This window comes from Drosophila mauritiana, chromosome X, assembly GCF_004382145.1.
Source record: "Drosophila mauritiana strain mau12 chromosome X, ASM438214v1, whole genome shotgun sequence".
In the NCBI taxonomy this organism is placed as follows: Eukaryota; Metazoa; Arthropoda; class Insecta; order Diptera; family Drosophilidae; genus Drosophila; species Drosophila mauritiana.
The window spans coordinates 7275903-7345712 of record NC_046672.1 but is presented as its reverse complement, the minus strand read 5'-3'; the positions used below and the strand labels follow the sequence as shown (position 1 = coordinate 7345712).

General features: G+C 40.9%; 3 protein-coding genes and 1 long non-coding RNA gene across 5 annotated transcripts; 2 read left to right on the top strand and 2 right to left on the bottom strand.

Moving 5' to 3' along the window:
• The first annotated feature begins 32593 nt into the window (after window positions 1-32593).
• LOC117148168 lies at window positions 32594-34491 on the top strand. Its single transcript, XM_033315434.1, has one exon. The coding sequence runs from the start codon at window positions 32626-32628 to the stop codon at window positions 33625-33627; it is 1002 nt and encodes a 333-aa protein (XP_033171325.1). The 5' UTR covers window positions 32594-32625; the 3' UTR covers window positions 33628-34491.
• A 6154-nt stretch (window positions 34492-40645) lies between these two features.
• On the bottom strand, window positions 40646-41144 carry LOC117148169. The gene has a single exon (XM_033315435.1). It carries the CDS (start codon window positions 41072-41074, stop codon window positions 40733-40735), a length of 342 nt encoding a protein of 113 aa, XP_033171326.1. The 5' UTR covers window positions 41075-41144; the 3' UTR covers window positions 40646-40732.
• A 15279-nt stretch (window positions 41145-56423) lies between these two features.
• LOC117148166 lies at window positions 56424-61037 on the top strand. 2 transcript variants are annotated; one of them, XM_033315432.1, is made up of 9 exons: window positions 56431-56668; window positions 56763-57021; window positions 57136-57354; window positions 57419-57640; window positions 57693-57842; window positions 57907-58128; window positions 58181-58471; window positions 58550-60833; window positions 60914-61037. In XM_033315432.1, the coding sequence occupies exons 1-8, from the start codon at window positions 56459-56461 to the stop codon at window positions 60820-60822; spliced, it is 3846 nt and encodes a 1281-aa protein (XP_033171323.1). In that variant the 5' UTR covers window positions 56431-56458; the 3' UTR covers window positions 60823-60833; window positions 60914-61037. The 2 variants fall into 2 exon arrangements, with proteins under 2 accessions (XP_033171324.1, XP_033171323.1); XM_033315433.1 differs by lacking the exon at window positions 58550-60833 and having other exon boundaries at window positions 56424-56668.
• Window positions 61038-68127: 7090 nt separating this feature from the next.
• Window positions 68128-68891, bottom strand: LOC117147839. Its single transcript, XR_004459878.1, has 3 exons — window positions 68577-68891; window positions 68345-68505; window positions 68128-68282 (listed from the first exon to the last, which is right to left on the bottom strand). It is a non-coding gene; the product is annotated as an uncharacterized LOC117147839 (long non-coding RNA).
• Between the last annotated feature and the right edge of the window lie 919 nt (window positions 68892-69810).

Sequence of the window (69810 nt, the reverse complement as noted above, 5' to 3'; positions counted from 1 at the left end):
TTCAGCTGACATCTATGTACATCCATCTGGCCGCTTTTAGATGCACTTCTTGGCCAATCCCAGTTAGCTTCCGCTAATCTTTGCCAGCGAATCGAAGTCACGTCGCCAAAGCCAACCACGCAGTCTCTCTATGAACATACACGCAAAGCAAAAGGGGTCAGAACTCGCCTAAATGTCACAAAATTAAAGAAAATGATCATATTACAACGCATTCTTAAAAATTCTTAATATGTTGCTCTAATTGTTTAATATTTTTGTATAATACAACTTTAACTTGCTTCGCACAAGAAAAATAGAGTTTTGGCTTAGTAAGCCAATCAATTAGCATACGATTTTTGTTTTTAGTTCTTAGAATTTAAGTATTATTTAAATGCTGTTTGATGTTCTTAAATCCAAGTGTTTATCCCAGGCGTAACCCTAATTGCGACGCGTCAACGTATAGGTGAATTATGATATAAAAGTCGTACAGATATATAGCAGAACTTCGGCTCCGCCAGCCGCTGATCGTTGGCGAGATAATCGCCCAGTTCCAAGTTCCAAGTCTCAGGCCCCCAGTTCGGGTTTTAGCCTCTGTTTCCAGCCTCTATCTCTATCTTTCGGTGGCAGCAGAAATCAGAGCTCGTTAAAAACGCTCAACTTGAACCAATCAAAAGACGCGCCGTCGTCGACGATGCCGCCATCGTTGTGGGCCATAAAAAACAAATAAACAACAACACAGCAGCAAGAGGGACAAAAACAAAATAATAACAGCAACAAAAAATTATTAAAAAACATAAAAAAAGTGCGACAGAGACGGCTAGGTAGGAGCGCTTGAGATAGATATATGAAAAGATAGATGGATGGATAGGAAGAAGATTTCAAGACGTATATAAAAATGGGTAACGCATCACAAAAATGGTGAAAATGTGCGACTTTTTTTTCGTGTAAAATATTCATATTGAAAGTTCATTGTACGGAAGAACAACGACAACGACATCGAGTTGAAGTCGAGAGTCATTAAAATATGATCTATGATCCATTGTTCTAGAAATTCAGAGGTTTGGAAGTCGGCTTAGCCCGATTTCTTGAGCCAAAAAGAAATGCGGGAATTTCCAAAGGGACAGGAAATGGTTTTAAGATGCCAACAAATGAAATTAAGTTTATGGTTGCGCGATTTATGGCTGTTATAGAAATTAAATGAGAAAAGCTGTGTTGCCATTTACTAATCCAATTAAGTATTAAGTATCACGTATTATCGGTGGGAGCAAATGTAACAAGAGTTACTAGGAAATATAAATATGAATCGCTATTATTTTTCATAAAATATAAAGTTCTAAACTAAATTATTTATTAATTAAATCAAAATGTTTCGTAATCTTTACTTTGAAATTCATTCAATAATTAAACTCCTAGTTTCCATGGAAGCTACGTGCATGTAATCTCCGTCAACGGATTTAATATCAACTAAATTCAGTTGGGACCTAAGCTTTCCCTAAGTCGTAACCCTCGTGGTTCCGGCAGTGTTTCTGCAATTGTGTGCCAACATTATATTATGGTGGCCATGGCCACCAGCGCACCAGCGTGTGTGTGAGGAAAACCTCTTTCCCAGCGTTCTTCCCACAGCTTTACCACCGAATCCGAATCCGCGGGCTGCAGTCTTGATTTCCAATCCATCAGCATGACTCGTCTGCTTTCCGGCGCTCCGAAGACGATGCCGTGGCTTTAGTTTCCAGCTTTCAGTAGCTTGGTTTTATGTGGCTCGAGACTCTGGACGCGGTGGACTATCTTTGCGGCAGCCCTAAGCGGGGACCATTAAATCAAACCACTCAACCACATCAACACCCGGGCGTGCAGCTTATTAAGTTGAATCATAATGGAATCTATATAGCTATAGCTGCAGCTGGGACCATAACTACACTGTAAATATGGAGCATTACTTCTGCAATGTGGAAAGTAGAATTCCAAAGAATTTAAAAGAAGTATTATCCTCTATTTAAATTGCCATCCACCATATATTTTTTATCAATTTGTTTATATCTATTTTATTGGAAATATGAACAATCAATCATCATTTAGGTTATCAAAAATACTCCATGTGTAATCTATTTCTTTTCCTTTCTTCTTCGCTGGCTTATCAATTATTTTCGTAGAAGTCTCATCGCCGTCATAGATTCGACTCCACTCCGATCCACTTCACTCCCTACGAAAGCTTCCTATAAATCCCATGCATATTTATGGGGTATGGCAACTTTTGCCCATATTTTACACGTTCATAATTTTTACATTGTTCTATCACGCGAATCGGCACTCGGTTGGGATTGGACCTGTGATGGTATAGTCTGTGGGATGGAATGGTATGGTATGGTACTCGTATGTTATGGTATGGAGGTCCCCACCTTGATGTATGGCCTATAAGAAACTGGGGGTTCGAACTGCCTCCCCTTCATGTCTCCGTTCTTTTCTGGTTTTTGTGGCCATATAATGCATACTCCATTGCTTTCAGTCATTATGGGCCCTCTGCGCATAAATCAGAAGTTGCCACCTTACTTTCTTATACACCTTATTCCACATAGAACCGACCCCCTACTTTTTGGCGTCGCATGTGCAGCATTTTGAATTATTAGCATTGGACGATGGTGTTGTTCTTGTTTGCTTCGGTTCTTTGATTGCCAACTTCTTCGAGCCAAGCGCCATACACAAACAACACATACTCGTACGTACGTATATACCCACCCATATCCGAGCTATATATCATCATCATCGGTTTGCTGTTGGCCATATAGATTGGCGTTGTTTGGTTTGCTCGCATCGTGTAATGTGTGTGGTAAATAGCGGCAATTGGCACAACTCCTCACCTGAGTGGTATTAAGGGGAAAGTGCGGGGTGGTAAAGATGGTGCCTTCATTTCGGGGGCATTGACTGATTGAACGGGTTGCCTAGAAGGTTTATATATATTGGTAAGCCTTTGAGATCGGTAACGTTTTCAGGATGAATTCAAATTAACAATTTAAGGGTAAATAAATAAATTGATCTATATGATTTTTTTTATTCAAATATATTGTAACCAAAATACATATTTCCAAATGTTTTCTCACATTTGGCTTACAATTTCGAGACGCTGCTTAATCCGGACCGGCCGTGGTAGCGATGCGTAATATCATTGTAAGCCCTATTACAACGCAATGCCAATTTCTCATGGCGAACTCAATGCAAATCACCTTATTGCCCAACGGTAAGACGGAAATGAAGAGCAGCTAGCTACTCCATTAATTAAAACCACTAAATATTACCAACTAAACCGAACAAAACCAAACCGACGCCAAACCGAAGCCAAAATGGAAATTAAGAGCCAGACTTTGGACAAAGTTCAGAAAAGCACAAAAGCCAAAGCCGTGACTCAGTTAACCAGTGGATTCAAATAAAAATGGGGGTAATGCGGGGCCAAAGGGGTCTATAAGCGTAATCAGCGCATTGGCCGACTGATTTTTGCATAATAAAACACTTAATTTCTATGAGCATTTCCAAAAAGAAAAAGAAGTCAAAAAAAAAAAAAAAAATGCCAGCGAAACTAAAATAATAGAAAACCCCAAACATCTTCGTATGTAATTTCAAATGGGAAATTTATACAGCGAGTTGTAGAAAATCATTAAACAAATCGCACTTTAATAGGCAACAGCCAGACGAGGCCTACGGAAATTTACGACCCGCAGACTTCCCCCAAAACCAAAACCAAAACCCAAACCGAAAAACTACAAACGAATAGACCAACTTGAACCGAGCTTTGAGCCAAGTTGAACTGAACTGAGCGGAGCATCCAAGCGGTGCAAAATTGAAGTGAAGTGAAGTGCAAAAGGCAAACAACAATAGCTGCCGAGTTCAAAATGAGCCTCTCAAAAATCAGAAAAAAAAAAACACCAAGAAGCCGAGAAATAAAAACCCATCAGCTGCAGCTACATCGCAACACCAACATCGAACCACCTGCGCCTGCGCAAAGCCAAAAGCGCAGTCGAAGGCGCTTGCGCATGTGTGGGCGGAGAAAAAGGGAGGTAACTTTAAAGGGGAGAGCACAAAGTACACTAAAAAAAAAAAGACTTACAGCATTCCACAAAAGGTGGTGAAAAAAAAAAAAAAAAAAAAAAAACGAATATACTGACTTCAAAAAGCTTTATTACTACGTTTTCAATATAATTTTTGTGTTTTATCTTCCACAGTGTGTCGCATAGGTCTTTTGAAAAAAAATAAGAATTGTTATTTATTAATTACGTTATAAATATATGTTGTGTTTCCACCAACATTTTGGTCAGTGCAGTGAGTGCAAGGTGTTTCTCATGCGTTTTTGGCTGCCTAGTGACTAGTGAGAGCTACGCATCTCAGTCGCAAGAAGTCGAGTCGCCCATTACGTTTCAGTGCGCCAGCCAACCAAGCAGCAAACCCCAAAAAAAAATGTAAAAAAAACACTCTGGAGAGAAAAATATACAACAATAAAGAAGTAACTGAGGCCGATATGTATGCGATTTTTATGTGTGAACGTAGACAAGTTCGGTAGTTAAATAGATGCACAAATACACGGTCGCCGAGTCACACAAAAGGCACTAGCAGCAACAATAACAGCAACAACAACAACAACAACACTACCATTCCGTCAGTTAGTTAGACGAACGGACGGACAACAATAAAAACAAGCCAAAGGAAAACCCCAAAGTTAACCAACATTAACATTTAATCGAACCTCATGTTCAGTAGAGCATGTCTCCTGTTACATACGAGTTATCATCCAAAAGAGGGAGGGTGCCTGCCGTGGGTTAAGCCAGAGGGGTAAGGGGGATGACGGGGGGGTTTCGGCTGGCAAGGGTTAAGGGGGAGGGGATGATAGGGGTCTGGGAGTAAGGCAGCGGGAACTACTGAAGCTCTGCGAAAAGACTTTGCCACACTTGAGCTCTAGTTAAGGGCTACACTTGAAAAAATATGAGAAGGATACAAATGTTGCAAATGCATATGCTGAAAGAATATTTATTTCATAAACTATATATGGTGTACCTGTAGTGCGTGGCAACTGTGTTTTTAAAATGGTATTGTAAATATACTTTACATGTAGTTTCTGTTTCAGTGCCTATATCCATCCGTACATATGTATCGGTTCTATATACTTGGGCTGGCTGTTGCCACTGATGATCGCTCAACGTCGTCGTCATCGTCGTTAGCGTTGTCGTCTTTTGTTTTCGCATGCGATCGCTGCCTTTTTCCACGCCAACCAATTTCCATTTCCACCATTTTGCAGCGGCGTTTTAATTTAATTTTCGTTCGCATTTCATTTGTTTTGGGGTTGCGGCCCACCGTTTGCAATTCGCGATCATCATCGACTCTCAAGTGTGTAAAAAATCACATAAAACCTGCCCTCAATGGCGCCTCTTAGGGGCCCCAGAGTTATAGGGTCAGCATAGATCGGTAACCGATAAGCCAGTACCAAGATCTTCAGGCTTGAGAGACCTGTAAGATCTGATTGGAGCAATTGGTCTTGGCAAGAAGCTCACTCCGTTCGGTAATCACAGTTCATGGCATTCGCGTGGATATTTTAGCTATTCTATTGTTGCGCTAATATGTTCATAGGTTGTTTAGAGGGTTCACAAGGAAGCCATACAAATCTGATGTTCGATGCTTAAATTGTCTTAATTGAGTTGCTTTCTAATTTACAGAAAGACCATATCAAAAGTCACAGGTTATATTACCCGTTATTATTTGTCAGTCTCTAAAAGAAGTCTCTAAAAAAGTAAAATAACTAAATTACCGGCGACAGCAAGGCGATCTTTGAACTAACCTAAATTAAACCCAACCCCAAGAAGTAACCCAAGACCGGTGGCAGTCATTGTGAAACTATGCTAAACGATCCAACACTTGACCAAAGAAGATCACAGCTGAAAAGACGAAGACAATTTGGTAAACGAATATAAATATGAGCGTATGGAATATGCCGATATGAAGGAATGTCTGGCAATCACGTTGGGATCTGCGGTTTTCGTATGCGGCTTCCGAAATGAACCAGTCAGAATCCCAACCATGATCCCTTTGTGGGTACAGGGATCCTCAGATTCACGGATTCATGGCTCCACCTTAACTCATTAAAGGCGAACGTGCCACAATTATGTGTGCGTTTGCAAATTGCTCAATTGCCCGGATGACCACCACGGAACCACCAACTGAAGAACTGGAGACCCCAACCAAACCACTGGACCACCGCAAACGCGGGCAGAAATATTTGCATTTTGCCTGGCACCGCTTATACAATTTATTTGCAATTTTCAATCAAGTCGTGGCCAGAACAAACATACAACGGAAAAATGTTGGAAAAAACGAAACCAAAATTGATTACTTTGCAGCATTGCGGTTACATCAATTCGGTGTTCAGATACACTGAGGATCAGTAGTGTAAGGTCGAAGGATAAAGCTACAAGTGTAAGCATAAAATGATTCCAACAGATTAAAAATAATTTTTTTATCAAGGATTTACTTGTTCTTTATTTAATAGTTCCTATTGATTTTTATGATAAATAGTTCATATTTGTTATGAAACGCACTGTTAACCGTTTGGGTGGCCCACACCGATTCGATCACGTTCCAATACTTTGAGGTTTTTCTTTATGGATTTGTCGGCCCATAATTTATAGCGAAAATTTGATCAATTTCGATGGCGCTTAACTCACAGGTGGCATTCGAGTCGAGTACTTGCATTACGTTTAGTTTAGTTTCCGCTCATTCTCCTCGTATCTCTGGCATTTCTCTAGAGATCTCCAACTCTCGATATGTTTCCACGCATCAACTAAAATTGAACCCATGAAATGCAGGAAGCGCAGCGTATTTTGAAGATCTTTGTGTCGGCTTTTAACAAATCTTTACGATATGTCATTAAAAACACACACACACACACACACACACATAACACACAAAAGAAGAATACATATAGGTATTTTGTATATATACATACATAGATAGATGAGGTCGGGCGGCGTTTATCGCTGTCGGCAAATCGGAAGTTTAATGGGTTAATGATGGGCACACCGAGCCATATCCCATATCCCCTTCTCAAGTTGGACTAAAACTAAGCATGGCAACAAATAAACATATAAAAATGAAAAAAGAGAAACAATCATAAAAAATTGCAGCCGACACGACCGCGTTGCACCACCCGGTGGTGCTGGTGGCAGCCGCTCGGACCACCTTGGTGGCCATTCCCATACCCATACCATTCCATCATATCCCATCCATTCCTTCCTTTTTATCCATGAAATACATCGAAACTATTTCTAGGGAGTTGGGGGCGTTTGCGACAACACAACGTTTTTTAGCGCCACACGGATGATCTTTATTAGCGATCCAATGAACCTTTGACAATCTAATGATATGATTTGGGGCTCGACCTCACTTGATCTAAACTTACTCCATATAAATTATCTTGGGCGTAAAATATTATGATTTTCAGATTCAGAATGTTTTGATTGCATTTCATGGATTAGTCGTTGAACTTTTTAAATAGTTGGGACATATTTTATAGTCAGTTGCTTGAATATTTATGAAATATCTCGATATAATGAAACGCACATTCAGCCCACATTTGTTAATCCGAACAATCGGAGCTAATCGTGCTGTAAACCACTATCAAACCTATCTAATCTAATTAACCGATGATCATTGCTGTTGTCTCTCCGCCTCACTAATTGATCCTCATGGCATAATCAAATATTCAGCATCCGCATGCATACTTATACGTACATATATCCAAGGCGATCAAGTGATCACTTAACAAGTTGAACATGCCTCCTCCGGCCTCCTGTTCCCTAACGGAAACTCTCAAAGTGAATAAAAAACGAGAAACATTTTCAATTAAGTTAAATTTCTCCACACTCAATTGAATTGAAGCATTCACACGCCCTTTTGCCTCACGATTGGCGATCCAACGATCGCATTGACAAGAGTCAAACAACAACAACAAAAAAAGAAACAAAGTTAAGATGCTGATGAGCTGCCGTTGATCATATTAACACTAGGCCGAGTGGAACGATCATCATTGGCATTAATGATCGGCGAGGAGATGAGATACTCATATTCATACTCATATTCATATATTACCCATACCATGCAGACTGCACTGGCGGCTTACCAATTTATTGAAATGTCACTTTCAATTAAAACTAACTGCTGAGCAAACATAATTCATGCGTCGATCACTGCGCCCTCGTCCGCGTCCCTTTGCATCAGATCTTTGCATTAATTGATGATATCAAACTGAAGTGTCCGCATTGGCACATTATCGTTTGGTCTGCACTGACGAAAATACTGTGTCCTGGGAACTTTTTCTGGAATTTAAAAACTAGGATTGCCAAAGCATAAGTTAAGTTGTCAAAAAAAGTAATTTTAAAGGATAATTTTGATTTCATTACTTATGGTATTTTTTTTCAGTGTTGGGCAGCTGCACTGGTCCAACTTGACCCCAAAGACAATACCCATCTTGGCACTCATTAAGCATACACCAAGCATGCCCAACTCTTTCAACTTCTCTTCTCTCCATTGTCTGATATTGACTTATGGCATTTTTATTACCAGAACCCCTTTTTTGTGAAGCTTACAGCGGCATTCCGGGAATTTTTCAGGCTTATACTCGTGTTGCATCGCTTGGTGTGGGCCGCAAGGAGCCACCAAGGACATCATTATCATCATCAATAAAGCATAATTCCTGGCAAACAATTCTATTGAACAACAACAAGAAGGAAACCCCATCGCCGTCGTCGTCGTTGGCCCACCAAAAGTGCCATTATGAAGCGAGACGATGGAGCTTCTGGCTCGTGTTACAACCGCTGGCCGAGAATCCCCAGTCCACGTTCCAGGTTCCAAGTTCCAAGTTCCAGGTCTATGATCAGCGATCGCTGGATTGCAGCTCGGTGGCGCGGCTACACAATAGGGGTCACAATGAATGGCAATTTTTTCAAACTGTCAAAAATTTATAGTTCGAGCTGACTGTCTGCCACGCCAAGCCAAGCACAAGCACAAGAACGAAAAACAGGAGCGGTTCAGGTGGTCAAGGGCTAAAAGTGCATTATGTTACACAAACGCATAACAAATTCGACAGAAGCACTATGAATAGCAATGAACACAATAGTTTAAAGAGCTCATCAATTTATTTATGTATTATTTTGTTTTTTTAATAATGATTAATATGGCTTTTAAGGCCCCTCTTTTGGCGCCAAACATATTTTACACCGCCTCTTAATATATTGTCCGTCCCGATCAGAAAGTAGCCATCAGTAGTCGCCCACCTACTGAGGGCGTTCCTCGCATAGCACAACCAAATCCGCATCAGAATCCGAGCCCAAACCTCTGGATCCCCACCCACAGCTCCATCGCACCACCAATAGCACTCCCACCAACTTTTCCGTGGACTGGCCAATAGACAAATAGTGGATGGGCGAGAGGCGCGCGCTGGTCGATTTATAAAGGTGGCTTATTATTGCAATTTAGCCACTGGTTTTGATTTTGCCAGGCATAAAAACACAGCGAGAGGTCCGCGAGATGAAGAAGAGTGTGTGTCTGGCCGCGTGAGACGAGACAAATGTCATTTGGCAGCATTCGAGCGACTATATAGGCTGTCATGATCATTATCGCAATATATATTCCCCTACCGAGAAACGGCACGCACAGTCGAAGTCGAGAGCTGTTGCTGCTGTAATCCCAGCTCATCTCGCCCAGATCGCTGTGGTTGGTCCCCGGAACGAGAATCGGAATCGGAATCCCTCTCTATGGATGAATTGTTGAGGCGAAAGTGAGTTATGCCCTCCGCGCGTGCACTGAGCCAATGTCCTGCTGTGTGACACCGTTGCTATGCTTTTGGATGGGTTCGATTCGATCCGATTCAATTCGAACCGAACCGATCTGATCCGATACTTTAGCGACCCTCGGGCACATGGTCTGGTTGGGCTCTTCCTGGGCCACTCATTTGTAATTTATACCATCCAGCCAAGCAGTCAATAAATGTCATGTTTGTGTTGTTGATTGTCCACACCACACTATACCAGCCAAAAGCCAAAAGCACCCAAGACCCGTTTTCCCTTTAAAAGAGAGGTGGTGCTCCAGTATTCGAAATCGCAGGCATTCCTCTTGCCAGGGCTCCTCGCTCTGCGATTTGCATACACAAGATCAATTGCAGGTGATTTGTTTAGCTGTCGAAATCGTCGTCTTATCGTAACTCATTACGAGATTTATTTTGTTCAACAAATGCAGAAGGTGTGATTTGTCTTTGTACCGATCACAGTCCTGCTCGCTCTCTTTCTTACCCTGCCATTCCCCTTGCCGATCTTTGCATTTATTTTTTATTGAGTGAATCATGCATCAGGAGGCAGTTCAATGCACACAAAGAAAATGGTATGTTGATAAGTAATAAATAGTTCATTTATGAGTCAATTTATCAAACGAATATTTTTAGAATTAACATTTTGATGGATACACAAAAATATGATTACTTACACTAATATTCCAAGAAACAGCGAAAAAAAAGGTCAAATTCGATGAAATTTTGCTTAGTGTATCTTTCGTTCTGGCTTTTGACTGGTGTCGGCTGAATGGACTTTTAGGCAATGGTTCAATAAATTCTCTTCGCTCCCAACGCACTTGGCAGCATCATTAACCGTCCGCGGACACAAGCACGGACACAAACGGACACGGACACGGACAAATGGACAAGCGGACAGAGACAGTGGGCCGCCCACAAAGGCCGCCCGGCCGCATGATGAGCAGCTTCTAAATGCGACCGCATCCAGTTGGTCCACAAGTGAAGCGATAATGTGATTTATGCCGTCCATTAATCTGGTAATTCATTTAAGCGCAGGAAACTGAGCCGCTATCCCAGCTAGTCAGTTTGGTTCAGTTCAGTTCAGTTCGGTTCAGTTGAGACCAAGTCCACTGTCGGTTTGGCATGCAAACGAGGAGGAGGAGTCGGAATCGGAGTCGGAGTCGCCCGGTGAACATATTTTATGGCATTGTGCATATGAATCTCTTGGTCGGTTGCCGCTGCCTCACCGCATCGATTGCAATTCGACTGCTGTTCATCTTTGCCGGGCGAGCAACAGGTGAGGAGCGGATTGAAGAGGATTATGGTTTGGGGTATGGGGAGATTGGAAGGATTATGGTGGAGCTGGAGGAACCGGCCCCTTGCTGTCTCCCAGCGGAGGGCCAATGAAGTCCAAGTCGAAGCTGGCAGCGATCGCTTGTCGCTTGTATTAATAAAACATTAATTACACACTTGATACTCGCTCAAGTTGCTGGCTTCGATGCAGCAATGCACTGGACGGAAAATAAGAGAACAAGAGGTTTTTAAAAAATAATAAAAAAAAAAATAAGTATATTATATATAATACATATTTAATACTTTATTTTATGTACATATAAAACAAATATTGTTTGGTCTTTATGCTTTTTAAATATATTTTCATAAATACAATTTATGTTACACATCATTCTATATATAGTGATACAAGTTTGTCTCAGTGTGCCGCCGTGCTTCAATGCTTTTTTGCCTTCGTGCTTTCTGTTGCGTTGCTTCGATGCTGCGATGCTTCGATGGTCTATGAGGTGTCGTTGTAGGTGTTGCATGGGCTTGGCTGGTGGTCCACACGTTAGACGCGCCTGCTGATGCCGATGATGATGCGCAAAATTGATGGGCACACGGCCACCGAATGCTGTCAGTTTGCAGTCGCTGCTTTGGTAGATTTTTGGTCAGGGGGGTTGGGGTCACCAGAGTGTGGCTTTCATTCACCTTTCGCCGGCAGTTGAGTTGAGGTACGGATTGATGGTGGTCAGCTGGGGTTAAGTGTTCCAAAGGGAAGGAATTTCAGCAAGCTCTTTAAAATTGAGTTTATTTGGTATCACCACAAGAACAAAAGAGTATAAGTTCCGATAGCTGTTTTGCAGAAAAAAAAAAGACACTTTATTTTGTCAATACTCAATCTTAATCTGTTATTATAAAACATAAATTATGAAAACAAGTTCCAATACCCATTTATTTAAGTTTTTCCATTCATTGACAATCTCTTAACTTCCTGATTTCCCATCGTTTACGCCCCCTAGCAAACCAATCAATTCGTCTACCTGGCAATCGTCCAGGGCAAACAAATTGATGGGCATGTCGTCATGCTAATTGTACGTGTGATTATTTTGACAGCGACGGCGGAGGAAGCCTTCAACTTCCGTCGATGTTCGTTGTCGATGCTGTCGCCGTCGATGTCAAATTGAGAATGCAATCATGCGTCCAAACGTCAAATTAAACAGCTCGGAACTGATTTCAGGCAGCAGATCGCACCAAAAACGCCGGTCCATGGCCAAAATCGTATAAGCGAACACCCACTTAACTAATCGCATGATTAATGATGTCAAACTGACACTTGAGGCAAACTCGGCTCGTTCCTCTGGCTGTTCCATCTACATTCTCCGTCCTTCATCCTCGGTTCCCAGTTCCCAGTCCCCCAGCTTATGCACCAATCTCTTGGCGATGCCCCTTCCGACTTCCAGTAGGTGCATGTTGGGCCTGCCAATCGCAGCTGCGACGCTTGAATGACAGGTGCTGACAGGTGATAGATTATTGCTGGCGTGCTGCCGATGTTTCTGCTTCAGCCATTGGACCCTGCGTGATTTATCCAAAAGAAAAAAAAAAATAAGTACGAACAGGAGGTGAAAACACATAAAATTATGTGTTCCTGATTATGCGGCGCACACTGAAAGAAAACTCAGGTTCAACACTTGAAATGCATTCGTGTACTGAATAAACAGTTTTGTATATGTACAGATAATTTCCAAAAAATGTTGATAACCTAAAATCAGTTTTAATATATTTATTCCATCTTGTTGGCATCTTAATGCCGAATACATGAAATATGCCCCTGATTTTCTCTCTGTGCGCAGCATCATCGAAGCAAGGAAACACATTGGCATCGCCGCATAAAAGCATTGGAGCATCGGGCAAGCAGCCAAGCAGTCAGCGGGTAATTGATCTGTTCAATCCACGGCGATCGGCCACGCCGGAATGGGACTCCCCAGTCAGATTCCCGGGTGGGTGAAAATCGGGGGGAATCGGATTCGGAACTACTTGGCGTCACTTTGAGCGTTATTAATGATGGCAACGTGTACGTTGGGTTTGCTGCCCTATTAGCCGATAACTCAATTCATTTCGACTAATTGATTGATGGAAAAACAGGACGATAGAATTACTGTCCAACACTTTTACTTCCGCTCCGGCTGACATCGAACAATGAAAGGGATAAACATTTATGTGGCTTGAGTACTTAATAATGCTGCTCGGTTTCGCCTGGTCGTTAAAAGGGTCATAGGTCACTGATTGCTCTTGACTGGGGTGATTATGTTAGGATTTGCTAGTATGCCTGGCGAAGCTCAAATTTTGCGCATATCTCTGTGTTTCTACTGACCAAAAGCTTGGAATACGCTCCTCATTGTCCGATTCAAATGCAACCCATCCACAGCGCCATTCAACCGATTTGAACTGATCCGACCCCACGTACCGACCGCAGGCGCTGACAATTGATTTGTCATCACAATTGGACGTGGCCAGGCGATCTTGGTCAGAGATTTGCCATAGTCGAATCAATCAAAGGCCCCAGCCATTATGAAACCTGGTGATTTGGCTTGAGGTTAGGGCAAAACAAATCGCTCAAGCAAAGCAAATATAAGAGAGTACCAACCAGTGATCGTGTCACGTACATGGAATTGGGTTGGCATCGGTTTTGGTTTTGGTTTTGGCTTTGAGCTCTGAGTTCTGGGTACCAGTTCTCCATTTCCAGCTCCATCTGTAGTCTTTGGGGCTTTGGCAAGGTGCCGTCGAAGCCGTTTACTAGAACGAATTTCGTTAATTTTTATTGTGATTTCCTAGAACCGAACGACAGTCAAAGTCTTTGGCCTGGTAAATCACGAAAAAGTGTCGGCGGACACGCGCCTCTAAAAACCCAGCGAGCGTTCCAATCGAATCGAAATGCAAATTATGCAACGCCGCCAAATGAGGTGGACTGAAATCCAAGGGGGGGGCAGCAACAGGGAAGAGAAAGAGGAGTGCTCTGCAGTTAATTTTTAACGACTCCAGATTTGTGCATTCAGGCGCTACAAATTGTTTATTGTGGGGGCCCCCAAATCGTACTTCAGTTCTTCTTTTCACAGAGTGTGACTCTTGTCGTCCAAGAGTTTTTCCATCACCAAATCGAATTCGCTGTGGTCAGTCTCTCCTCGTCGTCTTTTATCTTTTTCTGTTTCCTGGGACATTCAATCACGTGTTTCGCGGCTGGACGGCTTAAATTTACGTGGTGGTGACAGCTTTTTGGGAAATTAACACAGGTATAGCGGAAAAATATTTTAAGGAGCACTTAAAGGATTTCAATATGAAATTATAGATTAAAAAAATCTCTAAAATAAATCGATTTTAAGAAATTAAAAAGATGGACAAATATTTTAAATTATATGAACGAAATGTAATTTGATATAGAAGTTTTGGGTGGAGTTAGAAACCTCCTTCGGCCACTCCTCGTTGACTCCACCGCAACTCTCACAGAACCCCTAAAAACCCCACACCCTAAGGAGCATAACCAGCTTGTTTCAGTCGGCTGCTTAAGCATGCAAATCACGGACTCTGCCGGCAGTTGTCGTCTCGTGTTGAGGAACGCGCGTCAGCATCATAAAAATGTCATTCCAAAGAGGCCTGTACCCGTCCCGATTTCGGCCTAAACGGAGCTCAATTTAAGCGGCCTTTTTATGAGCAAAAATCTGCGATTCGCTCCACTGTGCACAGAGTAAAGATCGCCGAAGAAGCGGCAGGCAGAATGAACGATTTGTGTGTTTTAGATTGAAATCAAAATAAAGCTCAAAGAGCCAGCCGACAAGCGATACAGCCCCTTAACCCCCTCTAAACCCCCTTCCAAATCTGGGGACTACCTTTTTGAGGCAGTCACCTTTTACAATGGCCGCATGTGTGTGTGATTTGTCAAAACTGTTACGATCGCCAAATTGCAGATAAGTCTTAAGGCTCAAACTCTCCACCGAGATATCCATTTAGAATCACAGACGGCGGCAGGCCGTCTTTTATAATTATATTTTGGTGTTTCACTCTGTTCTGTGTCATAAACTTATTGAATATCTTGATATCGCCGATGTTCTGCGTTCTCCGCTTTCCATTTCATGTGAATATGAATTAGCTGATCTTTCGACTAATTGGCAGTGACACAAATACTGTAAGATTCGGCACCCAGATTTCCGTTTAAAATCATTAAGGTCGGTCTTATTCCTTTTGATCAATGTGTATATTACTTTGCTGAAAGTAGTGATCTCTTTACCAAGCTTGTAATAATATCTTGAAATTATTTAAAAATTAGGTTTCTTTCATCGATTTTTTAATTCGATAAACTGATAATGACCGTGTAATTTGGTGTAATTCATATTGTTCTTGCTGCACGTCCACAACCACTTGGCTTGACTCGTGTGTCAATAATGTCAAACGGAATGTCAACATGCCCATGGCCACGCGTCAGTCGCAGTTCATATCAGATATCGCGGCCCTTTACGACCCCGCCCCCATCCATTGGACGCCTCTTTTTCGTCCCGCCCCTCCGCCCACTTTTCCGACAAACGATCCGACCGGCGGTTCGACTCTCATTAACATAACAAGTAAAGTCAACAATGGAAATTGTTGTCTAAACAAGACGCGAGCGGTCGCAACGTTTCAATAAACGATGCCGGTCTTCGTACGTCTTTAATTCTTCTTCTTTTCTTTTTTGGGCGCTTTGCTGCAGAATTTATTGAGGCTGTGGTAAATATTCGGGGCTCGTTCAAAAGAAATCAAACAAGTAATTTGTTTATTTGGCCAGGGCAATAAAATGAGTAAGCGGCAGGAGAAAGCAACAATCAAAGGGAGAACGCTCAGAAGAATAAAGAGAAAGAGTGGGAGAATTGTGAGGGAGGATCGTTAAAAATTGGGAGCAACAAATACGGGTAATCATCGTGGTCGTTATCGTTCCAATAATATTGCAAGATGGCCCGACTGAAAAGCAGATAGTAGTTAAAATATTTGCAAGTAATTTCACAAATTAAAAGACTGCAGAAACGAACTTTCCATAACAAAATTTGTGCAAAATGGGATCCTTTTCTGTGACCATTGTTAGCATTATAATATAAACTTGGAAGTGCCATTCCAACAAGTTGCCATGCCAAAAAAAAACTGACCTTGCACTGTGGCGAACGTTAAATAACAACCGATCGACGATGTGTGTAGATTGCAGATTTCTGATTGATTTATGGCGATTACCAAACTAATTGCTTGTTCACGATCACTTTATTGCTAGCTTGGGCCGGTGATCACGAACCGAAACCGATTCTCAGACTCAAATCGTATTACGGATGACAAACGATTCATTTCATATGCACATGTGTGTAGAAAGATCGGGCCCTGAGATTTATCTCCCGTTTTGTTTTTGGTCTTTTTTGTTGGCTTTGGGGGGATTTCGGGGGATATGTACGTTCCAATAGCTCACGTCTGCAACGGAAACTTATTAGAAGAATTCTGGTTTGTTTCATAGAACTCGTATAGATGCATCAAAGATGGATGGAGATAGGCCATGTCCGATGTTGACAAATCACCTGTAATAAGTCAAAACGGTTGCTACTCGCTGGGCCGATATTTCCTTATTTTCCTTCGTTGCCGATCTTTAATGGGAAACCCTGTCTGTTCTTATTGATGCCCTTGCCTGCCTGCCTACCTTCTCCATGGAGCGGCACTTTCACTTTTCCCCGAGCATTTCTCTTAACTAATGAGCATCCTTTACCTGTGCGCTACAAAACACTTTGTGCACTTGAAAAAATGGTGAGTGTTTTGTAGAACAAATAAACGTTATATTTTATAGAAGTTTTGTAATTTTTGATTATTTCCATTATATCTAAATTGCGCACATTTTCGATTCATCGATTTTTTCCCAAGTGTAATGTACCACAAATTATTGGAAAACCTCAGGCAAATCGATTTGATATCGATGGGCAGTGTTTTAAGATTTCTTCGCCCGTCAATCTGTTTTAGTGGCTGTGTGTTTGTACCAACGAATGAGTTACGGGTTCGGAAATCGATCTTGATTTTGGGCTACCTAACCCAAAGACTTGGTGTACTATATTCCTATCCCTGCTCCGATTTGTGGTTTCAGTTGTTTATCTGACGCTGGTGGTCCCAAGGCTTCGGTGTTTTTGGCTGCATCAAATTTTGATTTATCTCATGGATGCACCTTTATTGTTGGGATTGTTGGTTCTAAATTTATGCCGCCGTTGTTGGTGTTCACACCTTCTGGCCAACAAAAAAAAGTAACAAAACTGGCAAATGGACAGCGACAAATTTGTTACAAGTTGCAGGAGGGGAAACAGTGTTGGATATCCGAAAGAGGATTAGGACAAGTCCTCAAGGATAGCCATTTGTGGTGGCTTTGTTTAACAGCAAAATTCAATAATTGTAGGAGCGATGCCGCAACATTGTGACTGCACCCACGGATGCACTTAAGAAAAAGTGCATAAGCCCTAAGAGTTTAGGGCACAGTGGCAACAAATTAAACTTCAAGCTTCATGCTAAGTTTTTTGACCAGTGGACTAACTCCTTTATAAGGTGTTCTTCCTTACCTGACCAGGTTTTTGATTTTGTAAACATTAATTTGGTTACATGATCACCAGAAAAAAGAATAATAATTATTTTACGACTAATCCGACTCCACCGCTCCGGCTCGTTTAAAATCTCTTAGCATATTCGGTGGTGGCTCTAGTTCCTTTTCCCAGGACATCGGCGAATCCTTTAGAGGGTGGCAAAAATAAACCAAACCCAATTCAAATGCTTTACGCTCCATATGCCACGTGCAACGCTCAAAAGTCGTTTTCAAATTTAAGAAGACAGCCAACGGAAAGAGCCAAGCCAAATTCCTGGTATAAAATTCATTGAAAAATTTTATGCAACATAAATTTTGCGTGCAGGATTTGCCTGGCCATCGCCCAAAAAAAAAATCGAAGTGGGGTTGGAAAAGTGCGGGGGCGGAAAACTCAATCACTAGTGCAAGTGGACTGGCTGCGGGTGTGTGTGTATCATTTCAATTTTAAAACCAAACGAGCTTAGACCCAGCGACCCTGACCCCCGTCCTCCGCCCAACGAATCCACAGGACAGTCGAGAAAAAGAAAACACAAGAGCCAGTGAAAAATTTGAACACTGAATTTGGACTGCCCTATAGCTATACCATAGTCTAATCTAAATGTGCGAATACACTTTTGATAAAATATATTGCGAAAGGTGAACGAATAAAAAAAACTAAAAATAAATTCAATTCTCTAAATAGCAAATATAAATTAATTTAAATATAAATTTATATGAATATAAATGTCAACATTCTGTTGAATGCCATATACTTTTTGGTAAGGGTAGTCAAAAACCCGCCCTTGGAAATCGCTTAAGGAGCAAGTACTTCGACACACGGCAGGACGACAGAACGGGACACTTGGTCCGTTTTTGGTTTTTGGGTTTTATATATATATACATTTTTTTTTGTTGGTTTTGGTCGTTTGTCGGTTTTTATGGCTTTTTGATTTGCCATTTCTGGTAGCAAATGATCAAAAATTGAATGAAATTGTTATTTTCAAGTGGAACATGTCCTTTTTTACAACCCAGGAAGAAAGAGAGAACCTTTCAAGATTGAGGGCTTCGACATGCCCGTTTTGTTGCGGGTTGTTAGCCTTAATAAGAGGCATCATCTGTCGGTGGACTATTTGATTCCGCTGCCCCACTCCTTCGGTTATTCTTCGTTTTTTAAGCAGCATCAGAAAAGCTTGCGTTTAAATCTTCATTTCCATATCCATAGTCGTTTCATTTTGAAATTGAAAAATTTCCAGGCGATAAAATTTTACCATACCCATTGCTAAGACGCCGTCACATGTGAGTATTTTCAGGTGCCGTCTCCAACGGCAATGACAATGAAATGCTCCTGGACCGAAAACAATTAAAATATTTGCTTAAATTACATTTACACATTTGTGTGCTCTTGCCTTTTGGGAATGGGTTAAATGGCGGTGTTTAGTGTCTTGCAGATTATATTTTTCTTGAATTCGTCAAGGCACATGTACATACATGTACACATATGCATGTGTGGGTGCGTGTTCTGCCCTTGTTCTTAGAGTACAATATTAATTATGAATTTATGGTCGAATATTTATTACTCATAAAGCCCAGCAGGCGTCCAGAAAATCAGAAGCCACCCCCGAACCGGATGTGGTTTTTCTACTCAATAATAAGAGAGTGTCCACTGCTTAACCCACTGAGGCGACGCTAATGAACTTTTGTCATTGCCAGCACACATGGCCAACATGTGGGTTAATTCGCTACGATGGTGGAAGTGCTCTTGATATTGATGAAAATCAATTGGGACTCTGCGCCAAAAGGGGGGTCTTTAATCGAAGTTAATGATTAAACTAAATAAAAGATAATTTTGAATATGATTTTTGAAGCATCTGGTTTTCTCTTCGTGTTCTTTATTTACAGAAAATGTATTGTATATTTGTCTTTTTGACCGGTCAAAAAGGTCAATCGGAGCAAACTTTTAATTGCTCCCGTTCGAGTGTTTGGCTTTTTATTATATTTTATTTTTTATGGCATTCCTGTCGCTTCGACTCTCATTCAGTCAGTGTGTCCGCTTCTCCGTTTGTCCGGTCTTGTTTGGCCATGTTTTATGTGTTTCGTTTCCATTGAAAACCCCAAAGAGCCGAAAAAACGAGCAGCCACAAAAATTATTTGTAAACGGCGGCTGTGACAATTTTTTTTTTCGTTTATCCCATTCCGTGGAAGTTGCTTGCCCACTAAAAAAAAAAAACACCGAAACAAGCCGGTGAAAAAATTAATTGGAAATTTTTATGTCTCAAACATGTTGTAAGCGCAGAGTGGCAACGGCGGCAACACCAAGTTCGAGGTTAATTGTTTGATTTTCTAACAAAAAATATAAATAATTTTTAAGGCCAATCTCATGAGAAGTGCGCTACCTGAGACGATGAGAGCACAGGAAATGTTTGGATTGTTTTCCGTTGATTTTTCGGGTTATGTCCCGGGTTTGTTACAAAATTCGGCCACGTTTCCGGAGAGTGTAAACAACATGCAAATTACTGGAAAAAAGTTTGATCCAAGCCTAAAATTTGGCTAAAATGGTGACCCCGCGATCAGGCTTGCTTCGAGGAATTTTGAAAAAAAAATATTTCATATTGCCCTTTAGGGGTTAAGTAAAAAGTAATTAATAACGTGGTTTTAAGATAATATCAGTTTAGTTCCACAATCAGGGCAGACGTGCCTAAATTATTTAATAATATATTTAGGACACCTGATAACGTCAACATTTTTGCAACAATATTCGCAATAAGATTAATTATTGCAATTTGTTCCAAAATCACATCATTGACCATGAATCGGTTCGTAAATTGACTTCGTTGGGTTTAATTCTCTAATAATAATAACAATGACCCGGTTTCTTGTCATAGTAAAGTATGTAGTTTAATTATCTAAAGGTATATTTTATTTTATTTTTTTTCTGTTAACCGACTGTTTTTTGACTTTGGATTAGGATGACCAGAAACTAGACTTGTAACACCTATAACTTTTTTTATTGACTTCCGATTTCAAAGTGGCATACGTCTAAAAGTTTGTAATTTAATTATCTAAAAATCTGTGCTTAAGCTTTTGATTTCGATTTTTTGAAATTTTTCAGTCATTTTTTTTTTCATTTTATCCACACAAAAATAAAAAAAAATTGACCAAAATTTTTGTTTTCTGATATTGATACCAGATGAAAGTACTCATTGAGCAGAGCTGCGGAAGGTATAACATTCAATGATTCGACTGTTTTTAGCCGATTTATCATATGCTGATTATGAGCTTTAGTGAAAAATTGCCTTTGAATTAGAGTGACCTGAAACTGGACTTGTAGCAATCATAACATTCTTAATTGACTTCCGATTTCAAAGTGGCATACCTCTAAAAGTTTGTAATTGAATTATTTAAAAATCTTTATTTAAACTTTTGATTTTGATTTTTTGAAAATTTTTAGTAATATTTTTTTTATCTTGTCCCCACAAAAATATAAAAAAAATTTACCAAAATTGTTGTTTTCTGATGTTGACACCAGATGAAAGTACTCTTCGAGCAGAGCGGAAGGTATAACATTCAATGATCCGACTATTTTTGACCGAGTTATGATCTTCTGATATTGGGTTTTAGTGGCAAATTGGTAATGTTTTAGGAGTACCAGAAACTGGACTAATTGCACTGAAATCTTGAATTAATGCAGATAATGTTGTCTGGCACGGATATTATATTTAACTTTTTGAAATCAAAAGTCGTTTACTCTGTTGGTCTAGCTCAAAGCTCATTTCCCGCCCTCGAATTTCGCAGCCCTGGCTTTCAATTGATTGTAATATCGGTTGTTGCCAATCGCAAGTTGATTCCCCATATTGTCCAGCAAACTCTATTTTGTCCCCACTAGCAGTAAGCTTTTATCAGTCGATGATTGAATTCGAACAGAAAAACAAGTGTCCTATTTACAGCCGCGAGTTGTTACCCAGGTGTAAGTGTTTACAGCAAGTGCTCCAAAAACGATCCACTGTGGGTGCCTGATAGACGCGTCGCCGAAATCCGATACGATCATGTCTCCCCATGTAAAATTCCAATGAAGTTTGTCGCCGAGGCAATCGGTACCAAGTGTTCAATTGGGTCGCAGTTCCGAGATTCGTAGTTGGAGTGTTAGAATTGCCATTTATTCGATGGCGCCACAAGTTGGAAGCTACAACTCCTGGTTCTCGTTTCTGGTCCTGCAACAAGATCTCTTCCCTTAGTTCCCCAAGTTACCTAACTTGTCCATTGTCAGTGGCGCAGACGCCACGTGCTTTGTTGCTTGCTTTGTTTTTTAGTGGGAAGAGGGTAAGGATAATGGGTTGGTGAAGGCGTCTACGATTTCCTGTCCCTAGCAAATTGTTTTTGTCTCAAAAAAGAAGGCGACGAACACTCGATAGTTGAACAGACTGATCAAACAGACCTATCTACTTAGCATAATGCCGAAGAAACTACGCATGCTTTTAAAGGGTACTTTGAGTTGCGGAGAAATAAGTTCTATATAATTGATATATAATTTTGCTTTCAACTTAAGCAAAATTAATGATTTCATTTTTGATTGTAATAAAACGAGCCAATTCTTTAATATAGTTTTTCATTTCAGGTAAGGATCTTGGCTTTTAATATACATATTGCTGACATAACAACCAACCGAGAAGCACTATATGTTTGCTGATCTAGTGCAAAACCTATGCGAAATTGTAGTTGAACGGTAAGGCCTGAAAACTTAGTGCGTAGCGCATTAATTCCGCAGCCTCATCTTCTTTTGTGAATGAGTCTTGGTTAAATTTTGGCTTTGGTCAGCCAGTTTGCAAGCTAGTCGGTCCTCCAGCAAGTTGTTTGTTTCGGAATTGTTTATTTAACTTGCTGCTCTTCCGGCTGCTACTGGCTTGGCTTGCCTTGGCTTTATGGTTATGGATACGGTAGCCCAGAGCTCCAGAGACTCTCAGTTCCCGACTGACTTTGGTTCGGGCAACTGCGCTCGCAGGGGGCAACAGTAGCAATGAATTTGCATGTAGTACATGAAAACCGTGATCTCCAATTTGTTGTTGCCAAGGAGCGAGAATAGAGGATTGGAGGATCGAGGATCAGCGGAGCGAGGATCGGAGATCGGGATCGGGCTTTTGGGTCTGGCATGGCGTTGCTTCGAATTGGTTACAGGGCCGTACTAAGCTACATGCCGAAAAAAGTTTTGTAACATTATTTTAAGGTGCCGGCTTTGCGACTGCATTTGCTACCTTGCTTCTTTGATTCGCTGCTTTTCTGTTGGCCAGATTGCTCGCCTGCAGCACTGAGAAAAAACGTGTTTGAAAACTTATTAATTTTGTAGTATTGGAAAACTGATATTAAGATGTGGCCATGTGGTATTTTCTTTTAAATTTTAGCTGCGTAGAAACCCTGACTAAGTTGTTAAGTGCTTAGATACATTTGCACCGAATGTTAATTTTGAGATTTATTTCTCACGGTGTATTTCTGTTGGTTTGCTGCAAGTTGTCAAGCTTGCCATGGCAAATTTGCGATCAAGCGACAACAACAGTGACAACAAGAGCCGGTGACGGGACGCCCAATGTCCCGCTGTCTTCCCTCCACCCGTCCTTACCCCTTAACCCTCTGAGTCCCCAGAATCTTAACCATTTCCATATGCAACACACAGTGTGATCTGTGAGCCAGGCTTCTAGGGTTTCAGCGCTGTACATCACGTCGCCTTGTTTGCCATCGCAGCTCGAAGCGAACAAAAACGTCTCTCTGGGGTCCCCAAAAGCTAAACCTAACCCGCCGCCCCCTGTATCAGTAAGCTCTCGTACCAAAGTCGGTCCTGAACTTTATTGACCATATTGATTGCTGCTGTATTGATCGCTTGTTCCTGATAACAAACAAATGGCCAGGGGGCTCAGTGGGATCCAAAGTTGCAGATGCGAGATGCAAAGGCTTGACACACCATGCGAGACACTTTATTTTTGCTCTCACTGCTTGCTTTATGATGATGAGTCTCTGGCTTACGAATCAGTTTATGCATTACTAATGAAATGAAATCTTGAATTAGCATTACATGTCGTTCGAGAATACTAAATCATATATGAAAAGTGATTAAATTCTTTTTAATACACACACATTAACCATTCCTACATGTTCATAAAGATTTTAATTGAAACTGTAACTTAGTATATAATATATATTCCCGCATAAACGTAGACCGTATCTAGTGTTGGCTACCGACCTGGTGCAAATGCCAGCGGGTGGTTCCTTTGAGATCCTCTGGGACTGGGAATTCGGGGTCCGAAGAAGTTGGAAGCTGGGAGCTTGGCACTGAGCAAGATTCACTCTGGCACGTTGCATATTCATAATTTCCAGTTGGGGATTTATCAATTGCACATCTCAGTCATGAAAACGCATAAACATTTCAAAATGCCTGGCGCGGGTCAATAATTTGACATGAACGAAACAATATGCAGACACGTTCGGTAGGTTCGTCGGTAGGGGGATGGAGAGAGGAGAGTTAAGGTCGCCTGGCAGATGGCAGACAATGAAATGTGGACAAGAAACGCCTTCAGCCAAGTCAGCTTGCCGCGTATACATTGTACATATATGTATATGTATATTTATTTATATTTATGTTTGGCCCATTGATGATGTGTGAATAATTGAAAGCGGCAGCAGGTTGAATTTTCTTGTGAGGGGGGAAGGGTATTTAAAGGGTTAAGGGGGAAGCTCAGCGAAGAGGAAGCACGAGCTTTTCCTCGGCTTGAGCTGCTGGCCTAACTTTCAAGCCTAGTGGCTGAGTTGTCTGCCTACAACAGGCTAGCAAACACTCCATAAAAAACCTTGAAGAGCCTGCTAGATCATCATAAAAGTGAGAAAGGGGGAGAAGAAAGCCAAACTGCTCCCTGATATTATTATCACTAAAATTAACTAATTTTTAATTTTAAAAGCCTTATATCCTTCAAAGTTTAAATAACTTATGGCAAATCTAGGGACTTGACACTTCTCCCCGATAGTCAACTTGACAATGATAATGATTTATAGTCGAATAAAAATCTCAGAAATCACGAAACCTAGTAAATTTGTTCTCTGTGCAGAAATTGAATTCCTGGGTTGTGTTAAAGACCTGAGAAAAGGGAATGGAAGATTTTGAGGGAGCGGAAAGACTGTGTGGGGAAGCCTGCAAGACGCCCACACACAAGTTGGCAGTTTTTCTGATTTTTGGAGTGCACACACACAAACACACACGCAGGCTCACACACACTTGCATGTAATGCCATACGCCCACCTTGTCACAATTCGCGTAGAGCCATGGCCATAAAATCTGAAAATCTCCAAATGCAATTCAGTTCATCTTCAGGGCTTTCTTTGCAATCTTTCTCTCGCTCTCTCTTTCTCTGCTGGCAATCTCGTAATTAATTTATTGCCCCGATGGCGCGACTTTGCGATGTGTCAAAACTATTTTTAATTGGTGTTGCAAGTCAGTCAGAGTGGAGTCCCTGTTTTCCGTTTGCTTTCCCTTTTCCGATCCCGAATCCAAATTCCGAACTTATTCCTGCGATTCCCGGAAGATCGTAAACCAGGCAAGATCAAAGCGGTGCTGACTGCCTGAAAAGTATTCACTTTCTATTTTCTGCTATTTAATTGATATTTTGCGGCGTTGTGTCTGTCGCATTTTCCCACTAACCCTACCACTCCACTGCTGCCCACGAGCAGCCACGTGACTAATGTCCTGCTCAATAGACACTAAAGATGCATTACCCACTACTCAAGAAACTGCACTGCGAAAAATTAGCTCTTCATAATAATCCTCCTAATCTGAACTAGTAGTCATAAATACAAGGTTTTACTGTTGCTATCATAAAACTTAACTCTCATACATCTTTAAATCTTGAGTTGTTCAACTTTTTCGAAGTGCGTTTTTTTTAAAGAATTTTTTTCCGGTGCACCAAACCAATCCGATCCAAATGCGAAACGAGACGAGAGACGCGTCGCGAGATCTGCGTTCACAATTGCATTTTAATGCAAATTTGGTGTCAACGCAATATCGACCATGACAGACGCAGTCGCAGTCTCTGGGTCTTCCAGTCTTTCTTCAGTCTACCGATCCTCCAGTCTTGTGCATATATGCCCCGTCTCTTTCTCGACGCTCACGCACTTTTGCGACTCTCTCTTTCTGTTCCCCATAAGGCCATCTCTCTCTCCATTGGTGGTGTGTAAGTGGCGGCTGCTGGGTGTTAAAGTGACTGATTAAGTTTGCGTTTGCCGGTTTTTTCTTCGGTTTTTTGTATTGTTTTTTTTTTTTGCTGGTGCTGCTTTTTGACGCTAAACGAATTATACGCTTACGTAGGTGGCAGACACTCTGGCAAAAATCGGAGAAAGAAACAGAGAGGAGGAGCGGGACCCAAATGAATTGAGACGCGCCAGAAAAGTTATAAATATTGTCCCTAGAGGGGCGTCATCGCCGCCTTGTTGTTGGCTCTTTTGCGATTTTGGCCCGATGTTTTTGCGAATTCAAAATCGTACGGTGATCCTTGTGTGGGCGTTTCGAGTAAAAATATGTTTCCACAAGGTGAAGTGAAACCGAGGAGGGGTCTAAAGTTCGCCAGAGAAGAAGGATAATTGCCTCGAGGAGATTATGATTTACTCTCATAACTGATTTTCTTATAGGGATAGGAAAGTTTATCAAATTGGATTCGATACGAGATCATGTATCTGTATAAAAAATATAATTTTGTACCGGGTTTTATGGTATAAACTATTCGATTTTAATATACATCATTTCAAATATACTGGACATCTAAATCAGATAGCACTTATATTCCCATCTGTATCCGAAGAGGCGTTACCTCCGGCTTTCATCTTTCCCAATGTCCCCCTGACATTTTCCCATTTCCCATCCCACATTTACCATGACATCTAATAAAGTCGTAAAATATCGCACGCACTCGTAAAAGTTCTTCGGATTTATGATCGCCAGTTTCAAAACTCTTTTTATGGCGCCGCGGCTACTGTCTGCGGCGGATCAGTTGTTACCATCATATCGGTCCTACTTTCGGATATAACCCGCTCTCAATATATCGATGTACACTTGCGTAATTGAAACCTTTCCCTGCCTTTCGGATCGGTTTATGGCGATCGTAAAGCGATGGGCTGGCTACCTGTTGCCCTTGTTGCCCATTGAGGGAAATGGTCGCCCATTGATGTTTATCAGACTATCGGTGAAAGTTTTATGACTTGTTACGCTCGTAACTGTCCTAGGTACATAAATACACCCATCGGTCCTCCCAAGCGGTAGCGATCGGTCTTTTATTGCCTCAAGATGTTATCTAATGATACAGAGGGTTTTCGCCACACTCATCTGCCCAGGCCAGCAAAGTTATAAAGGTTGTCTTTTAAACTAAGACATCGATATTTCTATGTCTGATTCAATCGATGGTCAATCATTGCAATTGAGACACCGCTCTTTAATCAGCTGAATTCACGTCATTTTGTATGCCTATAATCAATTATTTAAAAGAAAATTTTCTTACCAAACTTCTGGCAACTTCTTATAAGCCTCTTCAATTTATTAGCATTTTCAATTGCCATTGTCCCCATTGTTATTGAACATCCTCCTCAATCGCTTCAAAGGAAATTTCGTTGGCCAAAACGATTTTCAATATCTTGGGCCTGCCATTTCCTATAGCTCAATTTTTTATTGCTTCCTGTCGTGCTTTTCCAACTTCCTGGGATAACCTGCCGCATTCCCCTTACTCTTCATGTTACTTTTTTTGAGTGTTTGCTGCCTCGGTTCTCATTTCAAAAGGCAACTTAATCGAGCAAAATAAACCGTTTTCATATGCTCGAATTGAGGCAAACACGTCGCATTACAAGGGGGAGTATTGTCATTTGGTTTGGTTCTTCGGTTCTCCGATTCTTTGGGGAATTTTCAAACGGGCCAAGGGGTTGCCTCTCATTTTTTCTTTTTTTGTTTTTGCACGGATTTTCTTGTTCACTTCACGCGCCGTTCGAAATGCGCGAAATCTCTCAGGTTTTGAAAGGAAGGGGGAGCTGCGGTAATAGGGAGTGGCTGCCTTTGTCAAAGGATTATCACTTCCTTTTGGGGGGATATTGTAAAGGAGCGAAGAGAGAGTAAAGAGCGAGTTGCTTTCTGGGGGCAGAGCTCTGCTAATGAGGTGTGCCCGTAACTGACTCCCTTTATATACACAGCAAAAATATAATACTTTCACTGTATTAAATAAATTTTCAAAAATTCATCCCACCTCTTAAAACGAAGAAAGCTGGGTATATTTCAAAAATAACTACACGTAGTACTTCTTACAGTGTAGTTTCCTATTCCCCAGCCCCCCCATCCAGTTTTTCTCAGTACATGTGCCAGAGATGTTGGATTGACAGTGTGCAATATGCGTTGATTTTTTATGGCCTTCAATTTGCCGTGGATGTGGGGCCAAATGCCGAACTCTCCGAGTCGAAGTATAAGTCGATGCCGATGCTACGGAGTCGCGCTGTGCCGATCTCGAAATGCAGATAATAATTATTTCAATATGTGTGACTGACTTGCTTGAATGACTGACTGCCAGACGGCCAAACTGACGGAGGGATGGATGGGTGGACGGACGGACGGATGGAGATCGCAGGGCAATGCCAATGCCAAAACGTCGTCCCAGATCGTCATCGTCATGATCTTCATTATCATTATGCGAGTGGATCAAAACCGCGACGCCGCCAACAACATTTAAGTCGCTTTGCTTGCTTCTTTTTTAGAAACTTTCATGGGGTATATACAATTATATCTGCAGCTTGACTTATGTATATTGGAGAAAGTCAAATTATTTAAAATATATATTTAATTTTGGTTTGCACTAATAAATATGTATTAATTATTTGAATTTAGTAGTTTAAAGGTAAAGAGAGTTCCCAATTTGACTAGCTAAATATGTAATTTTTCATAGTCCTAGAAGGGTATTTGCAATTTCTATTTGCACCATGCAAATTTTAGTTTGTTTTTCTTTATTTTTTTTATTGCTCTTCTGTTTGTTCTTGTGTTTTTGTTTTTGCATGTGCTCCGTTTAGTCGTGTTCTTTTTGTTTTTGTTTTGGTTTTGGCTCTTGTTTTTGTTGTTGGTTTTCACTTAATCACTTGTTGAGAGCGAGACGGCAAGTGTTGGGATTTTAAGTTGAAAATTGAATTTCTAAGAATTACAAAACAGCAACAGAGCAACAAAGTGCCGTTGGCATCTCGCGTCCCCCCAAACCAAACCGAATCAACCCCAATCCGAATCGGAATCCCCCGTCGAATGTGTTTCATACGGATACGATACCATCGCACCACCATCTTATACCGATCTGGCTTGGCTTAAGTCCCATATATGCCGTATCCCATATCCCATATTCCATCTACCATATCCCTTATCCCCCCCAAACTTTGTCCATATCCCGTATCATCGCGACGGGCTTCGTTTCATTGCATTGCATTAATTTTGCCAATTAAAAAGTAAATAGAGCCTGCATCCTTTTGCTGGATATCTACCCAATTTACCCCATCTCTGTCTGAATTGCGAAGGGTGGTGTGGTGGAAAGAGAGGAAGAATCTTTTTCGGTTGTGGGCGCGCAAAAGTTTTCAATACAATTTAATCCAATCTGCACTGTACATTTGGATAGATGGATGATACATACATATATTTTTCGACTGATGAATGCCACAGGCATTGCCACGCCCCCTACTCATGGAATCATTTTTCGTATGCCCCAAGTGCCTGGCTCAATTCAATCAGTTTTTTTTTTGGAGAAGCCGCACAGTGGTTGGAGATTTGTCCATGGCAACCGCGGTATTTCGCCCACTGTACCCGCACAAGTGAATTCGCTAAAGGCAATAAAGGCCTTTCGTTCTGTGCAGTTTTAATAAATGCAAAAAATGTATATGATTTATTCAAAAGGAAACAGATTCAATATAATATTTGAGTGTGTATTTTTCATTTTCATTATTTTGTAATCACTTTTTCTAGTATTTTTGGTGACAATTTTGGTTTGGTATCTACATATGTACATACATATGTATATAACCAGTACATACATTTTTTTGTGGAACCATTCTTATTTTGGGGGCGGTGGATCCTCATAGTCTTCTTGTTGTGGCTCAAGAGTGGGGCAGGCAATCTTCTGGGGCATCCAGTCGCAACCGTTTTGTGGCGCAATTGTCTCAACCGTCGACGCGTCGCTTGCGTATCGCATATCGCACCTGATGGGCTGGTCCAAAACAGCCGGCTAAAACCGCTCCACCCTTTTGGCCCCGCCACTTCCACCACCATCTTTTTCTTGGCCGGATTGCTATGCTCCGAACCAAAGCCAAAGACCCAGGCCCAAGTGGCAGCAGCCAACCATTCGTATAATTGTCGATGCGTTAAGGTAATTGTACACCCAGCCAACTGGCTGCCAACTGAAGCAGCAGTTTAGACAAGGCCGATCCAGCCAACACTGCGAAAAAATTCGAAATAAAATGCTAGATGGTATATTTTTGCACTTTGCTACAGAATATTGTTTTTAAAAATACAGCAGGAAAAAGTTGAACTGGCTATTTTAGCTTACTTTTGACGGTTAACCTTATTGACCTTTTTAGCAGTGCACATGTGTATCTGTACCTCAGAGCATACCGTTTCCGTGGGTGAAGGGATGGGGAGGGGGCGTTGAGTGTTGGGGGCGGATGGTGGAGGGGGTGTCACTGGGATAGATATGTTGCTCTGGCTTCTGTTCAATGCCTTCGCCGCAGTAGTTGCCATCGTCGATTCACTCAGTCGTTTCTAAGTTTGCGTTTGTCGTCGTTTGCCATATTGATGGCACGCTCCGCCGCCTAGCTTTTCATCTGCCCCTCCTTCTTTTCCGACCACCGCCCACCGAACCGGCCGCCCACAAAAACCCTCCCAGTTTAGACGCCCCTGGAGAGCATTTAAAATTTTAGTTTTCTGCTGACAACCAGCATTTTGGCCATAGACAGACATCGGTCTTAGTTTGGTTTTCGGTGTATGGTTTTGGTCTGATTTGCTAGATTTGATTTCAGGAAATCTTAACCGTCTATCTCCGTCTATCCGTCTCTCTCTATCTTCATACACCTGCCTGAATGCCTTCGGTTTTGGATAACGATTTGTATACCTATTCCCATTTGGATACGCATTTGTCAAGCCCTTTTGTTTGGCTTATTGTCTCCGTTTGCCTTTTGTTGCAATTGAAAAATTATAGAAATTAAATGCCGGCAAAGAAGAAGACTGAACGGAATTGACCAAGGTCCAGTTGGTTTGGCAATGCGAAATGGGATTAGATTCACTGCGGTTTCTACTGTAAAGGGGAGGAGCATCAATGAAAGTGGCAATTCGATAGCTTACTTAATGTTCTGCTCATTGCTCTTTTCTTCTGAGTTCGTTATGGTTAACCCTACAGTTTATCAGGTGTTTAAAACTGGTGACCTGTTAAAGTAAAAACAATGGCCAAGTGTTTTTCAGACTTAACACAAAATAATTTATTAATTAATAAATTTATATAAATGACCCCTATTATCCTAAATAATTAGAAATCTCTGATTCCTTTCGATAGTTGATCACACTTTTATTGGCGCTTATTTTTTTGGGAAGGAGGGGGACTGTTTCCGAATTCCTCGACTTGGGTCCCGGAGTCAACTACATCGGCACGCATATATCACAGTATATCCGAGGGTTTGTTCGCTGGCAGTTTCGTATAATTATACCCGTTGCACGTGAAGTAAAAGGGTATACTAGATTGGTTGAAAAACAAGTAAGAGGTGGAAGCAAGCCTTTCCAGCCATATCAAGTATTTATATTCTTGATCAGGTTCTATGTTTAGCATGCATTTAATGCATACAAGCCTCTTCCGTGCACCTTTTTGGAATAAGTTTCTCTGAGTAACGGGTATCCGATAGTCGAGCAACTATAGCATTCCCTCCTTTTTTTATATGCAGTCATCAACAGCTCATATATATTTTTATTGCCAGCGCGAACAGCGATATGCATCTGAGGCATCAGAAACAAGAAAAAGATCAGGCGGCAGATGAAGATGCGGCTGAACCCGAATCCGAATACGAATCCGAATCCAAAGATCATTATGACGACGATGGGGATGGACGGGGTTGGAATGGGATGATGACTATTTCTGCGTACAGATTTCCAATAAAAATTCTGTCGACTTGAGTTCGGTTTTCGGCCGACTCTCCGTATTTCATCTGGTGTGTGAGCGAGATTTACACGCTGATACAAGAATATATACACAAAAGTAACAATAAAGGCTGGAAGCAGCGGCGATACGTTAGTCACTCCGATTCCGATTCGTTGTCTCTCTCTCTGGCCCTCTGGGCGTTAAGATTTATTTCTTTATTTTGGCAGCCAGTGGCCAGAGTTGTCTCTCTGTTTTATTACCAGGAAATTTGTATTTAATACGTTTTTTCCGCGTTTTTGTAGCGGGTTTCGGGTGCACGAGATTGTCGCCTTTAAGCTTAACCCACTAACCAAAAGGTTCTCCAACTAACTGTCGGCTATCTTAGCCCTTCGATCTACAAGCATTAAATGGATACAATGGGCTATGATCTAGTTTTGCCCCATATGGTGTGGTCGGTAGCCAATTTTCAATGGAAGCCACACACAATCGATCGCTTCGCAGAAGAGCTTCCAGCTTATATGCAAGACCTATAACTTCTCTATGATCTTATCGACTTGTTGGCCCGCACTAATCGATTTCGGGGTATTTTGTGGGCCCTATTTTTGAGGAAAACGCTTGTGGAACATAAGGTACATATAATGTGTACAGTAAGGTACAATGTAAGTCCTACTTTTCTAAATTATGGTATATTCGTCAGAATTTTTTCTGAGAAAAGAGTAAACTGTCAGTCAACATTTTAAAATATCCGACAGTATTATTGCAACCTTAGATATTATTATATCATCAACAGAAAACAAAAAAATACACCCGAAATGGGTCGGTTTAATTTAATAAAAAAGAAGCAATCTAGCAAGATGCGACGACATACAATTTATGAAGAAAATACAGACGATTATTATTTGACACCCGAAGAGGTACGGCAATCGATTGAGCGGTGGTCATTCCTTTGGCACTGTAGTGATTCTGATTCTAATTCCGAATCGGGGAGCAGTTTAACGTCACCATTGTTGCAACATGATCCATCTGCTTATGGAGACTGGCATGTGCGGGGTGAAGAATTTAATATAGAGACTACCGGCAAGGAAATGCTGATGAATCTAAGCAAATTTCCCTATCCGGAGATAATCAAACCGCCCGTTTTGCTAGATACCAAGTTGCCCAAAACTCTGCGGGTTAATCACTGGCCCTATATTACACACAAAATCTTTGACTACGTAATGCCGGACATATATATTCGGTCCATGGAGTTCATGAAGAAACCCGTATGTGAGGGTGCCGTGGGTTATGATCCTTTGTATTATGGGTCATCAATTTTGATCAACCCTCTGTGCAAGTACAGTAAGCCTCGCAATTTTGCACCCACATGGACCAATACTAGCTTGGTTTCCTGGATAGATGGACGTCGTTTTGCCAAGATGGTGAAACGTAATGCCTCGCAGATGGGAAATGAGAAGCTACTTCGGTGGACTAAGGTTCTCCCGTCCTGGAGCAATAAACTCCTGGCTGGACTAAGAAAGGACCCGGACGTTAAGCTAATTGCAAGGTGGAAGCGTCCCAGGACAAGACTTTTTTTGAATTCAGAATACGATGCGATGGACAAGCAATGGGATGTGCGCGAAGAGGAGACGTTGCCATCGGATGAATATTACGCAGATTATGTAAATGATGATCCCGAAACACAGCGATCATGGAACTCCTCAGCTTCTGACGATTTTATGCCGAGGATAACCAAATCCCAGTCGGATCTCAATCTCGAATATTTAAAGACAAGGCCGATAATAAGACGTTATTATAGTTCGAGCAGTCTTTATTAGTTATCTTAATTGAAGACTTATCGTCTTTAGAAGAAGGGTCGAAGTCACTTGTAAATGGAAAGAATTGTTTAAGCACACCGCAAATGGTCAATTATCAAAATCAAAAGTTCATTCAAAAAAAAACGCCACTCTCAAGACCCCCTATTCCGATTTCACGCAATTAAAAAGACCAGCAGTTAAACGAGGAAAAAGAGCGGCAATTGTAACAGGCGGCAAGCTCATCGATCAGTTGAAATTAATAAAATACTCAATAAATGCGCTCACAAAAACGTGTGCAAACAATCGATCAATCAGCGATTTGACAGGCCCGCAAATCGCTGGGTGAGTTGGTTTCGGAATCACCGACTCGGTTTTGGCTTGGATCTGGGGACTTGGAACAGCGATTGGGATTGCGTCTGGAGGCCGAGTTGGCTGACAGCCAGTCTGCTACCAATCTGCGAGTCGAGACTTCAAAACAATTACACAGCAACATTTCCAAGAGCCGAGAGTATCTGTGTATCTTTAAGGTACAGGCGCATCTGTATATCTTAGGGGATGAGTTTCTCAGTTTTCGAATCTGAATCATGAAACCATAATCGGAATCGGGCAACTGCCACCGTACAACTGCGACGACTGTTGGCCTGTTGATTCGAGCGATTAATCGATAACAAATAAAAACATTTCGACAACTACTTCCAAAGAACGCTCTCCCAGCAGCAACAATACAGCAGTGCCAACTTCAGAACCACCACACAAAACCACAATTCCCTTTTGCTGCAGTGGGGAAAATTACTGGTATATATTAATACTAATGTGTGGCCTGCATGAAGCTAACAAGTAAATATCAAATTCGAAGTGACATTCATTTGGATTTAATTTTACGTTTATGATCTTATGTTAAATAATATATAGTTAATAACATATGCATACATTTAAAGATTTCTGGCAGTGCACACCGCCACTAAACCAACTCCATCGGAGGCTGTCAACAACTCGACATTGTGTGTATGAGTGGCGTGGTACGCATAAATGCCATGGAAATTTTCTTTTTAATCAATTATGAGTATTAAGCCAAGGGGCCAACCGTCCATATGGGGATCGCTGGGAATGGGGATTTCGGGAGTATTCCGGAGTATTTCATGGAGGGATCGGGGTGATTCGAACGCCGCACTGTGTATCTTGTATCTTGTATCTCCGATCACCGATCGTTGGGGTGAGAGAGCTCAAATGTGAGGCGCGCGCGGCGGCAGCAAGATAAAAATCGCAAACATTCTTTATTGAATGCTGTAGATGCCAACGCCAGACATCTCGCTGTATATATTCGTATGTGTTTACCATACAAGTGTAATCCCTAAGACCAAGTGGAGTGGCACTTCGAGTACTTCTCCAAGTGAAGTGGTAGCCTATGGTAGGCAAGCTGCCAGTCCTCTTCCTCGAATTGGATTGGGGATAGATTTGCAGGATCCCTTGGGGAAGGTTTTCAAGTTAAGCATCGAAACTTGAAGCTACCAGATTATTAGAGTCCTTTAAGGCATGTATAAAATTCTTCGAAATTGTTGGAATGTTGTTTTTAAATTCTCTTAAAAGCCATTTCAACTATAGTATTTTATGCCTTTGTGATACGGTATATACTTATGGCACTCTAAACATCTTTACTGGGATTTTTTGAAAATTGATAGAAGAAAAAATTGCACTTCTGCTGGTCCCACATACCCGGCATCTTAAGAAGAAGTGCACAACGTCAAACAAATCATAATCGGTGGCTGGTAGACAGTAGCTACATACGCTTCAAACGGTCGACAGTTTGTCTGTCAAATTGACATTACACGCAGCGACGCGACTGCGACGCCGGCAGAGGGTAAGTCAAGTGCCGGCAGAGGCAGAATCACCAACAAGTTGCATTTACATATCACAAGCTCTGCGTCCTTACACTGACCAAAATAACAAGCCAGATATACACTTTTTATCGAGTTTTCAAACATCTGCGGACATTTGTAGATTAATTGTTGATTTCCAAAAAAAGAAGGTCATAGCTTAGATTAAATATTTATAACAGTCCTGATATTTTCTGCCAGTGCACCAAGACCTCTGGTTGGACTTGGACTTGGATTGAGCCCTGGTCTTGGACTCGGACTTGGAATCGGTCCCAGTCTAAGTTTTATTCCGGGCGTAGGCCGCTTGACTGACTGACGGACTTGGCTGTTGGCTTCTGTTTGCGGCGCTGACTCAGCTGAATCTGGACCTGAATCCCAGTTCGAGATCGAGTCCGAGCCTGAATCTGAACCTGAACCTCAAACCGAAACTGAAGATGATGAAGCCAAGGCGAAGGCTTCCACCTGAAGCCGATGATTTTCCGCTTGGTTTGGCTTCGCCTGGCAACCTGTTGGCAACTCATTAAATAATGCCGATGACTGGACAAATTCGTATTATGGTTGTTTTATTTTTATTTTTTTTTGTGGTGATTAAACAAGCCCAGCATAATCCTTGCTGTGCAGTGGAATTGCATTTGACTGGGGGACCGGAACGTTGGCGTTATAATTCTACCAGCCCACCTCCATTCGGGGTTTCTCCTTTATTTCCCCATAGCCCCGATCTCCTCCAGCTGACAGTTCTCCTCGTGGCGAGGTTGCTTCTGGTTCCTTCTGTTCCTGTGTATTTGTGTGCCAAAGTGACACTTGTACAGATTTTCTTAATGCGCCAAAGTGCCACTTGTCGTCTGTTGACGCTCCTCGTCCTCCGTTTTCCTTCCTTCCAGAAGTTCCACAATCCGCACAGAAAATCCCAGAACGCCAGAGATCGAAGCCGTTTTGTACGTGTCTCGGCAGTAAAATTTTGTGAAATCAGCGCTAAAGCGAAGACAAGTTACCAGGGAATCCTCAAAACTTGTCCGTCGCCCAGGCACAATTCTAATTGCTGGCCAATGCACAATTTGTCACATGCCAAATTAATAAACGACTTGGCCAAAATGCACCTTTGCCTTCGAACCGAAAACAGTAGCAGCTGATTTTGTCTTCAAGTTGGCAGAATCGGTCCTTTGATTGAGTGGATGAGTTGTCGGTTAAACTGTGTGGGTTTCAATGGAGCGCGAATGAGTGAAGTCAGAAGTAGTTTTTCTTGGCAAAGCAACTTTAACACTTCAGATGTGTGAGGTCTTACGGTAGCTGTAGTCCAAATATTTCCATTAAAATAGCCAAATTAAACAATAAGTGTTCTAAATCTGTGATTTTAAAATATGCCCCATCCAACATTTTTATATATATAATATATATATTGAACTTTTTTGAGCTCTCCATTAAAGGGGAAACCATTTATTTATTTAACCTCTTGAGTCGCCATTATCAGTAATTACCTTCCTCCAATCACCGAACATTTAATAAATCTCAAAGGGGCGTTCTTAAGTTCCAGCAACCCAGCAACTTACTCTTAATTGCAACTAGTTGTTGTGATTATTATAGCGCGTAAGTGAAGACTAAGACTGGGTATGATCAAATTTGTAGATTATGTGTTGAGTTTAAAATGTACTTCATATAATTATTTATTAGCTGCATAACCTAGAGTCTTTAACATTTTACCAACGAAATGCTTTAAACCTTATTAAAACAATCATTTCAATAAAAACTATGGTATCTTCTAGTCGGGTTTCTTATTATCTCAAGGATAGCCACTTGTTGCTGCTGGCTGCTTGATTTTGTTGTAATACTGGGCAGTGCCCCGGGGCACTGTTTATTTTCTTGGTTTTTGCCTCTTGTTTTTCCCTCTCTGGTTGAGGCTGCCACTTAATTTATTTGTCACCGAACCGAAGCGCAAATGAAGTTCGAAAAAACCAACCGACATGCAAAGGCATCCGAGAAAAGTCAACAAACAGCGACCACGGAATCGTTTGAAATAATACGAGAGGGGAGGAAAAACGCAGGCAGCAGCAAAAAAGCTGAAGAAATAATTACAAATTAAAATGAAACACGGAATGGGACAGACATTCAGACGGACACACACATGAGGAAGAGCCGGGCTTTGAGATGATATAGGGGGACTTTGAGGGGCCAGAGTTTTACCAACTTTATAAATAGCTGCGTTGACGACGGCGCTGGCCACGCATGCGCAAAGATTTGTCATAATTGATAAACGACAACAGCAACATTCGAGACTCCTCCATTCAAAAAAACAAACAACAAAAAATAGTCTTTACAGAAAAATGACAAGACAGCCATCGAAGTGGCCACTTTTTTTTAGGGGTGGACCAGCGATCTCAGGCTCCCCGCTCACAGTTCCCTTCTGTGACTGTGATCACGCCCCGATGAACATACAAATCGAAGCTACTGCATATTAACCCATTAAGTTGAGAGAAAGGAAATGGCCATATAATTTATATATTATATATCGGCTTAAATAATCTAATTGAATAAACGTATTGCAATGGTAAATAACGAGAAATTTGCGTAAGAGAATACTGGTACTGTGTAAATCGCAAATCCCCAATCGATCTTCGCCCAGATGCTCCTCCAGATATCCAGATACTTTCAGCAGCTGCCAGACATAAAATCCGAATCGCAGACACAGGTGACGATGACAATGACAATGACAACTTCAGCACCCGATTCAACTGGAATCACAGCTTTAACTGCAACTTCAACTTCATGTTGAACGATGACGCCAAATTGGCAACGCGTTTCTGTTTCTGTCTTTTTTTCGCCGTTTTTGTCGACCGAACGTGAGAACCAATTGCTATGTATGGTCATTACAAGCCGACCAGTCCATCTGAAGGTCCGTTGGTCAGAGCGAGAGATATAACCCATAAATATTTTAATGATGATTACATTTTAAAAACAACGAGCGCTGCAATGGCATCACGAAATCGAATGAGTGAAATCACAGGCCTGGGTGATGGGCATTTCGATTGGAATCGGGATCGGGGAATCGGAGATCGAGGATCCCAGTATGCCCATATCCCGGTATCCCAGTATCCCAGTATCCCACTGATGATGAGCTACTACCCCGGCACTGACGACATTTTTCGAATTACATTGACAGGCGGGGACGGGACTAAAAGCGATAATTATTGCCAACTTGCGGCGCTGTAAGTGTTGGCGATCGTGTTTCGCGGCAGCGTTTGTTGCAGCTGTTTGCTGCACCGATTCCCATCCTATCCCATTCCAACCCCATCCCCGGTATTCCCTGGTACGCCCCGATGTCCCCAACATAACCCTCTGCCTGATCGACGGCGTCTTGCCAATGTAATTTCAATAATTTTATCTGCCGCCGCTCGCGTCTGCCGTGATTCGATTGGCGAGCGGTGACAGATCAAAGCCCATGGCCTCTACACATTGAGAAAAATGACAAAAAAGTCCAACTACAAAGATGTTTATATCCCAAGAACCAACTGGTATCTGTTATATCTAAATTTTGTAGAGGACAATCAACTGTTATCAGTCCTCCTTTTCTATACTTAAGCCCCAAATCTGTAAAAAATTGATTCAAATATATTCATAGATGAAATGCATTTTCGCTCAGTGTTTTCACGTCGGCAAAGATCTGTGATCGGCGTTCACAAGGCAGGCGATGGGTGGAGCTGCTCGATTCGACTGCTTTTGGAGCTGCCTGCTCCAGATGTTTAGCTGCACTTTGGCGGCTCGATGAGGAGTTCCTGCGATCGCAATCACATCGAGGTTCAGGCTCAGGCTGAGCTTGAGGTTCAGATTCACTTTGAGGTTGAAGTAGAGGTCCCAGTTTTAAGGCTTAGCAATGTGCAATCATCAACATCAGAGCAAGCGTCATCAGCCGACCACTGCCAATTACTCGGCAGCATTGTTGACATGCCTTTTGCCATTTGCATCGTTTTCGTATTGATTTGTTTAACTCTCCGCTCTGCACACACACAATTTTCGGCTTCCAAACCGAACAGAACAGATTCGATTCGATGGCACTGCACTGCATTTTTCTCCCACGGCCCAAAAAGCGTGTGAATGGCCCAAAGGCAGAATGAACAGTTCAATGTGCCCATCAAAATATGTCAAAAATCTATCGAAGGGCGACAATCGATCCGACATTCTTACTCCCTGAAATCAGTTGCATTCCTAAACGTTCTGTAGGTCAGTTATCGACCTAGTTTACGTGTTGTTCTCAGGTAATTCTTGTCCTTTTAGATGGAAGTAAGGAGTTGCTTTGAGTTCTTAATAAAGACCTTATAAGAAAAAATTCGAGTGTTTATTTCTAAAATATTAAATTGAATTCAATGATAAATTCAATGATAAAAGTATATTTCAAGCCCTATATTGTTTATTGGGTATATAAAATAAACCAGCTACTTGATATTTATATTGACTGAACTCTTAATACGTCTTGCTCCCAAAGCTACCAAGAAAAAATCATAAAAACCAAAGCAATCTCTCCCCGATCGGTTAGATCCACTTTCGGGCAATTAAAATTCGATTGAAATCGCCACGAGGTGAACATGTTAATGAAAGATCGCCACGCCTGTTACCACAGTCGCATTTTTCCCACACCAATTGGCAATCGAATGGAGATTTCAGGGTGACAGACGGGGGGAGTTCCAAAACCCCGATTTATCGGGTTCCCGAGTTCCCTCTACAAACAAAAAAGCGCAGTCGCATTTCATTTGGGATTCCGTGAGCGTTTCGGTTCAAACATAAAATAAATAAAAATCAGTACAATTCGAAGAGCTGTTGTCGCCTTTGAGCTTTTGCGACAATCACTCACGTTGCCATTTGGCGGTTCCGTCTCAGGTCCCCGCAAGGCCCCTTCCCAAGACCCCCTTAGCTCCGCAACACTTTACCCTTACCCCCTTTGTTGTGCCAACCCTTTCCTCAAGCGTTCAATCATCGGCGATTGTCTTTGAGGCCCGATTCATTCGTTAAACGTTCTGCGTATTGAAATGAAATTTGTGTCGCTCGACACGATGACTTATTCAATTATTCGATACGATACCACGTGATTGAATTATTGAAATAAGTTGGAGTTCAAATCCCATGTAGTTTCTTAAAGCAGACCTCTATTTGGCTTGCAAATATAACTTATATAAATGTATAGTTATAAATATGTAAACATCTATTTACTTTTCAAATTTACATGAATTGTATTAATTTTTATGATCCTAAGGTACACTTTAATTTCACATCCATATTTTCTCGGTAAACTGAGATATTAGCTTCGGTTTGGAAGAACTTTTTGAATCTGCCTGCGTTTGTGTGCTAATATCCTGGACCGATGTCTTTCGCGTTCCGATAGTTTTATCCCCATCGCCAGACTGTTTTTCGGCACCGCTTCGTACGATTTGTAGGTATTCCTCTAGGCTCAATGTATTCCTTCCCTGAGCCGATCCCAAGGTGGTATCATTGGTATTGAGGCTGGCCAGAAAATCTGTAATGGTGGCGTAATGGACACCATTACGCCGACATCGACTGTATTCCAAGTCCCGATCACTGCTGCTCCTCCGGATCTGATCTCCGTCCATCGTGATTGATTTAAAACAAATAATTTGGCAGTGCTGTCAAAAGTAATTTTGTAAAACATTTACTGGCAAGCAATATATACAACGTAGCCAACTTTGTTTTATTGAAGAATTAATACAATTTTATTTGGAATGTAGTAAAACCAAAAGTGTTAGACAAATTTAAATTTGAATTCGATTTAAAGCTTTTATTTCGTCAATAATTGTATATTCATATGTTATATGCAAATATTACATTTTTTAAGCATATTCGGTGACTTCTGTTCACATTCCTGGATTAGTTAGACGCAAATTAATTTAACATGAGTTCGAACAAGTAATAAACATGTGGCTTTTCCTTTTCTGAGAATAAATTCCAAGGGGAAAAGGGGGTATAAAACCCCACTCGTTTGACAGCTCATTTTGCATAATTGTGCGGCGCGACGGGCAGCGCATACAAATCGATTATTGAACTGAATTCCTGATATATATTTTTTATGGTTTGATTTATGATCGCCATGCAGTTGTCAGTCAGTCAGCTTGTCAGGCAGTCGAAGGGTGAGTGGAGTGGTTCTTTAACGATTGAGCATCAAAAATGCTAATTGAGCTGTTTATCGATTTGTCAACAACAATAACCCGCAAACAAAGTCGAACAATGGCCACATCAGCGGCGAAAATGTCATTTGTTCATTGTTGCTCGGTTTGATGGGGCTTTTGGGACCCCGTTTCAAGAGGACCCCTCCCCCCCTTCCCTCATCATCATGCTCTCCATTGAGTTTTATTGACTATTAAAATTGTGTCAAAATGTGTTTGAAATTTTTTATTGTTAATTATACGCGGCGGGCGTAATGTGGAACCAATAAACAATATCGGCTTGGCAATTGAAATTCGGTATTAATCGTTTGTTATTTTCTTTCGCTTTTTTTTTGTTTGCTTTTGTTGTTGTTTCGCTTTGGGGAATACTGGGAATTAATTTGCCGAACTAATTAAAGTACAAGGCAGGCAAGCATGAAACCGAATCTGAAATCAAATCAAAATCGAATTCGAAAAACACTCAAATGAATAGACAGGCGGATCGGACAAGCCGACAAGTTGTAGTCCCAGATCCAGGTGCTGGGCTATACACTGGGAAAAACTCATGTCGCTGTTAGGCTTAAATACAAAGTTTAATAGTCTGACCAAAGTTCTTAAATCAGCTGTTGCTGATTGAATTCGGAAATAGTATTGCAACTATTCCTATAATCACTAAAAATTATTGCAAAAATAAGATTTCCAGCAGTGCAGAACCAAATTCACAAGCAAGTTTTGGTTGGAGTTTGAATAATGAGCCCTGAAGATAGAGCCGTGGCAAATACCGATTTCACTGACCGCCCTGAGTGAACCGACAGAATGAAAATACTGACTGAATGACTGACTGAGCGAATGACTAACTGACTGACAGAACCCCAAAAGAGATCGCGGGGGGCTGGTCAGGCGGATCCTGACTGACATTTGATTATTGGCTTCCAATTTGTTGCAGTTGTTTTTTCCCTTTTTGTTTTTATTTTCCATTCAAGCGCAAATTGCGTGCCTGGCAATTTGCAAAAATACAAAAAAAGGAGTATATGTATATGTATATCCAGGTATATCCAGGTGAGGGAGCAAAAGAGAAGGAGCGATCAGCGAACAGAAGTCAAATTGTGGCCAACATGGAAATTAATGGAGCAATGGAGCGACGGCGATCGAAAAAAAATAAAGGCGAAAAATCGGAGATGGAGATCACGGCTGCTGTTGCTGCTCCTACTTTTGCTGCAAAATCGGCGGCAGGAAAGGAGTTATTAAGACAGAAAGGGATAGCCAGAGGTTGGCCGGGTCTACCTTTATTTTTGCTCTTATTTTTCGCTCTGTTTTTCTTTTAATGAAGGCAGTTCAATCGATTTGGCTGGCTGCGAATCGTGGCAGCCCCACCTCCTCAGCCTGAACCCAATTTCCAGTTCCAGTTGCAGATCCGATTTTCAGTGATGGCACTTTTATGAGAAAGCTTTTCGTTCCATAGGGACCATTCAAAATATGATGGGTATGAATCAGAAATGCTTTCCCAATAAATATTTTTGCAAAAACATTGCAACATCCTATTATTAACTAAATGGCACTATTGTAGTTTTATACATTTTATGATTTCTTTGCCGCTGTTTCGTGTCACGTTGCCGCCGTTAAAATCGGCCAATTCAGAGACCAGTCCTCGGCACAATTTCAGTCGGTAGTTGGTAGTTGTTGCTGCCGTGGCTGCTGTTGGCCAGGCCAAAAGAGCTGAAAACAAAAAAGCTATAAGCGCCCAGGGTCCAACCAAACTGAACCGAACTGAACCAGCGTTTTCGATCTGTCTGTCAGTCAGCTGCCATTTTTGCTTGGCTCGAGACTTGAGATTCGAGACTCGAGACTACTCTGCAGCTGAAGAAGCTGGAAACTGGGGGGGATCTGGCCGAGAAATCAGCCAACCAAGTCGGCGAACCAATTGATTGACATTGCCCACAACGCCCTTTTGCCAACTTGGGGCGGTCTTTCCAAATGGTCCGTTCAGTTTATCCGCTTTTGTGACCAACTGTACCGGAAATGTGTGAAAATGCAAAGAGCCATGAATGAATCGCTTAGTTGGCCGGCCAGTCGGACTTCTGTTGAATTATTATGCCCCCGACCAACTACTAATTATACAACAATAATTAATTAAGGCAAGAAGACGTAAAAAAAAAACAAACGGGCAACAAAACCAGTTGGCCCAAAGCCGAAGTTCATTCAAGAAAAGCTACGGCTGACAATGACAAAAACAGTTACCAACCGTCGTTGAGCGGTCAAAGCCGTGTAATTATGAAATTCAAAGAAATGAAGCATTAAACCGAACCATCTCGAAACAAACGAGAAATATGATATATAAAAAAAATAATGTTCATAACTAAATTAGCATGGAGCCACCGCCCATTGATAACTCCACTTTTGGCTTGGTTTTGTTTTACTATTTTTTTCTGCGGTTGACAAATTAATACGTACGAAACAAAACCCTTTTTGAAGTCAACCGAACAGCTGGTTAGTGCTATAAAAACCAGGTCCATACTTTGATTACCACAGCCAAAAACTACGTTTTTTCTCACCATTCCCTTTACGATTATTTTTACAACTATGATTATTATAATTTAAGACGCCTCTTTTACAATTTCCAACGAAAATTGCATATGCGGCAATGAATTTATAGACATTAAACTGAGAGTTATGTCTTTATAAATCCATGTTAGTTGAGCTCAATGGAAAGTCGTGACCAAATGCGGAGGGAGTACGAATTTAGGGAAACTATACAGGAATATCCCAAACTTAAAAGAATTTGAGTTCGTTTGAAAATTAGTATTTGATGCTAGTTATTCACGGCCACCGATTTCAACTTATATCTGATCTTAATCTTTTATGTAACTTTCTGTTCCGTCTGTTCGTCGCTCTTTAAATCTTATAAGATCGTTTTGAATCAGTTTCAGCAATTTTTCACGTAGAGCTCTTGCAACAATTAGTACAACTCCTGACACTTTCCTTGGATTCTTGGAGTTCTTGCAGTTCGGTTCTCATCGCTTCAATTGAGAAGATTTCCCATTTTCCCATGCGGTTTGCAATGCTCGAGACGTGTACACATTTCTAATTAAATTTTCAAAGTTGCTTTTCCATTCTGTGCGATTTTTGATTGACATTTTACATTAAATGTTCTGCACCCAGAGCTCGCGGAAAGTGGCCACGGCGAACGGGCAACGTTGAAATTGATCAATTTCACATAATTTCAAGGCAAGTCGGACGCGGTAATGCAAATCCGACAGATGCGACTCTACAACTCGCTCTACTCGCGACTGTTAGAAGATCTTAGATCGCTTTTCCCCTTCGGTATGGGGATGTGTGCATGTGGATTCCTTGGTGGAAGAGAGACTGGACCTGGCTTATGATTGACAACGGCTGGATTGAGCAGCGCTGTAAGCCCAAGCAGGCCCAATCCCAGTCTCCATCCCAGTCCCAATCCCGAACCCAAACCCAAGTAAAACCAAACCAAAACCTAACCGAACAGATCTGAACCGAACGGAAAACCGAACCCTGGCGATCTGCGAATCCCTGACAGCTCGACGGCCTTTGGGCGATTTAAACGTTTCGGTTGCCTCCCTCACCGCTCCGCTCAAACACACTTGAAGAAATTAAAACTAAAAATTCAAATAAATTTTGATTTTAATTTGGTAATACGTATCACGAAATATTGAACCAAGCTATAAATTTAATAAATTAAACTGTTAAATTTGACTACATTTGTTTGCAGTGCACTGCAACTCACCTGAGCTTTCCCCTACACCCCTCGCCTTTTAATTGCTCGCCGTCTGCTGGATTTCTTCAGCTTCTTTCACAATTCTCATTGATCTTTTTTCGAATGTGCGCAACTGTCGGATTTTGTGAGCTGTCAGTGGCTCTCTGCCGTGGAGACGGTGCCCCTCTTTAGCTCCCCGTCTCCTCCTGCTTAAGCCAGCACCGCTCTCCCCCCTGCCCACTTCTAACCATACGTTTAACCCCTTTGTGCCCCCCGTTCTGGATATGTGTCTGTGGCGTGGCATATCTTTGATTTGCTAATTAACGGTTTGTCGGTTCAGTTTGACATTTGAACATGAGTTCTTGACATTTCTTTTCTCTCTCCGCCGATTTGTTTGGGGTGTCAAGGGGTTAAGGGGGCCTGTTGGAGAGGGGGCCTTGGCAACTGGATTTTTTTGTAGCAGACTATTGATTTGATCTGACCTTGGATTTGATAGAAAATGCCTGTGTGCAAAACTATCATTTAAATTGTAGAATTAATTTTTCATTAATATAATATTTTTAATAATATATTACAACATTGTTTTAAGAATCATTAAATGCATAAATATAACTTTACTTGTTTCATTTCCTTTGTCATTCTCTCACTGATTCCAAGCACAAATCGCTATAGCTGCCACAAATTGATGGTCAGTTGGGATTTCAGACACGGCATAACATTGTTAACACCTTGACTTTCCCCATCCCGCTGGCCGGTTAATATTAATGATGATGTGGTGTTGATGTTAAGTGCAGTTTAATAAATGAATTGTCTCCCATTCCAGCCTCCGCAGAATTTGCTGCATTTCCATCATGCAAAGAAGTGTTTCCAAAGGACGAGCATTTCCCGTTGCCCCAAAGGCAGCTCGTAATCCATCACCAGATTTCGTTTGGGTTTCGTTAGCCATTGCATTTGCATGAGCTCAGGGCACAAAAATATTCCAACGGGTGCACTCAAAAAAATGTAAATATTTTTTCATACTATAATTAGAAGGAGCTCTTAAATGTAGGGCTGTAGTTGGTTTTTGATGGCAGCAAACCAGGACTTAAAACTTTTTTTTTAAATTGGTTTTTATACAAGCACTTAATACCCTCTAGTTGTGCGGTTTTGAGTCACCTCTAAAAATCCAAATTAATAGATATACTGTTCAACCTGGCTTCGTTTCACTGTGCTGGCGATCATTTGTCTAATTTTCCGCCCTTCGACTCCCTTGTTCAGCTCATCGCCAAGCCAAGCCTACATATTTCTTACAACTTCTTCAAACAACTGCAACAACTGGTGTATCATAAACAACAACAACAGCAAAATCGCAATGTTGCTCTTGCACTTGCAACCTGTAACTAGCAACTAGGAACTAGCAACTTGCGACGCAGCAACAGCAACCAACTACAAGCTCCTCTGGGGAACCTTTGTGGCAAAGTGTTTTGGAATCTCCACGCCGTTTCGGTTGCTAACGTCTAACAAGCCAAAGAAAAATGGGCCCAACGCCAACTTTTGGCTAAAGCGCAAACACATTAAAAATTGCTCCTTCTTCGTCTTCGTCTTATTTCTTTGCAACTGCCTTAGATTGTTGCTGTCGCTATTGGTGTTTGGCAAAATACTCTAAGAAATTGAGTGAATTGGATAGCAACCAACATCTATAACAGTAGGAAGATTTTGAAATTTCACCTGATAATATTTTATTTTTTATTATTTCTTACACTTATAAATGCGACGCGTATGCTGATTGGTAAATTAATAATTTCCTATAAGAATAAATTGTCACAATCAACTGCTTTAAAGATAATACTTTATGAACTGCTTTGATATTCATCATCTAATTGGCTAAACTGCTTTAATTGAATTGATCTGCTTGGGATATGATTAAATTGGAGAATATTCCCAATTAATTGGGGTGCGTCTATTCTGATTAGAACTCCAATAAAATACCAACTAGAACATTTCGACTAAGTAGTGTATTTGATTTTCGAACGTTGTTAACTTTTTTTCCCATAACCATTGTATTTGGGCCTGAGGCCTCAAATGCACTTTGCGAAAAAAGCATTTCCTCCAAACTTGTCTCGATTTTTGCTGCTTGCCCCGAGGCGATTTTAGTGCGAAATAGCTCTCTTTGTGGACTTGCAAGTATGCTGTGTTGCCAGTTCGGTACACTGAGAACATTTGGAAACTGTTTCATTTCCCAAATAACTTATATTTGACCCATGATCAAATGTTTACTAAATCAGTTAATAAACTTGTTTATACTAAAAAACAAGAAACTACATATAATATAACAAGCAATATGCGGTAGGCATAATTAAATATTTTTTATGGTGCATTTTGGTAGTTTGCTGGCGCAGCAACAATTTGCAGTCTGGCCATGCGATTTATCTTTGGGCTGGCAAGTTAATGTGGCAATTGTATGCTAAGCAGCAAATGCAATCGTTTTTTTTTCTATATATATTTTTTTTTTTTTTTGGATGGAAGGAAGGGTCTTGAGCAGGGGGGGATGTCTTCAAAAAGGGGGCGGGGCTGGGGCAACGGTTTTCATGAATGAATTAGTCGGTGGGCAAAGTTTGGCTCTCGGTGGCGAAAGGGCAACAACTCAATTTACAGTTGTTATATTTGCTGGCGTTTTTCCCTGTTCCTGGCAATTTTTCTTCTTTTCTTATTTTTTTTCTTATTATTTTGTGTTAGATTTTCTTTGACCAAAGTGGAATTCCATTGCCCACGGGTCGGCCATTTTTTCGCTAGAAAATTGCCGAAGAAAAATGTTGAAGAATACGCATTCTTTTTTTTTGGGACATCTCATGGGTGTGATTTTAATTTCATACACAAATGAACGCGAATCGAGAGATACACCACCAACACCAAAAAAAAAAAAGAGCAGCAATAACTCCCACGAAGATTAATAACATAGAGGCGCACACACTCGTAAATAAATAACAAAAAAGAAATACAAAATGCACAAAAAATGAACAATAAGCGCGGGGGAGAGGGAGAATGAAATTTATGCATAATGCCGAAAAGCGCGCAGGCGAATGGCCCATCAAAAAAGCGGCAAATAAAAGGCAAAACTGAAGAGGAATACTCCAAATGAAAAAAAAATGAAAAAGAAAATGCCAAACTAGGAAGAGCAATTGGATGAATTGATGGGTGGCTCTATGTGGTGGGGTCTTCTTCCTCTGGCATTCAGCTCCTGCTATGAGAAGTACAGAGCACTTGATTTCGAGACGCGGCTGAAAATTAAAAACGAATCATATATGCCCTGTGTTGGGGAGAATATGGAGGTGTCCGAAAGTACACATCACTTGTTAATCCTTTCTTCGAGTTACTTCAAAGCACTCCTGATGGATATACCAGTTTTCTTTAACATGATTATTAACCTCCCCCGGTTTCGCTGATTTAAAAATCTGTCTTTGAGTTCCCAACATTCTCCTTGATGCCATGTAGCCCAGTGAAATATACTGAAATGGCCAAATGGGCCACATCCTTGCTCGTACATCAAGGATCAATGGCACGTACCAGCACTAAAGTTATTAAAGCCATAAGATACACAGCCAGGCGGACGGGCGCCCGCAATCCAATCTCAATGCCCAACCAGCCAGGCGTCCATATGCAAAAAAAGAAAACAAAACAAAAAAAAAGCACAAAATATCTTATATATTCGTATGTAAAGATGTACATATTTTGCATATACGTACAGATAAATTTATTATATATTTGTGCGGCTGTGAGTTTGTGTTTTGTGTGAGCGATACATTTTGACGCACCCCCTCTAGAAAACCCCCCCTCCCAACTAAAAACGGAGCTACACGACTTTAAACCCATCAAACCATTAACAACAACAACAATAGGACGGGGACAGTTCTGCCATCTACATATGCACTGCAAGAAAATATACGCAATGCAACAGATATCTTAGGATCGCACAAAAAATCGAATGACACGAGAGATTTTCAATTGTTTAGAGTATGTGGTTTAATTTAATTTCTAGACTATTTTGTCGAAGAATTTCTTTCTGTGTAAAAATGCCATCCCTTCCCCATCATGTGAGTAAAAATTTGCGTATGAGTCAACGGCAACGACGTTTATCTTTCAACCACCACCCATCAGAAAACACAGGTATGCACCCCTGCCCCGCCTCCCGACACCCGCCTTCAGCCACCCATTCCGCCCACTTGATATGTATCGCCGTTGTCGTCTACAGTTATAAAATATATATGAGTAGGGGCGACAAGCGGCAAACGCTTGGCTCAAGAAAAATCGACATGGCAAACGTGTCGGAAACGTGTCGCAAATTTGTCCGTCGAACGTCGAGCGGAATCAGAATGGCAACGCGTTCGCCCACTTTCCGGGATTACGGAGCGGTCCATTACGGACTTATATAAACGTAAACCAGGCATCTGAAAAAAAACAAGCATAAAAGTCCTGGTATGATAACAGATTGCCTTGGCTTTGTTTTAGACTAGTTCTAGGTTAGCTTATGATTCTTGGGAATTAACCTTATGACTTTCACAGATACGTTTTTCGAGACCGAACTACATAAGTTTACGAAACACGAACTAAAGATTATTATTACAAATATATGCAAATGCGTTATTCAATTTAAATTTATATATACCGGTTTTACTCTTGAAAAAATAATGTGGTTCTGCTTAAGCTTTCCCGGGATTCAGGATTCAGGGATTCTAGATTCGGGATTCGGCCTCCACACAACGATGAGAGCTGGTGCTATCCGCACATTAACGCCCGTAACGTAATTAAACAAAAATAATGGTCTCAATAATCAAGGCAGAGCCATTAAAGCCAGCTATGTAGCTACCCCTTTTTATTTGGGCTCTGTCGTTTTTTCCGAGTCTAGTGATTATTTGCTGCGGTGCTCTTAAGTTCCAACCCCCTTTTTTAGATTTACACACATGGAGATTTATGGTCGGGACGGGGACCCCCTTTTACCAACAGCGCTCTACATTCTGTATCAAAAATCAATTAATGACAATAATTTTAAAATTAAAACAATTCTGTGTGCTGTCCCGCCAACATGTGTGAAATTTAATGACTTTGAAGATATTTATGGAAATAGACAAAGTCTTGGGCGCTCAGGCCCAAAGCCTTTTGCCATTTCGTTTGCAATTATCGAGTATATTGCGTAGCCGCCCCTCTGTCCTGCCGAATCGTATCCCCGAAATGGTCGCCTTTTTGTTGTAATTAGATGAGAGCAGCAGCGGCAGCAGCAGCGACGCAAGGGTTTAATTACATTTTGAATAGGAAATTTATGAAACAAGTTTCGGTTCGGCTCAGTTTTTGGGTCCAGTTCTGTTTGGCTCAGTATCGTTTTTTTGGTCCTGGAGTTGAAGTTCTCCATAGGACAAGTATGGTAATTGTCGGCATGTGTGTCCTATTGTCTCCATTCCCACATATTTAAATACATGTACATACATTTGGATATATACCCATATATATACATATCTATATATCTATTGCTATATATATATATACATATTGCTCTTGTGGACTTCATCTTCATCTGTGTCGCCATCGATCCAAACCAATCTTCCCTGAAGTTTTCCTTTTTCGGTGTCTGCTTCCGCTACGAGTATTACCCTTGCCCTTGGGCAGACTGCGGAAAAATCTTGGTTGCATATTTGAACGAAGGTAAAAGCAAACTATTTATAATTGGTGCGGATAATTCGTTTGTGTCGGTTGCAATGGTTTGACAGCATATAACCTCTTGCAAAAATAGTTCAATATGGTTTATATTTATGAATAACTCCGGCTGTTTGTAAAGTTTTTCCGCAAAAATAAAACAAATGCCGATTTCTCAAACTTCCGACCAATTGTTAGCATTTATAATTTGATTTTTCACAAATAAACAAACAAATATTGAAACTGCCGCAGGCGGGATCGGTTTTCCGCAATATTTTCCACCCGATTTCCTGCATTTTCGCAACCCTAAGCTGAAAGACAAAAGTTAATGGCATACATACACATATATATATATTTTTGATAGATATAATTACAAGCAAATATGCCGCTAACGCTGAAAATTCACCTCAAATTGAGTTTCGACATGGGATTCGGGGGTTTTGTGCAGATTCGGTTTCAGTTTTGCCCGTCGAATGTTGTTCAATTAACGTGGCTGCGTTGTTTTTGTTTTGGCTTGTCTGTCGGCGAACCCCACACATCGCGAAATTGGCAGCAAAATGACAACCGCGAGCGTTTTCCGGCGACTGCAAAATGTGGCGGTGTGCGATGTGCGGCATCAACATGTTGCACAAATATAAACATAAATCAATTAACATTTTTCGGCCATGCCAGTGAACTACTCGGTTTTTCGGGTAGTCCACGGAGTCCTAGCTGTCCTGGTCCTTGCCTGGAAATGCCGGAGATGTGCGGTGGCCAAATTTTTCCCTGATTCGCCGGCGGCTCGAATTTTCCGAATCGGTAATTTGCAACAGCCGATGTCTGTGTGTGTGTGTGTGTGTGTGTGTGTGTAAGCAGGGACTCCTCTTCATTTTCGGCGGTGCCTACTTTTCGGCGCAGCACCTAAATGACTTCAGCTTACTTTAATAAACCGGATTTTTAAGGATATTTACACAATGAATACTTATTACCAAATAATGCTTAGGAAGTAGAATAACATGTTTTAATTAAAACGTACTAACGTTGTCACATCTCAAAATTGAATCTTGATTCGATTGGCATTAGATCACTTCACTTCCACCTAAAATCTCCATTCAGACTCAATTTAACTGGCAATTAATGTATTCTGCTGCTTGCTACTGGGTTCTTCAGTTCAAGTACCATACCCATTCCCAATCCCATTGCGAAAGTCCAGTATTCTGGCATTCGATCCATTGCCGAAAGTGGCAATCAGCAAAAACAACAGTAGGACAAAAGGCCGCCACACGTTGGATGTTCCTCGTGCCCCGCCTCCAATTTCTGGTCAAAGGTGGGCGTATGGGCGTTTGGTTGTATGGGTGTATGGATGTCTATGTGGGTATGTGTGAGAAGACCATGTCGACACCTATTACCATTCATTGACTTTTGCCATGTCCCTGGGGTGTCATCTATGCAGGTTGCTTTGGTTTATCCTTCCATGTAGCTCCCGTGCACGTTGCTGCTGCTACTGGGTATGTTGTTGTTTTTGCTGTTGCTACTGCTACTGCTGCTGCTATTGCCCCACGCGTTTGATTGCATTTGCAGGCGAAAACCCAACGACCGTTTGCTAATGTCCTTCGATAAAGCCGGCAAAATCAACACCACCAGCCACCAAAGGACACAAGCTCACTCCACCACATTTTAGGGATATGGATATGGATATGGCGATATGGGGATATGGGGCAGCCATCCAGCCAGCCAGCGAACGACGACTGGTCTCCGTTTTCATTTGGTGTTTGATTGGATTTTCAATTATTCATTATTATTGGTTGCAATTTACCTGGCGACCAACACAGAACTCATCCTATCCAGTTGCATTGATTGCGTTCCATCAGAGAATGGAATGGATATGGATATGGGATGTTTGTCGCATCAGTTTTCCAACTCATCAAACTCAAATTGCATCATTAAACGGAATTTTTGATTTTGATTCCCCCCACGTCGTATTCCACAGTTTTTGAACCTTTTCATTTGCATGCGATTGGTTTTTGTCTTCGCGAACTTGATTCAGTTTTCCCTCTATGCGAATGTGTTTTGATGCGATGCTCTCCCGAGATTTTTCTTCCAAGCTGTGGTTTTGTTTGTTACATTCAAGGCCACCGTAGAGTTCATTGATCAATTAAACGCAAAGGCAAGCAAATCAAGGCTTGAAAAATTCCAGAAAACTTAAGTGCCGCTCCCCAAAAACGATTAACTGCCTATGTAAATAATACTCTACTTAAATACTCTACTCAGGCATTTTAGCAAATTAGATGTGGCTTGTTTAGTTAATGCATTACCAACATATAAAATCTGAATAAAAATGCACCTTTTTAAGAGACTACTAATGCGTTAAGATTTAGTTGTCTTAAATTCCTATTATATAATTAATATATTGATATAATATTTTGATTTATTATCATATATGGTTTTATAATATCCATTTTTTTCCGGCACTACAAGTTCCCGTTGCTTCCCCCGTTTCCGTTTAAGGTGGACAATTATCTGCTCTATGAAAAGGCAATACCCAGAATTTCGAGCGAGTGGAAGGGAGGATGGGGGAATGGAGAACACAAAACCGAGACTGCAGATCGAGCCATAAAGATAAAGACTACAAAGCAAAACAAAACCAAAACCAAAGCCCCGAAAAACAAGCCAAGCCACCGACAAAGTGTTTCCGACTTTTTCGTAGATTTTTGCTGCCAGATTTTTATTGGCAGAAAGAGATAGCCAACTGGATGACTGGCTAACTGACCAACGTGATAGACAGAGAGGAAACATTTTGATTTTTACGAGCATTTCATTTCGTATCATTCCATTTTGTTTTGCATCGGATATTTGGGATACTATACTCGTATACACAAACATACATACATGCATATATGAGCCGCTACTTGTCTTGGAAACCGACAAATTTCTTGTCTGATTTCGCCGGCGACAATAAATTAAGTCAAGTGTAGCATTTAATTGATTTTAATCATAGATTAAATGTCGTTAAACAACGATATCCAGGGTGTGGGGTCACGGCAATATAGGCCAAAGAACAATACCCAAAAGGCCGTCGTTGCGTTGACCAATAAAGTCAACAATCAAATCAAACAATTCCCCCCATCGAAAACACCGACCCCACTCTTCAAAAAGGGGCGGTGGGCAGGGCAAACAAACCAATTTGTAGCACAATAAGTTATCGTTACTTGGTTGTTGTAAACGCTGTTTACCAATATGTAATCCTTAGAAACAACAAGAGACCATCTCCTTGCTATCCTCTGTGCGTATCCTTGTTGTCGGTGTCGGGGTTTCGGTTTTCGGCATCGGTGTTGGGCCTGGGATTTTCGATTTTAGATTTCAGATTTTAGGGTGCTGGCTGGTTTGGTGGTTTGCTTGCTTTGAATTTAAATTACCCTTGACTTGATTTTCGTGGTCAAGGGCATTACCTTTAAGGATAGATAGTGCGTTGCGGATTCGTATTCTTTATACTGCCTAGTTTACGAATTGTAGTAATAATGGATTTTTTTGTTCAGAATAGGTGCGAACTGCCCAGAATATAAGCCCCTAATGAAACGCACTGTATGCATATGCAGATATAAATTTAAACATAAGGGAGCAATGTTTGCCATGGGGTGGAAACCGTGGGTTCGAAAGGTGAAAGCCAGGACAGTGGAAGAAAATATTCGCGTTGCTAACGAATCAAATAAATTTGTTGGTCAATTAAAAAACTGCAAAACGCGCACAATTTCCACATGTGTGGCAGCAACAACCACACAGCTCACCAGTTTTTTTAGTTCACCCCTCTTCCCCGTCAAGCTAGCACACCACCAGCTTCTCCCCTTATTCCCCACGCCCATGGATGCTGCTGATTTTTGCTCTAATGGATGCCAGCGCCAAATGAAAAGCTTCGCGCAAAAAAAATGCATTGCAAACCAATTTTTTCCTCTCTCTCGCTTTTTCTTACCAATTTTTTTTTACCATGATTCCCTGCATGGTTTCTGACTAGCTTTTGACCAAAAATTCAACTCCCTTCCGATTTTTTTGCACACAATTTTTTATGATATGTTTTTTTTTGGTAATTTTTTTTCAGTTCGCTTTTTTCGTTTTTTTTTTTTTATTATTTATCATTTTTTTTATGTTAAACTTTGGCCGTAAACTAACTTTGTCGGGTGGGGCTTGATAGTGTCTAGGGAGAATTGATGTTGCGCAGAGAGGGCTGGCCGCTTTTTTAGATGGTGAAAAAAAGGGGGTTTTTTGGTGGCGCTACGGGTAAGAGGTAGCACCAGTTCGAGCTGAGCCAGCCACGTTAGTTATTAGTCGGGGGCTCTATGGGTTGAGTGAACACGAGAGCGGCGATAAATGTCTAGTTCAGCACTCGAAAAAAATGCCCCGAAAATGGTGGAAGCGGAAAACATTGATAAACTAAAAGCGTCGGCGATGAAAGGGGAACCGGAAAATGTGGCATCGGAAAACTACATAATAATCGCAAGTTTAGTTACTGTGGAAGAGAGGCATCATGTGAATTGTAATACGTTAACTACATACCTATGAATAACTTTTTTGTATCAAAACAAATGGTACACCTACTTTGCTCTTAGATACCAAGCTTGGATTGACATATGTTTATATATATGATAAACATTTCATAGATTTTCTCCTACGCACAGTAGGTATTCAACTCCATCGCTGCGATTGCAGCATGGAAATTGACATCGGCTGGCTGACCAGCGAAAACGAAAACTAGATAAAAATGCAGTGCAATTTACGGTTTGCCGTAGGGTGGGGCCACAACCCAGATGAAAGTCAACGAGGTGGTCGAGTACATAGGGGACATATAGAGGGGTTAGGAGTGAAAGGAAGGAAAACGACTGCCAATTTCATGCTATGCTCTTCCTCTTTTGTTCACATCGCTCTCATCTCTTTCAGCAATCTTCTTCTACTGTTGACTCCCGATTCCCCCTTTTCCCCATTGTTTTGATACCCTATATAGTTGTTCTGGGTATACTTTATCGTGAAAAATATAATCCGCACACATTAATTCCATTTGACTAAGTACGAAAGAAAAACACAACGGTTAAGTGTATTTTAAGCTTAAAACATATTAATTGAATGCACTCTTAGTTAAAGGGTATATTCTATTCGATTGTATGTCCTGTTTCTGTATTTCCACTTCTCTTTGCTGCGCACATTCTGATGCACTATATGCGCTCGTTGGGTGTTTGATTAAATTTACAACAATGGAAAAAAAGACGGAAACAAGAGCTCTCTTTCCATAGGGAACCGCCTTCGGGTCTCTACTGCGCCTGTCCATCGAATCAATCGATACCCAATAACCAATACCCTACGACTCGTGGCCAATAGCAAATACCGATGGCTATTTATAAATATATAACTTATTGCAAGCGTGGCACCAAAAGATTTTTTTGTTGTGAGTGTATTTTTTTTGTATTGTGCAAGGAAAAATGCCGATTGACAGAGGACGAGCTCGGCAAAGAAACCGCAATACAGGCGCGCCGGAAATTCTCCTAGAAAACCACTTACAAAAGCTTCTCAAGGAGCAGGAGCTACTTCACCAGCTGCTGATTAGCAATCGTCCCGGAAAAACCCAGTTGGAAAATCTTGGCGGCGAAAGTATCCATGAGATCGATGATGAAAATTTGCCATGTTTTCAGGTAAACGATTCGTCCAAATGCACATTCATTTGCATGATTATTTTAAAATGAGTTCCTAATATTATACATTGTTATTTTGGTGCACTTGCCCAAGGAGGCGGTGGGGGAGGAGCGAAAGGAGCTTAACAACAATCCAATTCTCGCCGAAATGGTGGACTCATCGAGTCCTTCGAAATTAGAAGATCTTCCAAAACTTCCATCACGAAGGTATGCATACCGCAGAAACCAAAGCTTGATCCCAACGCCTATTTCAGTGGGCAACTGCACACAACCCAAGCTAATGGAACAGGGCTTCGACACGCCCTTTCTATACCCCGATTTTATTTCACAAAACGAGGAAAATCGTGTAAAGTGTGAGTAATCCATAAACAAAAATACATCCGCAATGCACACGAACAATGCAAAAACATTATTTTTTAAATAAAATCCTAACAAAAGTAATAAATAACTATCGATCAATTTAATAGACCTCTTCAGTTTGGTGGATAGTCTGGTACTGCAAACAGAGCGAATATTTAAATTGAGCGAGCATTCTATGGCCAAAGAAAACATTAAAAACCCCTCCACTGGAGCTATACCCAAATCCAGGCCTAAACAGGAATTCCAAATAGATCAGATGGGCCATGCAAAATACACGATTACTGTCAAATCTCGTTTTAAAGAGCCAAAGCAACACAATCCATCTAGTAAGTCAGATAAATATAGCATCATAAAAACATTTAAATTTATCAGATCTTTTCGTCCCTGTAGAAAAACATCGTTTGGCCAAAAGTAAGATAAATTCGTATAATAAATTGCCAGACATAATCGATTTAGATTGTGAGTTCGGAATGGAGTATATAGAAAAGTTTCGAGCCAACAACATTCGAGATGAAAATAAGGCCGAGGGCGTGTCCGATACTGGTCAAGATATATACACTGATGCTACGGATTCGATTGAAATAGTGACAGAGGATGAAAAAAGTTATTTTGGTGGGTTTAGCCAAAAAAAAATGTTCCGATTTCCTAATATTTTTTTATTTAGGTATAGACGAATCCCTGATAACTGTTATTCCGAACTCCGAATACCGTGATGACACATTGTTTCTTGAAATTGAGATGGCCAAATCATTCAAAACACAGAGAAAATGTAAGAAAAAAGACACAAAAGAGCCAAAGCAACACAATCCATCTAGTAAGTCAGATAAATATAGCATCATAAAAACATTTAAATTTATCAGACCTTTTCGTCCCTGTAGAAAAACATCGTTTGGCCAAAAGTAAGATAAATTCGTATAATAAATTGCCAGACATAATCGATTTAGATTGTGAGTTCGGAATGGAGTATATAGAAAAGTTTCGAGCCAACAACATTCGAGATGAAAATAAGGCCGAGGGCGTGTCCGATACTGGTCAAGATATATACACTGATGCTACGGATTCGATTGAAATAGTGACAGACGATGAAGAATGTTATTTTGGTGGGTTTAGCAAAAAAAAAGTGTTCCGATTTCCTAATATTTTCTTATTTAGGTGTAAACGAATCCCTGATAACTGTTATTCCGAACTCCGAATACCGTGATGACACATCGTTTCTTGAAATTGAGATGGCCAAATCATTCAAAACACAAAGAAAATGTAAGAAAAAAGACACCACCGTTTATCGACCAACAACACCCATCACTAGACCCTCTACTCCCATTGATGATGATGTTCCCAGTACATCGGCACATGCAAAATTTTATCAGCAATTTAAAGATCCATTGGATCCCGAGAAGAGCGAATCAAGTGTCTTAAACATGTGGCAGTTATTAACAGCCAAAGGTAAGTCACGAAAAGATACGACCACACAACCAAACGTATTGGAGGATTGGCAATCTGATATCGTCTTGTTTATCAAAGAATTTAATAGGGAAAAACGAAGGCAGCAACAAGCACAGAAGTACAAATATGGAAAATTACAACCTTTAGATCCAAAATCCGATATGAAACCAAAGAAGAAATCTGTGTCTATAAACAGGCCAAACATGTGCTCAAAATTCTGTAGCGAATATAAAACGAAAAAAGAATGGTTTAAAGCGGTACGCAAGTTTAAAAAGGATCAGTACCTATCATTTTATGGACCACAAGATCTCTCCGAGCCCAGGAAAAAATTGACCGAAGAAGTACAGTGTAACATTCAACGCAGACTTTTCGATGTTATCAGTAACCAAACCAAGCCGGTACAACCCAAACCCATGCCAAAAATAAACATACCCCATCGGCCTGTTGAAGAAAAAAAGGTCCCAAAACAAGTTCCCGATAAGGATACCAAGTCACTAGACAGGGGTGAGTGGTTAAAGAATCTTTTAATAGACAGAGTTCGGCTGAGTCGTCAAAAGCTGAATATGGACCATTTGATACCACCAGAGAATCCTCTAAAAGCCATTTACTTACCGATTCTCCGTCAAGTTGAGCCCTTGAAAATACATCATAAGAAATCAAAGCCATTAAACAAAAAACCTACTAGCTTTGGTTCGCAAGCTTCACTTGCTACTATATTTTACGATGCCAAACACACGATGTCAAGGACCCCTAGCTCAACCGCTTTGCGCGACGATTTAGTCGACGAAACGGATAACGTTTTCAGCTGTCAAGGACCAAGCGATCTACATATTTTTAGCAGCCTATCAAAAATCGAGGAAATACAACCACTTCAAAAAAAAATCGATAAGTCAACTACAGAGGATATACCCGAAGAAATTGTAGATTTTAGGAGATTCATCGATATAGATGGCGTATCGCTACTCATCCTGCATCTAATGTCAAATATGAAACCCAAAAAGGACATACATCTTTTCGAATTCAATCCCAAGATTACTAATTATATGGATTACTTTTACTGGAAACATTTAAAGGACGATTGTCTATTCTTTCATTGGTTCGTCAGCGAGGGGTTTTTTCCCGCTCATTATCTTATTAATGTGAAAAATTCCAAGGAACTGGAAAACGTTTCAGATGAGCAGATAGATGAGGAGATTATGCAGTATATAGATGTGGCAAATGACGCTTGCAACAAGGAAATACATTTAACAAGGCAAATGGCACACCTAATGGTGACCTCTTATTTTCGAGTTTTACATCATAGAGCCACATCGGTTGAGTACCCTATCCAAGATAGATATTTGCTCAGATGTCGCTCGGCCATTTCTGTAGTTGAACTCTATCAACAGGAGAGAGGTCGAAATATATTGAAAAATCCGGTCGATTGTAAGCGACTTATGAATTGGGCCATCAAACACGAGGGTCGCGTTAAACAGCTGATCGACGAGCCTTTGTACTATGCCGAGCAACGGGCTAGCATTGATTCCTCCCTGGTTATACGTACCCCAAATTTGGAGTGCTTTAAGGATTTTTACACTCGTCACGTATTGCCCAAACCTGATGCACTTGCCATTAATTCCATGTCCAACAAAATGCGTTATCCGAGAAATAGAACATATCCACATATGTCGTTTGTGTGCCCTATTCCTGGTTGCGAAACGATTCTGTGCTCCGAGATTCTTATGGCACACTTTTTGTCCGATCATTGTCGACGATTGGAAGAACTTTGGCTTACAGATCGTATGATTCTACTGTTCTCTCCGTGTTCCTATCCCCCAAATCAGATTTACTGTATTTGTGTGATCGCCTTGTTGGCCAAAATTCCCGGACAGACGGTCCCGATACCCCGTGTTGTATTTAACGAGGAATTACCCACGAAATATCTATACTTTGCTGAACATGGAGCATGTTTCCTTATGTTCGCTCCGGTTTCAAGATTATTAGTTGAAGGAAAGGCGACGCCTAAACCTTCCGCGGAAATAGGTGTTGAGAAGCAGCAACTAGACACTTTGTATATATTTTGGCTAGCTATTGCCGATTATGAACTAGAGGTTGCGGGATGTCGACTTCTTGTGTATGGCCGGAATCGCAGTGTCAAGGCTAGATCTCTATTGACGTTTGTGAAAATGTCCACGTTTAAAGGTGTAAACGATTTGCTTGTAAATCATCCAGATAGCTATCTGGCCATCGACTATGAGGCAATGGCGACGGTGACAAACAATTTTAAGGAGCTTATTTTTATCGAGGTACGATACATTAATAAGTTGAATGAGGATCCCAATAGTTCTGGTGATGACAATTATGATGCTTAAATTACAGGAAGGTTAGATATTAAAGTTATTGTAATCTTTTCCGTACATATGAACAAGCAATTTATCGTTTTTATTTTTATTTTCATTACAGAACCTTTTTATAAGACACCTTGAAGGATATTTGCAGGCAATCTGCTTATCATTTTAATACATACTTTAATTATATTTTATACTTCTCAATATTGCTCAATAAAAACACTTGTGGTGGCGGGTATAAAAATACAATACTATATTAACTTCTTATATTACTGCGAGAGAGCGACAAACCATTAGTTTATTTATTATCATTTAATATCTTGCTATCGTCAGAAAAGCAATCAAAGCAAAAAATGGGAAATTTAAAATAAGCAATGCGTGGCAGCAAATCAAAAAACAATTACGCGGCAAATGACATTATCAAATGTCAAATGTCATGTTCGGCGAGGCTTCCACTTTTATTTTCTTCTCCCCATTTTTTGTTGTTTTTTTTTTTTTTTTGGGTATCTCGTATCTGGAACATCTCGCGTATCTGAAATACTCAGTAACTTGTACTGAAATGCAAAGCAGCCAAAAAAGAGAGCGCATCAAATTTGTTCGAGGCAATTTTTCAATTCATTGAAGTGGAATTCATAGAAAGCCGTGGACTTGGGAGACTCCGGACTTTGGATACTAAGCGCCACTTGACTTGTGACCCGAACCCCTCGCTGACCTCAGACCCTGTAAACGAAAGCTCCCTTGGGGGTGGAGTATCTGAAATCAAAATCAAGATTTTTGATTCCTTTATACACGCGCATTATACACCCCGCTACCGATACCAATTGGAGCAGGGGTCGTTTGGAGTTTACTTTGTTTGCTGGGGTTTCTTTTATTTTCTTGAAATTGGCTTTAAGATCGTTGTTTGTAAATAAATCTGTGATGCCTTTGTATTGCCTTTTTTATTGGTGGGCATTGAGCAAAACCAACCAACAGCTACTTGAGATTTAAACACAATTTGAGTTGACTTGGAATTTCGTAATGAAATTATTCACTTTTATATAGTATATAATAGCACATGACCAACAAGAACAATTAAATTAAACAATTATGAAAAGCTGTTCTCCCAGTGTAGCAGCAGACTTATTGCGTTACTTGACGACATTGTTGGGCACAAGATGAGCTCCTATAGCAACCAATGTCCCACCTGGATCTACGATTCCATATGCATTGGTCGACCGACCTATTTCGCCTGATATTGATGACCTCGCATTTATCTCGACGAGGTTGAAAAATAGCCCTGACAATGACCCTGTGCCCTGGCTTCTAATGAAAGTCAACACGCAGGACTCTGAACTAATGACCTGCAGGATGGCCAGTGGGTGGTATCGTCTTTCATCAATCGAAATGAAAACCCAGCAGAGACCATTTGGTCATTTTTGAATATGTCGATTACGAGAGACGTTTATTGATTGCGAACTCACACCAAACGACCGAAATGGCGGAAAAAGAAAAACTATTAGTAGTAAGTTGGGCTTTCTGCAAAGACAACGCACATATGTCGCAACCCAGGCGTAAATACAGGGGAAAAAATGAAAAATGATCTCAGCACAGGAGTGGCATGAAACGTGGGCGCATTGGAGGGTTAACTCTGCTGGCCATTTTTGGGTTAAGAGTGAGGGTGCATTTACTAGAGAGATGTGTGTGTGTGTAAGTTGCCTTCAAGGTAATAATAGCAAGATCTATTAACGATCAATATTTGATATAAATTATAAAAAACAGAATGTAAGGAAGTTTTCGCCCATAACGCAGTGGTGACTATTTAAATCCACAAGTTGGCAATCAATAATACCCATTACGCTCTTTATACCTTAAATATATCGATAGAGCTTAACATCTCTAATGTACATAGGTGTGTCGGCATCCGTTCAATTGCCATAATATATCTGTCACATGTCGAATGTGTGTCGACGTCAACGCAGAGTAAGAAATGTATTGGGATCATCCACCGAACTACCCATTAAACATTACCCACCACTACCTTAACCACCCACCGAATCACCCAACTTTTGCACCACACATCATCATCTGTGTGCCACCACCCACTGGGCGGTATTTGGATCTCCTTGCCGGTCGGTCAGCTGTCATTAATATTTATTATGTCACATGCATACGCCCGGGACCAAAACATAGACTTCGACTCCCGGATACGGATCCGGTTTCCAGGTTCAACTTTGTTTCGGACTCCAAACAAAATACGTGCCAGAGCATCTGGCCAATAGGTTACGGGCCAAAGATTTTTAATATTTTAATAAGCCACATGAAAATGTCGGGCGACAAGAGATAATTCCTCTAAACTAAGTTCAAACAAATACATTGACCATGAGACCATAATAAAGTTCCTTTATCAATCCCCGATATATGTATATATATTTTTTTAATTGGATAAAATTTCACAAGTAGTTCCTCCTTCTGGCACCTGATTCGCATCCTGCCCATAATAACAGAGTTTTGTCCAGAAGCACAATGGGCTCATTAGCCGTTTAATGGAATATGTAATGTGCACATACCGAGTTGATAAAGTGATGACGAGTGGTCGGTTTTTGGGTGATTTTTCAGACTGGTTGCTTCTATGGTGGTTGATAGACAACGGTTGTCTCTGCCCCCGTAAACTAACAAACTAATCCAATATTTTTATTACGAAATGCCATTAAGGGTCATTGAATATTGTGGCATAATAAATAAATGGCCTGGATACAGTGTACCGCATTTATATAAATATATATATATACATAGTACATGTGGGCCTGAGAATAATCCTAGCTATCAACGGCATCATTATTCAAAGACGGATTTAGCGGGGCGATACATATGGGAATGGATTTGCTGCGAGTGGGCGAGAGTATGAAAAAAAAAAACTTTGACACACATACATCAAAGCATCTTAAGTCCGGAGAAAGGCAGAAGTTTCATTCCTACGAGCTGACTACTCTAAAAGCGATTTTTCTGCCTGTCTTAAATGTGCCACCGAAGCCATTTTCATTAATAGGGAAATGCTGGCTGTGCGTTTGGGAGTAGACTGGATGGCAAATCCTTTAGTCTCTAGCCACTTGCCAATTGAAAATGAGGCATCTGGCAGTATGCGCAATATTTCTCGTTCTTTTTTCCTTTTCAAGGCGACTACCCATTAATAAGCCAGTTCACACCCAAACACCTGACGCCCTTGGCTCACCTTTGGTAGCACCACCCACAAGCCCACAAGTAACAACACCCACCACACACTACCCCTTTTCCTGGTTAGCCACTCAAGGACCAACACGGCCAACGTGCGCTTAATTAGTCCGTTTTGTTTAAAACGATTCTGATGACCATGGAGCTGATGATGATTCACATGCTTATATATGTTTGGTCGTTTTTCCATACTCTTTATACGGGTGTTATGCTTTCATGGAGTTTTAGAACCAATTTTATATTAAGCTGTACTGTTTTATAAGAAATATAACTTTCGTTCTTTTTATTTGAAGAACAATTTTTAAGAGTATATTTTGAGTCGTAACAACTTTTTTTGATTCCTTTAGATTTTTTTTCCATCTCACTTCCTGCAGGAGCTGCTTGTTTGCCAGCAATTCAATTTGCCGGCTTTCTATACTCATACACCCAATGTTATATTTTTTTTTTGCATTTTCCATGCCGGTCATTTCTCCCACTTTTCACTTTTCCACCGCGCCTTTCTTTTAGCCCGTGTTTGCGTATGTTAATCGAAATGTTTGGCGGCCTGAATGGGGGGCGTTGAGTATATATGCACATATATGCATATTTTTTTCGCCAACTCGTTCATCGCACATGTGTAACGCGGCTTTGTTTAACATTAAATGAAGGTTAATACCTGGCAGCACGTCCAGAATGCCGCGGAAAGGGTCAAGTGCAGCATCAAAACAGAAGGGTTGTGCGATATGTCCAACGTGTCGTGGGGTTCGCATCTGCAGTTTTGCAGGATACGATGGATAGGTGGGGATTATTCCAAGTGATCTGAGGATCGGGGGAACCTGGGGACCGGGGCTAATGTTATTGCCACCACATTTGATTGTTGTCCATTTTCCCGGCGCCTGCGGGACTTTTTGAGTCTCCGCCTCGTATCCCCCAAGCATTTTCGATTGTTTGCAAATAGGCGAGTGATTTTACGGTTAATTGATTTTAAAGCGATTTCGCTTAAATGTTATCTCTGCATTGTTGTTATTGCGGCTCCATCGCTGGATTCGTCGAGTGGATCACTTGGGATTGCAAGTGCGGTTTGGCTGAGGTTTTTGGGGTGTTTTTTTTTTATTTTTTGTCTGATTACATTTAAAGGATTCTCCTTTAATTAAAGTATAAGGTGTGGGAGAAAAATAATGAATATGGTTATTTTTCAACTTCTTTGCTGGATTACTTGCTTTGTTACAGATTCAGAGTTGTTGTAACAAGTTATCTTTAGACCGTGTCAGTTGCTTTTTATATGAGCTTCCCACTTTAATTGTTTCATATCGACAGCATCAATTATGGTGTATCTTGGGGAGATATTTACCCAACCTCCTGGAAATTAGAGAACATCCACCTAAGTGACCAACACAGTTTCTGTCCTAGATTGTACTCGTGTGTTCATTAAAACAATAAAAAGAACACACGCCCAAATACAAATACAGATGCGGATAAGGAACCGAAGGCCTAATTATGATTTCTCCAACTGACAGCGGTCAAAACAGCCTTGGGAGGTTATTATCGAGGGGTGGCATATCCGGTTCGCTTCCCCCCACAAAGAAAAACCTTTTCTTTCGTTCGCCTGTCCAAACGTCTATCTGTGCGTAACGCAACGTAATTACACAACATTCTTAGTTTGGGCATTTCGCCACTGGCTATTTGCCCATTGGTTTTACGAGCGTGCTGCACTTTTGCGGCCATCATCAAGGATCAGGAGCCAGGACATTCTGGGCATCAGGACATCAGAGCATCATCAGCAACCCCGAAACGAATAACTATCCCACCATAACCGAACCGAACGGCCGACTAACCGAAGCTGTAACTGTAACTGTTTACTGAAGGCTGTGCCACCTGTCCGCCCACCAATTGTGTGGTTGTACACTGAAAGAAATTACGAAATAAAATCGATTTATTTTTTAGTGTTCTGTAATCATTTCTGTGGATAACTCGGTAACATTTTTGGCAAAAATAATTAAGTTAGTGCCACAATAGATTTTCAAATCAAATATGCCAACTGAATCACTGCCTTTTTCGTGTGCATTCTCGGTCGCAAGAATGTTATAAGCAGCTTGCGTGCAAAAACATTTATGAAATTCCCAACCCCGTGGAGGACATCCTAGTCAAGCCACTCTCTGTCTTTATGTGACGACGCAGAATGATACGAAAACGTTTCGTCATAAACTTCAATAATCGTAAATATAGATTTCTCCATTTCCCCCGCTATCCACGTAGGTTGAAATTAATAGTTTTAGGCTTTCGTCCCAGCATCATGGCATCGCATTTCATTTTCCCGTTGCCTGGTCAGTTATATGGCCACCCCCTTGGCCGGCCGGCCACCCAATTCCGTCGACTCCGCGCCCCCCTGAAATAACCACTCTATTGGCCGCTTGTGTGTAATGCACATTTATGTCGACGGACAGTAGCTAACAGCTTTATCGTTTCGTCAATGTCATAAATTCTGATCTAGTAGCCGAAATTGAACTTAATGCGACATAGACACAGCAGACACAAGGAAATACTTAGAGATGTGGAGTAAGTTGCATAACAAGATGCTATTTCTGAAGTACAGTTGTGCTTGAATGGCAAAAGGTGGCGATTTTCATAAGTATACATTTTATAGTCCTCAATATATATGATATATAATTATCAATAAATTAATATTCCCTAAGTAACTTTATAAATGGAAGATCTCCAGCAAGCGATAACAAGTTCTACTTGCTGTCCTTGCCAATAATTACCGATTTTCCTGTCCTTTCAAATGATATACGTTGTTATGACCCTGCAAAACTTCCCCATATTCGATTGGTAAGCCCCAATGGGGCTTCAACTGGTTTCGGATTCGGATCCTGGTTTGGGCTTATTATTTATGTGGCAATTAGCGGTGCATGCTTTTAGGAACTGGCCAAAGGCGAACGATTTTAATGACCATTTGAAGCGCATTTCGTTGTTGGCACTTTATTTTTATTTATTTTACGTACGAATGCGAATCGGGCCGGGTTTGAGTTTCGGGCTTGGATTTCGGTTTGGGCTAGGAAATTTCTTATCAAGATGTTCGGTCGCCAGTTCTAATTGATAGGGCGGGCACGCCCACCACCACCCAAGCCGTTCGATATATAGTCGCGTGTTCATAATTTGAGCAAAAGTGGAGCGGGAATTTCTAGGGTTAGAACACCAAAATGCCACGGTAAAATCCACAAACACATTGTGTGCTAAATTACTAAATCAAAGGGTGGTTCGACCTGGGATTTTGAACGGTCGTGGGTCAGTTTTACCAGGGATTTGCACAATTTCTTGGTACTTGCTGTCGCGTTGGCGTGTCGATCGCTCATAATTCGCTTTTGGCTAAAACGACATGCAAGCAAACAAAATCGAAAATTCAGCACGAACATTATCGATAAAATTGCCATTAAAGCACCGCCCGACGGGCCTTATCGATAGTTTGCATCGCTCTCTGTTGGAACGGAAGTCGATTTGGATGATGAATGAAGCCCGATGAAAAGGGGCAGATAGCCTCGGGCCAACTTTTCCCCCAATCCAATCTGGCCAATCGACTCGACAAGGGTTAACCAAACGCAGAGGGGCGGGCTTTTCGGAGTTGGACTTCGGGGGAAAGCGAAACAAATACAAGCACTTAAAAACAAAGAATATGCTTTGACTGTACTAAAAATTGGATTGAATGTACGGCAATTTTCATTTACGAACGAAACTATGTATAAAAACATATTTATCAATTATTTTTCAACTTTGCATATATTGACTTCCAATAACCATACGATTTTTTTCCGATTTTACAATTGATAATTGTTAAATGTCCGCAGTTGTTGTTGATAATAAAAACATAGAAGGCGTGGAATGTTCAATTATTTGCTACAAGTCTACAAATAAAAATGCCCTGAATGACCGTACGATTTTTCTCGATTCTTATGTTGATTGCCAATTTTATTGCCCGCCATCTAATTGCAAACTATTGGGGGAAACACACTGCGTCTAATAATGCCAATAAAGTAGGGTTATGGAGCGCCATTTCTGGGGGTTCGGGGTATTAGAAATTATGACAGCGCAGGGCAATTTGCGCCTTCCCCGTAAATCCTGAAATTTATATAAAGACACAAAGACGAATGGAGGTGTGCTTCTTCGCAAAGTGTATTTTTGTTTCTTTACAAATAGGATACGAAAAGAAAAGACGTTGTCCAATGGAATAGAATGGCCTGGTAGGTGGTCGAGGTTGTTGAGCTCCGATTTACATGCCGATTATGACAGGTGTCATGCTTCTCCTGAAATAATATAGCAAAAGTCTTATGAGATGAGCAACGCGAGCTATTTATTGACAACTTACCATATTACTTGATCAATGGAGAGCTTATATCATTGCTCTGCCAAAGTACTTTGCTTTTCCATGAATTTTGATCTTAGTCTCCAAAAATGTTAACTGCGAATTTATGTTTCATGTCTTCTTATGTGATGAGTCATCAAACCATCAATTCTTAGTTACGTTAGCTGTTTGCAAGATAAAATACACATGTGGTTAAATATATACACACAATAACACAGCTAAGATAGGTACTTACTTACTCCAGCTCTTACATGTGTGAAAAGTGTCAAAAGTGTGTGTTAAAAGTGTGTATTAAAAGTGTAGATTCTATATAGTCAGGCGTCTTAAGGTTACGTTTTTTGCTAGTTGTAGCAGCATAAAGCGATTTCGTCTTCTTCACGTGTTCTTAATATTAAATGTGTGAAATTTGTTTCTTATATTCTTTCTCTCAATACTTTTTGCTTAAACCTTATTTAAAACTAAGTACAAATACTGTATTTAAAAAAGCCAAAAAATGATCCGAAATATTTGAATATTTGTCTTGTTGAATTTTGTTGTTATCCCTACGAGATCTTGTTGTTCACTGAATTTTGTATTGTGCGACGAGCTAAGGTGGAAATTTAAAAGTGACAGTAAAAAGCATGGATAGTTTGATCAGGTATTTTAATGTATGAATGCCTACTTGATTTCATATATATATATATATACGCATATATATATATATATGCATGTCCCTTAAACCAACCATGAGGCATTATACGTATAATATAAAAATAAGTAATGCCAGCTTAAGATATAAAAAAATCCTTTTGAATGTGAATCATTCAAAATTGTATAAAAAAAAATATTATTGTCATGTCTTTCAGACATGATTTACGTTTTTAAAGTGGCATGCCTCTAAATTTTTTTAATAAAATTACATTGGTTACATTTTTTTTCTGACGACCTGACTGTTTTTGGACCTGTTATGATCTGCTGATTATGGGTTGTAGTGAAAAATTGGCTTCGGTTTAGGGTGATCTGAAATAAATGTAATATTATCTATAATCTATATACGGAATGATTTATTCAATTATTAAGCTTGCTTTAATCTTTCACTTTTCAACTTGCCCTCTTTTCACTCTCCATTCGCACACACACAGTACCATCCATTGCAAATAATACAATTAAATAAATTTACGTGCGTCACGCAATCTGCATACATAACTTGGTCATAGAAGGAACCACTTCGCTCACTAGTAGCCACCCAAAAACCACCCCCACTCAAGGACGTGTGGGGGGTGGGGGGGGTCAGCGCCTGAAAGTATTCAAGAATTCATAAAACTCCAAGCCAGCGACTGTAAAGAAATCAAATGAGTTCGACTGGAATGGAATTGGAGTGGGCGGGGGGTTATGCAAAAGCTCGAGAACTCGGTTCAATCATGCAAAGTGGCGACCAACTAAAAAAACCGGAACAGCGAAAGGAAATAGAGGAAAATCGCGGGGCGACA

Excerpts from the sequence above, each read along its gene's own strand:
- LOC117148168 (XM_033315434.1), top strand. The coding sequence starts at position 32,626 with ATGGGTCGGTTTAATTTAATAAAAAAGAAGCAATCTAGCAAGATGCGA.
- LOC117148169 (XM_033315435.1), bottom strand. The coding sequence starts at position 41,074 with ATGGACGGAGATCAGATCCGGAGGAGCAGCAGTGATCGGGACTTGGAA.
- LOC117148166 (XM_033315432.1), top strand. The coding sequence starts at position 56,459 with ATGCCGATTGACAGAGGACGAGCTCGGCAAAGAAACCGCAATACAGGC. Across the intron at positions 57,641-57,692 it reads GGATGAAAAAAGTTATTTTG|GTATAGACGAATCCCTGATA; the intron begins GTGGGTTTAGCC and ends TTTTTTATTTAG. Across the intron at positions 57,843-57,906 it reads AAAGCAACACAATCCATCTA|AAAAACATCGTTTGGCCAAA; the intron begins GTAAGTCAGATA and ends TCGTCCCTGTAG.